The sequence below is a fragment of the Fonsecaea nubica genome (genome assembly GCF_001646965.1).
Source record: "Fonsecaea nubica strain CBS 269.64 chromosome Unknown Scaff49, whole genome shotgun sequence".
Lineage (NCBI taxonomy): Eukaryota > Fungi > Ascomycota > Eurotiomycetes > Chaetothyriales > Herpotrichiellaceae > Fonsecaea > Fonsecaea nubica.
This window is the reverse complement of record NW_019173722.1, coordinates 1-66,960: the sequence shown is the minus strand read 5'-3', so window position 1 is coordinate 66,960 and position 66,960 is coordinate 1. Positions and strand designations below refer to the sequence as shown.

The following is a 66,960-nucleotide window of genomic DNA, read 5'->3' as shown; positions in this document are numbered from 1 at the left end:
AGCTCTTGTCTTTGGGTTAGGCTAGGCGCTGTGCGGGAGCTGGTGGCGCATCATCAGCAAGGATATTAAAACGGTGGACTGTAATCGTCAGTTCGGATGGACTAAAAGCATGCTATATGTGTTGCTAAGTAGATAAAGGGTTGATATCTAGCTGTACAGAGAGAGATTTCTGAGGTCGAATTGGACACTTGCCGGATAAATCGTCAAAAAGTGCGCTTCAACGTTCAATGCTTGGCGGTAGGAAAGGGTCCTTTGCACGTGACTTGCACCCAAACGCGCAACTTGCGCGTTAAACTTCAAACCCAGGGATTTCGACTCTGACTTCAAACATCATCAGAAATTTTCTCTCGAGTTTGGTGCAAATCGCCTCGTCGTCGCCAACATGGCTGACATGGTCATGGCAGACGCTCCTGCTGTCGAGTCCTCAATCCCCTTCTCACTACGCCCTCGATTCAAGATCTCCGATCTCCCTCTGGTCAAGGAACAGCGATCCACCATTGATGCGCTTCTGCTCAAGTTCAAGAAAAAAGGCGGCTACGATAGTCTCCGCAAGCAAGTATGGGCCTCGTACAACACGTCGGATGCGAAGACCGCGCTCACTGATCAAATTCATGCCATCGCGGAGGCCGAGATTGAAAAAGACCCCAATCTACTCAGTCGGGAACGGGGCAAGGCAGCCACATTGATCCAAGGCGCTGTGGACCGCAGCGGCATCTACCAGGATGTCGAGTCCAGGATCGACCAGGAAATTGCGAAACACCTGAGCACCGTGCTCGACGCGGTGCGTGAGATCCGCAGGGAAGATGTCGGGCCCGAGGTCGCGGCGGAAGAGGAGCAGCGGGGCGGCAAGACCGATGAACAATACCAGGCCGACACTCAGAATCGGGCTGCGGAAAGAGAGAAGAACAGGGCGCGGATGGAGCAGCTGTTGCGTGAGACGGCGGAGCTCAAGGCCAAGATCAAGCTGGAAGAGGAGCGAAAGCGGAAGAAAGAAGAGGCGAAACGTGAGGAAGAGGAAAAGAAGAAACGTGAAGCCGAGGCGGAAGAGCGGCGGCTCGAGCGCGAAAAGAGACGAAAGGAAGAAGAGGAGCGTGAAGCCGAACGGGTCAAGGCCAGGGACGAGAGACACAGAAAGCGTGAAGAAGAGAGACGAGAACGATATGCCCGGTACGAGAAGGAACGCGACAGAGAGAGAGACCGCGATCGTGATCGTGACCGTGACCGTGAACGGGAGCGGGAACGCGACAAAGATCGTGACCACGAACGAACGAGCCGGAAGAGCACTGATCGGCGAGATTCGCTCGCACCATCAACCACTGCCAAAGATGTCCCCACCGACGAAAAGGATTTGGAAGCCACCGCTCTCGAGCTACTGCTGAGCGAAGGCAAACAAATGGCGGAGAAGTCCAAGCAGAGACACGAGTATATTTTCGACAAGTCCGAAGCGCACAGCAGCCTGCGCAAACATGTCACATCGGATCGACATTCTCACCGCCGAGACAAATCTAGAGAAAGCTACAAACGGGAGCCTGATCGCCGAGACAGATCTCGAGAGAGCTACAAGCGAGAGCCTGACCGCGGAGATAAGTCGCGAGAAAGCCACAAACGGGAGCCTGACCGGCGAGAGAGATCCCGAGAAAGCCACAAACGAGAGCCTGATCGCCGAAGCAGATCCCGCGACAGAAAATCGCTAATTCCGGAGAAAGACAAGCCAGAACCATCTCGCCCTCAGGAACCCAGCAAAGACCGCGAGGAAGGTGAGGCCCGAAGCCAACGCGATTCACCATCTCCCAAAGAAGAGAAACGTGTCGTCCGGGAAAGAAGACCTCGCTCAGCATCGCCAGTGGGTATAGACCGCTATGTGCCTGGAGGCGGGGTCCATCGTACTGAAGAAGAGCGGGAACGTGATCGACAAAGACGTCGCACCCGCGATCTGGACAGAGATCATGAACGGGAGCCGCGGAGAAAGTACGATAGCCATCGCAGTGATAAGGATCGAGATGAAGAGGGAGATCGGGAGCGTGATCGCACAGTTGCAGACCGGGAACGCGATCGTACCGTTGGAGATCGTGATCGAGACCGCGAGCGTAATCGGTCGAAGGAAAGAGAGAGGGACAAAGACAGAGAGAGGGACAGAGATAGGGATCGGGATCGAGATCGCGACCGAGACCAGAACCGAGACCGCGACCGCGATCGTGACCGAGATAGGTATCGGGAGAGGGAACGCGATCGAGAAGCCGACCGACCTCGCGACCGAGACAGGGAGCGCGATAGAGAGCGAGACCGTGACCGCGAGCGGGATCGAGAGCGAGATCGGGAACGGGAGCGCGACCGTGACAGGGATCGTGATCGTGATCGTGATCGAGAGAGGGAGCGTGAAAGAGATCGGTCAAGAGACCGGGACCGACGAGATCGAAGTCGGCGTCGTGATGATCGACGAGATGAACGAAAGGATGACCGCCGCGATGATCGACGCGACGACCGACGCGACGACCGACGTGATGACCGGAGACGCGAAAGTGACAGAAACGATCGCCGAGATCGCGATCCGGTACCGATTGACCGCTATGTTCCAGGTCGGTAATTGAGAAGCAGACCTTGTTTCTCAGACAACTGTCAAGGCTCGTACACGGACGGGTTGTCTGACGGTTGATCCGTGCAAAACTGGTGCTTGGGCTGGGGCTTGGGCTTGAGCGTTTATCTGAGATTGTCGACCTGGGAATTGCAGAGTGTGCAGGTCCATCTTCTCCGCATGTCTCCGGTAGTTGAAGTCGGCGCTTGATCTGGGTCTGAGGTCGGGCGACAAGCCGGCGAGGATGGCACGTTCCATCAACATGATACTTGTCAGATTATCACCTTTCTTGGTCCATATTGAGATGTGTGTGAAATATTGCCGGGGCGAAAAGGACATTCCGAGGATATGGTCACGTTCTATCCAACGAGATCACTAAGAGATGAAACGATCAAGTTGGGATTTAGACATACCTCGGGCAATGGCGGCCTGCAATTCTCCACCACAGCACAGCAAACATATCTCCTCCCAACACCTGACATCTTTTCCCGCTTCTGGGCGAACCCGAAGCAGCCAGCGCCCGCCTCTGCGATTCTCCTCGTCTTCCCACAACGGCTGGACTCCGGAGCGAAAAATATGAATGCTGTCTTTTTGCTTGATCTGCGACCAGGGCAGGTTGTTGAAAATGCGGTAGAAGGTGCCAATGTCGGCCACCGAATCAACCAACATGGTCAATCGATATGCATCGGGTGACTGTTGGTTGGTAGGCTGGAGGTGAGATTTGGAGTGCCAAACCGACCAGCGGTACTGGAATGGCAGGGGACGGAGTTTTGCTATGACTTGTTTATGCAGAGAAGAGGAGCGGCGTGGCAACGAGGGCCGAAGACTGTCGATGGCATTGCTGGTGGCAGGAGTTACAGGTGAAGAGGTGCCTTGAGAAACAGTTGCTGTCATTGGGAACGGCATGGCTGTGAGGAAGAAGCTTGAGAGATGCTAGGAGCAGTGGTAGAACAACAAGCGGGTTCAAACGACCGTTGTCTCAAGCGAGCAATATCAGCGGTTAGCTTGCAAGGAGTAGAATATTAGGAGAATCGAGAATAGTGGAAGACGCAAAATGGAAAAATGCAAAAATCCCTTTTTCATCGATCCGTCAGAAAGTTCAGTGCAGTCCAAAAATATATACAGTTCAAGTGGCGATTGACAAATGATGGCCGGGAATGGTTTTCTTCCCCCTTCCCTTGTCCATGCGACCTACCTACCTAGGTACCTACCTACCTGGATACGGAGTATGTATGTACTGTAATTATGTATGCAAATACCCCAGAAAAGTAGAATCCCTTGTCTTGCGATTTGCTGGTCCGCTCTGCTTTGCTTGATGACCCCACTCCGGTGAATGGCCCCATATCCATGCCCATGGTCGTGTACGTGTACGTGTACGTGCTCTGGTACTAGTACTGGGACTGGTCATCATGCATACATAGATCTAAAGGAGAACAGAAGAATAGAAACATACGTAAGTACGTGTGTCGACCGGCTCGGGGACCTGAGTACCAAGCAGGACATAGGACACTGGGAACAGGGCAGCGGGTAGCGGGTAGCGGATGGCGAACCATCGGGGGTTAGAGGTACCTCAGTGGGTTAGAGCGAAGCTGGGAGTCGGTGTCGTCGTCATCTGATATGCATAACCGAGCGGAAGTCAAGTCACAGACCGGGTTGAGAAGAGAGCCAGTGGAGGTCGGGGCGAGAGAGAAAGGGAGAGAGATAGGTTGTGGGTTTGTCGTTTACGCGCCGGAACGGTGGATTCGATGGAGGTGTGTGTGTGTGCTGTTGGGAGGGTGTTTTCGACATCTTGAAACATCATCCAGGGGCCGGGTGGTGTGTGGGCAAACAAACACATTTGTCGAGGTTTCAAGTACCACGTTGCAAGCCACTCTTCAGTTTTACGCGCCTGGTGGGGTGGTTGTGGATGTTGAGTGTTCGTACACAGTGCTGGCTACTCGGCCATACCTGGGTACCTAGAGAGAATGTCTTGCCAACTGGATATTCACGGGTAGGTAGGATAGGTATGCAAGACTACGGGCTTTTCTGATTCGAGATCCAATGACAGAGTTTTAGAGCAGTGGTACCAGATGTACGTGGGACATACTTGTTTGTACAGAGGACCTCCGAATAGGTGGTGACTGTGACCAGTCGTAGTGGACAAAGATGAGACATGGGTTCGTTCATTGGACGAGGCTGCGGCGGTTAGGAGAGTGAGTGGGCGCTTAGAGAGGTTGCACAGCACAACGCAACGCAACTCAACAGAAGACAACATAGCATCGCATCGTATGGCACAGTAGCACTGCCCCATCGTTCTCTCAACAGATGAAAAGGTGTGCTGTTCGAGTACAGAGATGAAATAGGAGGAATGACGATAGAACCGGACAAAGATGAGGCGAAGTGAGGTGAGGTCAAGGTTAATGCGACTCGCCAAGTTCTATGCTCCGCCGTATACGAGATGCTTGGTACTGTGGAGTATATGCCCCGAAGAGCACGTCTCATCACTCAATCACACATCCATTCGGGTGCCAACTTGTTTCCTGGCGCTTAAGCACGTTGCAAGAAACACCCGAACCGCCATCATCACTAACAGTCTACGCAACTGCTGTGCATGAACGACTCGTCCATGATCCGCTCTGCAACCTGAAAACGTTTCAGATCTCTCAAGGAAACCGCCCATCGTGTGGCCACCCTGCTCATCACCACTGTGTGTTAGCGCCCACGACTACTGCCCCGGCAGCTCGACCAAATATCCACCTATCCAACCTCCATTCGTCTGCAAAGTTGATCCCATTCGTCCCATGTCATACTTTGCGCTGTTAGTTGTTTCTATTTCTGAAATCAAGGTGAGGTCCGGCCTGTCTCGTGGGTACAGAGCAGCCACTTGTGACCATTCTGGAGGGTATCCTTTTACTTGTCATGGAGTATATCTCCCAACGGGTTTCTTCGGGTCAGGATCGCATTGTTACTGCTTGGCCAGCTGCCATGTTACCTTGGACTAAGTTGAGGTACAGACGTCAGCTTGTGTGTGGCCTATATACCCTGTCAAGGGAAAAGAGGACTTCGCGGTGTCCAGACCTATCATATAGACCTTGGTATACTGGACTGTTTGCAGAGAGATATAGCATAGCCTGGAGATACTTTTGCTCTCCAAATATTAGCGTGATCGTGCTGTGGACTACCTCTGATTCTGGCCTTGACTCTTCGTTCTTCGCACTTGATGTTGTAATATGCCGTTGAACGATGCCACGGAATCCGCCGTGGTGTGAAATCACTCTATGGACGTCCAGAGCCGAGTGTCCCTCTTTTCTTTTTGCCATGCACGATATGCTCGTTGGATTATTTCCAGAGATGAATGCTATATGCATTCGTTCAGTTGCCTGCTTGGTTTTATCATCACTAAACCTGCAGCGGCATGGTTCACGATGGATCGGCGCGCCAAGAGCCCTGAATTTCCGTCTTTTGAAATCAAATCAAACCAGCATCAGCATCTGAATCGTCCAATTGATAGAGGATATTGCAGAGATATCATCACATTCTCCTCGCAAGAAAATATCACCACATTGTCTAGACTGTAGCAATCATGCCAGACCAGAAAGACAGTCGACCGGCAAAGCAACGGCGAATCCACGGAACGCCACTGCTTGATCAAACTAGTCCGATCGAGGATGACGAAGACTCTTCAAGTTCATCGTCGTCCTCTTCTGTACGCTTACCGACTTCTCGACTTGCGCATCGATTACTAAAACACACCAATCCACCACCTATAGAGAGATGTTCCAGCGACGGCCCAAGCGGAGACGAGGAGGGCGAAGACGAAACGACGTCATCTTCAGATTCCGAGGATTCCGATAGCGAAGAGTCGTCAGAGGAAGAGGAGCAGGACAGCGGGGACGAGGACGAGGACGAAAATGAGGGTGTCGAGGATCATCTCGATGCCAGCGACTCAGGAGTGCCGCAATTCACCACGTTACCTGCTCCAGCTTCGGACCTCAAGTCTCGTTTGCAGAGTTTCCTGCCACAACTACGGCAAGCAAATGCGGAACTCGACAACGCTGGAGGAGTGGTTGACAGAAGAATTGACCATGTATCGGACGAGGAGGAGCATTACATCGAGATGGAAGTGGGTCTCGGCGTGCTGTCTGAGGAGAAGAGCGATGCCACCCAAATACGGCTTCCCCATTCACTTCCTGGCGAAGGAGAGGACGAATCGGACCATGACGAGATCAAAGACGGACCCGAGGACTCGCAAAACGGCGTGTCGCGATTGCTGGGCACGAACGGGACAAAAGGGACCAAGCGGAAAATCGAGGAGCTATGATAATGCGCAGCATTTTGTGTTGAGGTAGAGTTTGGACGGTGTCTGGAGTATGGCGTTTGGCGTAGAGGGCTTTAGGGAGCAGGTAGAGAGTGTCGCTGATGCCTATTATCGCCTAATAGCACTTATAGGCATCCTGCTAAGTTGTGGGGGGGCGCAGGGTCCAAGGACTCCGTGAGGTGCAGGCGGACAACCAAAAACTCCCCGGGCGCGGCAACGTCATTGTTTGGATCTAACCCGAAACTGTCATCCAAACCCACGCGGGTCTGACCGAGCCAGCAACCCCCCAGATCACCACAGCAAACCTAGCGCCCCCCCATTAGCTCACCGTTATTTCATGTATGTTTCCCTCCACTGCAGATATCGCGCCGTCATCAAAGAGTGCATTCTTCTTCTCGACCGGACTTCGACAATGGTGCCGCCCTCACGCACATATCCTCATGACGCACGATCAAAAACACCTACACACTCGACCGCCTCGAGTCCCTCTCTCAGGTCCAAGACACCTGTGAGTGTTCCGTTGACACCGACCAACAGCACCATGAATCCCGGTGGCAATGTCAAGGTCGTCGTCAGAGTCAGGGCGTTTCTTCCCCGCGGTAAGGAGACTATGACCTCTCAGTCAGTTACTGCTAATCACTGTACGGTAGAAATCGACCGAGGCGCAAGATGTCTGATTGAGATGAACCCTCGCACGCAGTCGACGAAGCTGCTGGTTCCGCCTTCGTCCGACCCTGCAAACGCAAGAGCACAGACGAGAAAAGTAGTCGAGGAGAAGTTGTTCACGTTTGACAATTCTTTCTGGTCGCACAATACACGGGACGAACACTATGCCACACAAGAGGACGTCTACAATTGCTTGGGAGAGGAGTTTCTGGACCACAACTTTGAAGGTTACCACACGTGCATCTTTGCATACGGCCAGACGGGTTCGGGCAAGAGTTATACCATGATGGGCACCCCGGAGCAGCCCGGGTTGATCCCACGAACCTGCGAGGATTTGTTCCAACGCATCGAGTCCAACGAGAGCGCCAACATCAGCTACAGTGTTCGAGTGTCATACTTTGAAGTCTACAACGAACATGTGCGAGATCTGTTCCAGCCCCGGACCGAACCGCCGCAGTACCTCAAAATCCGCGAATCTCCTACCGAAGGGCCTTATGTCAAGGACTTGACGGAAATCCAGGTCAAGAATTACGGCGAGATCCTCAAGTACATGCGCATGGGCGACAGCTCCCGGACCACGGCTTCAACTAAAATGAATGACACGTCTTCCCGGTCACATGCCGTCTTCACCATCATGCTCAAACAAATCCACCACGACTACCGAACAGACGAGACCACCGAAAGATTGGCTCGAATCAGACTGGTGGATTTGGCCGGATCAGAGCGTGCCAAAGCCACCGAGGCCACAGGGCAGAGGCTTCGAGAAGGTGGAAACATCAACAAGTCACTGACCACCCTAGGCAGAGTGATTGCGGCGCTCGCCGATCCCAAACATGGTCGAACACAGCACGCAAAACGGGGCAATCGCGACATTGTGCCGTACCGTGACTCGATTCTGACGTGGTTGCTGAAGGATTCGCTGGGAGGAAATTCGAAGACTGCCATGATTGCTTGCATAGCCCCGTCAGACTACGACGAGACCTTGTCGACCCTCCGATATGCTGATCAGGCCAAACATATCCGCACCAAGGCTATCATCAACCAAGACCATGTCTCGTCGGCTGAGAAAGACGCCCAGATCAACGAAATGCAGGAGACGATCCGTGCGCTGAGATGGACGCTGAGCCAGCAGCAACAAAATGGTAGTGCCTCTGTAATGAAGGCTGTGCAAGAGACGGCCGAGGCTCAGTCGGAGAAGATTCGTGAATTTACGACCAAGTACGAAAACATGCTGCAGATCATGGAAGAGAAGCTGGCAATCTCAGAGTCCAAGGTGCGACAACTCGAGGAAGAGAAGGAGGCCTTGAGCATTCACTTGAAGCTCGTGCTGGACGAGCTCAAGAACCCGATCGTCATCAACAAGGAAGAAACCGAAACCGAATCGGTCTACGAGAGGTCGAGGGCGCCGACGCCGGACATGATCTATGAGGATGACACGGCTTCTAGTGACGAAGTGGACACGGAGTCCGAGGTAGACGACGACGCCGCCGAGATGCAGGCCGAGATGGAAGCGCTGATCTCGGACTTGGGGATGTTCAAGAAGAAGATTGCTGCGGACCACGAGATGTTTGGCATTGACGTCGCCGCCTGAGTAGGGAGACGTTGGACGAAAGTGAATGGTTTGGGTTTGTTGGTTAGCGAGGCGTTGGTTGGTCTTTGAAACAGCCCCATCAGAGAGCCATGGTTTGCGAGGACTTGGTGCAGAATGCCACAATGGAAACTCGTACACTTACTTGGTAGTGAGTTCACGAATAGAGTCTATTACCCCCGAGACGAAATGCACGGTCGGTTAGCTGTCTTGTACATCAATGACTCTTTTCAAGACCATCTCATCCTAACAGACACACACACTCACACAGTGATACATACATGCTAAGTCAAACCCTGGTAACAAAACATGTCCACAAAGCGAGCCACCTCCTTCAAATCCGCCACCCACCAAACGACCACTCTCTTATTGTCTCCTCCTAGACATGCCTCGCCGCCGCCGCCTCCTCCTCCTCCTTCTTGTCGGCCCGACTCACTGCGACGACGAATCTTGCTCCACTCGCCTAAATCGAGCCTCCGCACCTCGACGCCAACTCTCTCCAGCGTCTCTTGCAGTTCGCGCTGGCCACTACCCAAGGGCTCGTCGCGGACACAGACGCCCACGTCGGCAGAGACGAGGCAATCCAAGTCGGTGGGCGAGTCGCCGACGTAGACGACTGTGTCCCGTCCACTTTGACCTTGGTCTTCGGTCCAGTGTAGGCGTTGGAGACGTTGTAGTGCGGCGCGTTTGTCGGCGCTGGTGTGGATTCCGGCACCACCAGCAGGTGCGGCTGTCGTTGAATAGTGCCCGTCGTAAGGTGAGCGGGGGAGGAGGTTGTTGGCGAGGATGGGGAGCGAGTTTACTACCGTGGTTTGGATTTGGGTTTGGGTTTGGATCTCCGGGGAGTTGTCGTTCTGTAGGTCTCCTGTCTCTGTAATTGCTGTGGTGGTTGCCGCTGATAGACATGCTCTTATAAACGCGGCGCTCCAATTGACGCTGATGATGGCGATGGATGGAGAACTCGCCACCGCCGGCACAGGCACACCCTCATCACGCCCATCGTGATTATGACATGCACCTGCACCTGGCCTTGCACCTAGACTTGCAGCAGTAAGAACGTCCCACCACCCCTCCCTTAGCCGTACCTCGCCATTCCGAGCCGCCGCCTCCGCCTCCCTCCAAACATCCCCTTCCGTGACATTGGCAAAGATCCCCGCGTCCACCACCCTCTGGACACTCCGCACCTCGACGCCCCTCAGACTAGCCAGCCAGGCACTCTCGAGGGGTATCGTGTGCCGGTCCTGCCTGGGGGGTCGATACGCGTCCTGATGGCGCGTGTAGTCCGCCATGTAGGCCTGGACGATCTGGTCCCATGACGGGGGCGGCGGCACCCGGTGCTTGTTAGTTTTGTAGCCGATGGCCGCGACGACGTGGAGGGTGTCGCGTATGGTGAGGGTGCCGTCCCAGTCGAGGACGATGCGGATTCGGGGCCTCGATGCCATCGTTTTCATGGTCCTCGGCCTCGTCACACTCGTGGAAAACGTGGATGGTGACAACGACAGCGGATTGGTGCGTAGCAGGTATCGCGTCAGATGGGTCGGGGAGAAGCGCATGCCATCCCTCCTCCTACCAGTATCCTCTTTAGCGGGAGATTTTTAAAGTGACGTTGTCTTGTTGTCCATATGATATGCTTAGGTTGCTCCCTGACCTTTGGGCTTCGAGGGCAGTTGGATGGATGGGTGGATGAATGAACGAGGGACGAGGCTCGCTGTAGCTTCGACGACCAGTCTTGGCGATGCAGATCGTCATTGCACACCTCTGCACACCTTTTATATCTTCGTGTCTTATTAACCAGGTCTACCCTATTTGCGATATTCCAAGGAGTCGATGTCAAGAACTGGCTTGAAAGCACCACAATTTTAGAGTTGCACCAGCGCGAAAATGCACGGATAGACACACCTCCCCCGCTACAATAAATATTTATGGGGGAAGACTCAAACAAGGGACCCAAAACATTCACACACGGACATTATAATCCACCCCCCCCCCCCCCCAACTCCACCCCTTTTCACTATAGTTGCAGCCAGCCTATCACTCGTGCGAAATGCCCTTGAACACCTGTTGCGCCGAGCCGAAAAGGTCTCTTTCTGCAAGCAAGAAAGGCTATATATATAGATAGATAAAGCGAGACCAGTTACTTTGAAAAGCGTCACTCCATACTCAGACACATGAGCTTGACAAACCACTGCTCTTCCGTGATCGACTCTGAACACATGTCCTTGAAATTCTGCAGCGCGACTGGATCGATGACGACCGCGTCGTCTTTGTCGCTCCCACTTTTGCTCCCGCTGTCGTCGTCATCGTCGCTGTACCCACCGCCCTCGAGCACCCCGGGCCCGAATCCATGGGCACGCCCGAGATCCTTTTGCGTGAGGCTGGTCCCGTTCACGATCCACCCTGTATACTGCGGAAAGGCGCTTTTCGGCGGCGTCTGCGGGCCCAGGTCGCCCTGTCGCACGCCGCCGCTGATGCTGGTCGGGTGCTTGGTGCTGCCCTCGACGCAGTAGGGCGAGTCAATCACGTTGCCGTCGCGGTTCGAAAACGCCAGCTCGGCCACCCGGTTCCACAGCGCCGTGTCGTCCACGATCATCTCGGGCGTGTACCAGATCCGGCAGTCGGCAGCCTCGTACGCGAAGTGGAGCGGGATGTTGTGCGGCTCGCCCATGCGGTAGGCGTTGAAGCCGTTGACGCGGAGGCCTGTTCCAAAGCGCTCGGCGGGGCCGAGGTTCCAGTCCTCGAACTGCTCGTCCGCGGACTTTGGGTTCGCCGTGATTTGTTCCGTGTAAGCTTCGACCAGATACGCCAGGAAGTCGTATGAGAAGAGCCGGCTGCCTCGGACGCCGCCGATGGTCTGCATGGGCCCGCTCTGTGGCCGCCCACCGACGACGATGCTCATGACGCGGAACTCGTTCTTCAAGTGCTCGACGAAAATCGAACATGCAGACGCACAGTACCTGTGACAGCGCTGTCAGTCACAATATCTGCCAATAGAGGATAACATGGAGGGCAAGCACGGAAGAGGTCCGTTGCTTGCAAAGAAGAGAAACACGTCGAGAACTACTTACCCATCGGTCAAGATGATGATGTTTTCTGCCGCGAAAGGCCGCTCGGCCCGAGGATCGGCTTGAGTGATGTTCAGATCCGAATGGTCAATCATCGAGTATTCGTTGTTGGTATAGTTTTCCTGAAAGTACGAGGTGAAATAGCCCGGTCCCTCGCGGTAAGGGCCGTAGAACTGGTCGGCGCTGTCAAACGACTTGACACTCGGCGACATGACCGTCTGATAAGCCCACGGTGAGTTCCAGTACTCGGCGTAGATTTCTTCCTCGTCGAGGCCCGTGTTGGGGTTGGCGTCCTGGGCAATATCCGTCTGCTCGCTGAAGTAGTCGACGAGGGCTTTCTGCGCGCCGTTGGCTCTCAGGCTGGATTTGGTGTCGGGCGGCGTGTCGGGAAACAGCTGCACCATTGTCTCGAGGCACAAACGGACGGATCCACCTCCGTTCGTCCGCAGGTCGATGATGAGATGTTCTTTGCCGTTCTCTTTCGCCGACGCCAGGATCTCTTGCAGGATCTCCTGCGAGTTGACGTCCGAACCACCGTCGTCGTCGGGCGAAAAGCTGGTGATGGTCAGGACAGCAACATCATCCGGGAGATCGCCGCCCCAGTACCCCGTAAAGGCACCGGCGTCGTCGGATATCACAGCAGGTACGGGCGACTGTCGCTTTACTTTTCGTTTCACCTGTGCAGACTCGCCAGAGTCGTCAGACTCGTCGCTGAGATCAACCGTCTGGAAAAACATGTTGTACATGGTTTCCCCATCGACGATGTCCGAAAAATTATTGGTTCCCCAGTCAAAGTAGTTTTGGTACGCTCTGATCGAGCCGTTTTGAAACGTCAAGTTTGTGTCCGTTCCGGGGTAGAATTCCGGACTCCCGAAAAACCCGTAGGGATACAGCAGGCCGTTGTATAAAGCGTCTGGATCTTGGGATGTGCCGGTCAGTGATTCCGTCTGCAGAAATTCCTGAACGTCGAGACCATTGATCTTTGTGATGGCTGAGTAGTCCCCGCCAGTTCGGACCCGTAGCTGACCATCGTCGTCAAACTCGTATCGATCGCCAAAAAGATAGACCGATGGATATTCTATTCCATCTTCGGACAGGGACACCAAGTAAGTGATGGTGGGGAACCGGTGGAAAGTCAGTGCCTTCATTATTGGACCTTTGGTCATCAAGTGGTCGTCCTTTCCCAGCAGTGACATGGTATGCAGATCAACTTGCAGGTCATACTCGCTCGAGTACTCATTGTTCATGACCTTCTGTCCAATTTGATCCAGGGTGTCGAGGATGTCGACAGGTGGGAAAAGCCATCCGGTGGTAGGCGCCGCCAAGTAGTCGAGAGTACTTTGCATCTCGAGATAGCCTCGAAGGCCATTGATCAATGCTGCCGCATCTCCCTGAACCACAGGCACCGAGTTGAGGCATTCATACGCCACCTCTGGACTGAGCAGGTCCGGTGAGCCGTCACCTAACAATTGCCTTTAGCAGCGAATCTGACGCGACTTGAGAGGGGTGATATACCATAGTTGACAGCATCGAATATGGCGGCAACATGTTCGCAAGGATGGCTATAGCCGGTTTCTGATCGGGCAACAGCGCCGAATGCTCGCCCCGCCCAGAAGATCTGAGTCGTGACCCATAACAGGAGAGACATTACATAAGAACAAGCTGGAGATTGTCGCATCTCAACAGGTACATTGGCTATCAATCTCTCTCACTCTCTCTCTTGCTCTTTTCTTTTCTATCCGGGACAGGATTCTTTGCGAGTAACAAAGGAGATCCTGGACGATAAAATGAAAAGGACTTACTTTCGAGAGGAAAAACATCAAACACCAAGCAAAAAGTGCTGAGGCGGATATTTTTTGTCTCCTGTCAGCCCAAGGCCTGGCCAGGGCAAAGATCCTGAAGGATGGGGCCAATACGCCCGACTCGTGCTCGCTTGAAATATGTAGTCATGCCGTAAATGAAAGCCAAGAAGGTCCGCCTCGAGGTTAACTCAGCCGTAAATTGACGAGGGCCTAGCGAACAGGCTCCTTTCAGCGACCTCCGGGGCTCATCGAAGACATCGTATATTGACCGGCGCCGGCGCTGGGCATCGCCAGTCTAGACGCCCACTTGGGCGTTTTCATAATCGGCTGAAAGTGTGGTGGTGTGGCCTTCTGTCACGGGGGACGGCAAGAGACGAGCTGAAACATTGTTCGTATTGAGCGCCAGTAGAGCGGAAGGCCGTCGTTTGCCAAGACCAGCGCCAAGACCAGAGCGGAGAACTTCCTCCACCCGTTTTAGAAATCTCGACCAAACTCGACTCAGCCCAGGGGCCACGAGGGATCAAAGGCTACCTGCTGATTTCTTCACAAGTTGGTCTTGGCAGAGCAATAAAGACAACGAAGCTAATGGCTAAATTGACACTCGTATAGTTGAGCCATGGAAACAACTCAATCAATCATTTCTAGATGCCCAATTCCTCTACGTTCCACTGCTAGGTAGTTGGACGAAGGTGTGATCGCACATCCGTCTATGGAAAAGCCCAGAGATAGGCACACTGTCAAGCTCATATCTGACCCTCACATTTATGTTCAAGCTGCAAACAGTGCCGCAAGCACCCCCGCCAAAAGCCCAGCTTCTGCAACCATCGACCTCATCGTGGGAGAGGCAGCAGAGGACATGGATGGCGATGTTGCCTGGGTTGCAGAGGAAGATGGCTGCGATGAAGACGGCGTAGGTGATGCTGAGCTCCCGATACCCTCCATGGTGTCGAAGGTAGGATCATCTGCGTACTGAGCAGAAACACCCGATGAGTTGCTGCAGGCCGATTGCGGTGTCCCTGTCCCCGCGACAAAATTCACATGCATGCACTAAAGTGTAAGGACCATCAGATGAGACAATTCTCCATTCATCCAGTGCACGAACTCGCCATTCAAAATATTGTAAGAAGGAACTCCCATACCTGGTAGTGCACACCGTCTTCCGCATCCTGGACGACTTGGAGCAACCCAGCCGATCCCACCCAGGAAGGCGGTACTGTGAGGGCGGGCTGGCAGAAACTATTCAGGCCGAACTCTTCAACAGTTGGAATCAGGACCGTCCAGTTCGGTGCCGATAGCGACGTGCCTAGCAAAGCACGGTAGGCGAAATATGACTGCGCATGAAGGCTTGTCAGACCGACGGCGTCGCCTCCGACGTGGAAATCTGTGATGTTGTCGGAGCTCGAGGGGCTGAAACCGCCACAGGGCGACTGGTCTTCATTGTTGATGTTGTTCCCCAGTGGTGGCGGCGTTAGAATGATGAAGTGAGAAGCACAAAGGGGCGACAATATGATCGTTAGGAGTGAGGTAACTTTGAGTGTCCTCATGGCTGCTTTTTGACGAGGGGTTTTGATGAAGGAGCACACTTCGAGCAGGTAAGAGGAAGTGAAAGAGAAAGAGTAGACAGTGAAGGGGGGAGACGACTGCAGTTTTCGACAGTAGCCATGGTATCGAGACACATGGAGGCCTGCATTGGTTTCCGAATAACCGTGGTGCTGGTCTCTTGTGGAAGGGTTGGTGTTTACGAAAACTTGCTCACTTCTCGGTCAACTTCCGGCTTGGTGCTAGCCTCGCAGACTAGCTTCGTTGACGACCACAGCGAATGCTTTGATGATAGGCTCAACGACCCATGTGGCTTGCAAACAGACAAGGGAGCGTCAAGTCTTCGAGTTGACAAGCTTCGAGATGGAGTCGCGAAATGAGCTTGAGCAAGATAAGCATGTCGCCCATAAATGCTTCGCATCCTCTCGGGGGGCTGCAACACAGCAGTTTCTCTTCGACAGAATTCAACCTCGATTGAAACCCCTTTGATTCTGGCAATATGCAGCCTTTTGTCTCCTGTCTTGCGTTCGCGACCTTCATTTCGCTGGTGTCTGCTCACACCCAAATCTGGTATCCCGAGTGGCGGGCAGACTCCTTCGACCTTCCCTTTTCACAGCGGATATACCCCTGTACGTGACTCGATTCTGTCAGCAGTCGCTTGATACTTACATAGACGTCTTGGAACTTCAGGTGCCGGCATATCTGATAATGCCACGACGCCTCGCACAGAGTGGCCCCTGACTGGAGGCTCTCTCAATGTCACTCTCCACGACGCCGCCGCCTACATCTTCATCAATCTCGGTTTCGGGGCCAACTCGTCCGACTTTAACATCACGCTGTTCTCTGCCCCCCTCAACGAGACAGGACCCGGCAACCTCTGCTTCCCCAAGCTAACATTACCGTCTGGCCTTCCAATCCAGGAGGGGACACAGGCGTCCATCCAGTTTGCCACTGCTGGCCATAATGGCGAAGGCCTGTACAATGTAGGTGATGACATTTGTCGCGTCCATCGACCTCTGCTGATCGTTTCCAAACCAGTGCGCTGACATCACCTTTACCAACAATGCCACTTTGTTGCCCTCGGACCAGTGTCAGAACAGCTCTACTGTGAGCGTTACGACCCTTGGCTCTTGTCCAGTCCTCGCGACGAACTCTAGCTCTGAGCCCAGCTCTACCTCAGCGTCGAGCTCATCGGCGGCGGGTATCTTTGCTCCTTCGGCATTGATAGTGCTTTTGGGAAGTCTGTTTGTTGTCGTGTGGTAGCCTCTCATGCTGGCACAACTCCCCAAGGGAAGAAATGGACGGGTTGGTGGAGAAGGCCAGTATGACACAGACAGATGTGAAGACGGTTGGAACAAACAGATGCACGCGCAGAGAAAGAGAGATGGCCACATTCGCAGATGAAGGGCTGTTGAACCGACATGTTGGCTGACCGGCGAGCATTGAGAATCGACAGAGATGATGAATATCTAGTGATAGAGCTGTGAGTAGTGAAATGCCTTGCCACCATTATTGTTGCCTTTGCCTGCGGGAAGCTATTTCTTATGCCGCCAACAACACCCACATCTTATGATTGATCAAGCCACTCGTCGCGGCTGAGTAAATCTCCTCTTTAAACAAGACACAATACTCGGTATACACAGTATTCCGGCCCCACTTTTGTGGAGTATAACCCCCCACGGAATAACCGAGGTTGAGTGGGGGCGATGGGCTTGCCGCGGGTTACGCTCGATATCATGTTCCTTTTTCGGAGACGCATTGGCAGCAAGGACTGTAGGTAGTAGTACACCACTCAAACAATCATTGCTTCCCCCGTGCCATATCTTGCTAACACGCGTGCTCTCATCGGAAGTGGTGTTCCTGACCCACTCCATGATCGAGAACGTCTGACAAAAAAAAAAGCCTTGGTCGATCCCTTTCAGGCGAGGAGCCTCGTCGAATCCCCGCTGTGGCGGTCATAGAAGAACGAACGACATTGTTCTGGTCCCTCTACCACTCACGTCCAAATACTGTAGACGAGCATGGGCCCCTCGAGTCAGACCCCAGCCTCCAAGCCCTCAACCACCAGCGACTTCCGGTTCATCTCGACCAAGCCCGTCAAGAGACGGGCCGCACAGGCTTGTATCCAATGCCGCCACCGCAAAGTCCGCTGTGACTACATCTTCCGCCGTCCGTCGTCTTGTACCAACTGTCGCCTGGACGGGAACGTCTGCGAGGTGCCAAAGAACAACCGTCGCAAGTGAGTGTGTGTCTTGCCTTTTGTGTCAGGATCTCTCAGCTTAAGCTCCAGTCTCAGATCCCATCTTCGCGATGAATTCTCCAAAGTCACGACGGCCAACCTCCTGGCGCCGGAAGCCGCTGCGACGACACAATGGCACGATGATCCGTCGCCGCCAGGCGATCCGGCACCTGAGCTTCAAGATGCCGCCCCTGAGAGAGGTGTGATACCCTTAGTCAAAGGTCGCTCGCTACTCTTTCCCCCACTAATCGATCTTTGTCAGACACCGTGAATGAGCTGATGCCGGAGCCCGAGATGGGCATTGAACTAAACAATGAATCCATGATGTGGAAAAGCCTGTCAATCCCGCTGGACCCAACCTCTCAAAAAGACCAGCCTTGCGAGTCTGAGGACGCACCAAAGATTGTCCTCCCGCCGTATCTTCGCCCGGTGCCCGGCCATATTTCCAACGAAGACCTCGTCTACCTCGAGAAAAAGAAAGCCTTTGAGATCCCCGCCACCATCCAACGCAACGAGCTGATTCGGTGTTACATCCAGTACGTCCACCCTCTTTCGCCCATCATCGACCTGCGCGACTTCCTGCGCGCCATCGACCGAAATGACCCCAGCGACCCCATCAGCCTGATGTTGCTCCAGGCGGTCATGTTCGCGGGCACCACGTTCATCGACATGACCTACGTCACGGGCTACGAAGACCGACACGCGTACCAAAAGGCGTATTTCCAAAAGGTCAAGACGCTGTACGACCTCGACTACGAGGAGGACCGCGTCACCATCGTCCAGTGTGTCCTTCTGATGACGAACTGGTACGAGAGACCCAACTACCCCAAAGACATATGGCACTGGGTCGGCATCGCCGTGGCCGACGCCAGATCCATCGGGCTCAACTACGAGCCCCAAGCCGGCGCCGGGACCGTCCAGGAGAAGCGCCTCTGGAAGCGGATATGGTGGAGCTGCTACACGCGCGACCGGCTGGTCTCGGCCGGGATGCGGAGGACGATGAGGATCCGCGAAGAAGAGTGCCAGCTCTCGATGCTCGACCTGGCCGACTTTGAAGCGTGCACCTCCCTTTCCGACTTTGAACACATGATCGGGACCGCGTGCGCCGTCGGCGAGGGAGCCACCCACGCGAATCTGGTGCGGCTGTACGTCGCGCTGATCGAGCTCTGCAAGATCATCGCCGATGTTTTGACATTGCAGTACGAGGAGCCGTCGCAGAAGATCAAGGGCACTCACGAAGCCACGTCGAAGCTGATCCCCAAGCCGCGGGCCAGTGCGTCGGAAGTGGAAATGCGCGATCGAGACCTTGAAGCGTGGTACGCAGGGCTGCCCGGGGAGATACGGTATTCATTCCCGGAGACACCTGAAGACAGGAAACCCGTCAGCGACCGTCTCGTCTACCTGCACAGCACCGTGGTGGCCAGTGTGTATTTGGGCATCTCCAGCGCGCTGTACCGACCGCAGTGTTGGACCCCCGTCACGGAGCACCCGACGGAGATCCGCAAAAAGGCCATGGTCAAGGTCTACGGCGCGGCGTGCAAGGTGGCGCAGCTGTACCGAGACGTCGTCGCCCGCAACATGATCGACAGCGTGCCCAACACGAGCGTCGCCGTCCTGCTGCCTGCCTGTGTCGTCCTCCACGCCGATGCCAGCCGCATCACCTCGCCGACGCGGAATCGGTCACGCCACCTCCTCGAGGAGTGTATCCAGGTCCTCCAGCATCTCAGCCACACCTTCGCCTCGGCCCGCTTTGCCCTCTGGCTGGCCTCGCAGATGATGCAGAAGATGAATCTGTCCACCCACGTCTCGACATGTCAGCCCGAACCTCGTCCCTCTGACCCGAACGCAGATCAGTCCACGGTGCACCCAGCGCCGCCACAGGACCCGCCACCCGCGACTGCTTGTCACCCGCTGCTGGGACCTCCGTTGAGCTTCGAACCCAGTCTTCCACAAGAAGAACCGACTCTCATCCCAGGGGAGATGATACCAGACGGCGCCAACTTGCCGGTGCTAGAAGAGCAAGGCGATGACATGGACCACAGTGATGACTTCTTGGTGAATGGCATGTTCTCGCTTCAGGACATCGAGCACCACATGAACCGTGTGTGGTGGGACCCTATGGTGAATTTTTAGGCCACCAATTTCCTGGCCGGACGGGAAGCAGCTGTTGGATATAAAATAGAGACATGAGTGGACTGGGACTGGTACACAGAATTTATGACCTTTACGTCGACAAACAGTAGAGGAAAGATGGGAAAGATGAAAGGTGGGATTTGGTTGATCAACAAAAGCAATTAAAATAAGTCCAGACAGAACGAAAGGCACCACATAATTTCGTCTACATACCATATTTGTTGTATTCTGTTATCTTGTATTTCGGACATCGACAGTGCTCCGTCTCGACGATTTATTCAGGGTCGAAAATACCCTCAATCCCAAAGAATGGGTCCTGACCTCCAAATTCAAGTGCCGACCCGAACAGGTCCCACGGGCTCAGGGTACCGTGGATCATCGGCGCTTGATCAGGCATAACTCCATCCATAAAGGTAGGTGTGTCAAGCGAACTACCATTCGTGTATTGTGGGCGATTGAGGCCTGCAGCACGGGTTGGCGACGTAGCATTCTCCTTACTAGTCGCTGGCGCAGACGAAGCTCTGACTGCTTGAACAGCAGGCACAATAAGCCTCGCTATGTCGTTGGCGGCCTCGTTGACTTGTCCAAGTTCAGGTAGAATGGCCAGACAAGTGTCCAAGTGCTTCAAGGCTGCTTCACGTATAGGCCCTTCGGTTGACCTGGCGTCTAGGAGATGGACAAACACAGCGGTACAAATCGTAGCCACGCAGGTCGGTGGGAGTGAACCAGTCAGCTGTTGCTCGTGCAAAGTCTCGTGAATGATAGTGATCTCGTGGGCAGCTTGCCTGATCGACCTGGTATGGCCCTGGGCATCCAGGGCCTCGATATCGTCGAACCAATCGTCCCCGATCTGTGAGGACTTTGGCCAGTTGGTAGCTGACGCCTCACTCCTGTGTAGCATTACCACGGCCATAAGCTGTGTCAGAAGTAATGTCGACATGGTCATCTGCAACGACCTATCTGCACCTTCGAACAAATTCAAAGCCGCATCATACGATGTCAGTTCCATGGGGAGCTGAAGACGCCAATCTTTGAGCTCTGATTCAAGCTGCCAAATTCTTGCGTTCCGACTCTTTGGGCCGTTCGCGACATCGTCATTGGAAGAGGACAGTTTTAGAATTTGGTAAATAACCAATGCGAGCTTTGCCTTCTCGATGTATGCCATTTCGAGTCGCCGTTGTATCCACGGATCTCTCCGAAGCTTTCCAGTTTCTGGTAGATGCGAATAATGACTGAGAGAAGAAGTGTTCCCGAATATGTCATGTTGAGGTAGGGGGCTGCGGTAGAGTGATATTCGCGGCGGCCTTCCCAGTGCCAGGCAGATGTCGCACTCTCTCAGGATCAGAGTCCACCAGATCCTCTGGCGCAATACTTGGTCCTTTTTGGGAAGATTCGTATTGCTTCCAGGCTTGTCAATCCTCAGAGTACACGCCTCACTGATCGCAACGCCCATCCAATAAAACGGATCCCTAGAGTGCTCATAGCTCGCCCAGCTACTCAGGAGGATGGATGCCTGGCATGTCACCAGACGGTCCGTCTCGACGTCCATATCAAATAAGACCTAAATGCAGCATTAGGTTCCACGGTCAGAATGGGGCTTATTGTGAGATGCGAACCTTGGCTCTGGTGTAACACTGTTTTCTCGCAGCAACTTTAGACTCAAAACCGTGGCTGAGGATTGTCTGTACATCCACAGCGGCCAAGCCAGCACATATAACAGCATGATATAGGAGGGGAGATATCTTCTTCTCCACATCCCCAAAAACAGCGGCAACAAATTCGTCGAGGTCAATGACCGGGACCAATGGATGAATGAACTCTGCGTATCTGCGCATGATAGCTTTGCCTAAATCCGCAGACAGAAATGTGAAGCATCCACGTGCTTGTAAGTATCGCAAATCGTCCTGGTCCAGGTGTGATGGAAGAAATTTGATAAATCGAGGAAGACGCGACCTTGGAAGAGTTTCAGCTGTGTCAGTGGCACGATTGGGGGAAGTGGTTGGCGAGGTCTGAGCAGCATATTCGAGCTCGACAGACATTCCACTTGATAAAACTGTTCCGTGACCACTGTCTAGAGACTTTCTCTCATCGTCCCCAAATATGTCATGGTAGACGCCTGTAGAAATCTGACCCGCATTTGGATCTGTCGGAGCAAGACTTATCGGTGCCGTCAGAGGCATGCTGGATGTGCTATATACTACTCTGTTCTCAGGTTAGCCAGGAGTTCTCATCTATGGAAAGAATGATACATTACCTGCGGCGATTGTTCTGTGGCAACTCGCAGACTATGCCATCTAGTCGACAGTTTGTACATGATCCAGGTGACTTCAGCACATAGTCGCAACGGACTTTTCGCTTCCGGCACTGAGTACATGCTTGGGAGGCTCTCTTTTTCACAGGCTTGGTTCGGACAAATCGGCCATCTGTAGGAGCCTTGTTGTTAGAAGCCATCGAGTGGGACAATATAGAAAGGCCGATAGATGAGCGGGAAATTTCCGAGAGACGCTCAAAGTCGCGTTGGGCTGTCGTACAGAAAAGAGGAGCTATAATTAATGGCGATAGTGACCGTCAGAGGTGGACAGCGGAAGGTGACGAGTGTACCTAGGCATTTATCGAACCATTCGCCCTGCCCAGGATTGGTAAGTCATGGTCTCGGCGCACATGATGGTGTTTCGCTGCAGAGAGCGAATCCCTTCCCCGTCGTGGGGAACCTGCCCGTGGGCAACCACCCTCATGCTCGGTCTGGGGGACGAGAAGGGTCTGTTACCGCGGTTAACTGCCTCGGGATCGACGCGCACGTCACTTCAAAGACACCAAGCAGAGTTCAAGGTTTTGTGTTCAGCCTAGTGTCTCTTTGGGGCTCGTTTAATCGGCGGAGGATTTCCTTTTCCTGCCCTGGCCAATGAGGTTGATCGGCTTGCGCAGCCTTACGCGAGGTTGAGGCTGTAACTGCGTTCTTGGCTCCCAGAGTCAGACAGACAATGTTGACCGTCAAGTATATCATTGCCGCCAAGATTGTGATTGAGGTCCAAGGACCGATGAGGGCGTGACAATGAAGGACATTGGCACAAGCCAAATACTTAACCACTCGGGAGCAGGCGGGAGCGCAGTAAGAACCAACAGACCACCATCCACTTCGCAGGAGCAGGAAAGACACGAGACCGGCTGCGCAGATTGCATAGATTTTAGTCATGTCCATTTTGATCGCAGCATAACTTGGGTCGGGAAGGACGGTGGGAAAATGATTTGATCAAATAATGATGGCAGAGTAGCGGGAGAGCGTTCAGAGGGATTCGTGCTCGCAAGACTGATCAAGAAGACCACGAACATGTCGGCGCAGCAACCAGGCAATGAAACAGTACTTATGCCGCCGGCTTTGGTGGTGCCCGCACGATCCACGCCTCCTTCCGTTCAAATCATCTCCTCATTGGACAAATTTGGGCCGTACTCGCCATATCTATACGATCTCCTTGTGGTGAACGACGCCAGCTCGGCCAGTATTTCCAGATCTTTCGTTCGCCATACATGTTGAAATAGTGCGTGCTGCGGAATCTTAGCATTGACGAACTGGTTTTGTACTTATCCTGACCTCCTCCAACTACCTCACGGATCTCGCAGAAGTGGTTGTCGTCAGAAATTTGACGGGGGTGGAGCTCAAGGGCCAACGATTGAAATTTTAATGTCAATGGTACCGTCATCTCTGGCATTCTTCTGCATCAGATTCATCGCGATGTGGCGCACAGCCCTCACGTCCCCGGTGTCGGAGCTGAACGCCATCGTGCAAAATTCCTGGTTTGTTGTGTTGGATGAGTGTACGAAAAGAAGTCGACCATCTTGCGAGGCTCACCCAGGACGACATCCCCCTCCGGTCTCAAGAGTACGTTCGAGCACGTCAAGGAACCATGTCGCAAGCCAATCGAGGACAAGTAGCTGAGGCCTTGCAGAATCTGAGGTGGTCAGCGACTATCGTTGCAACGACTCAAGAAGAGGGGCCCAGATTCAGCGGAGATTCTGAGTTCACGGTATCTTACCTGGAAGATTTTTGGGAACCCCCTTCGGGGTTTGGACTATGGCATTTCACTAACCTCCGGGTCATTGCAATGTCAAGCGTGGATGGTGCCTTGTCAGTATTTGTCCGACAGATGAAGAGGATACTGTATTTGTTGTCTGGAGATCTTTTGCTGTGGAGGGGAGAACCGGTAAGTATCGCTTCTGATCACGAGGGTACTGAGGACGTCGAAGGACAGGACGATTCTTCCAAACAAAACGAAGAAGGCTGCCTCTTTGTTCTTCTATTGCACCCCTTGCCAAATCCGACTCTTGCGAAATGGACATCTCAGATCACGAGGCATCCATATGCCCTTTAATCCTTGTCCATACCCTCACTATTTGACAACTTCTCTACAGCCTAGCGTTTAACGATCACCGTCAATGGGGGCGCACCCTATGTAAGTCGTTGTCGCAAAGTTTGGCCACCCTACCATTGCTGCATCTGCCGTTTGAACAGGGCGACGTAGCTTTCCCTCCTCCGTCGCAAGACCTGTAGTCATCACTACCGGAGTGGTGCCTCGGCCACTACAAGCCGAGCAATTTGGCGCATTTGGCTTGACAGTTCGTCCTGTTCCGCTGCAGGTTCCGCAGAGCATGGTGACGTTCTTCGAAGCATCTTGAGAACCTCCGCAAACTCTGCAGATTATTTTCGAGATGTTACAAATGGTTAACTGAGTCCGGGCTGGATTCTGGCGATTGAAGATTTTGCGTTCAAAGCGACCGTTCTCTAGGACTTATACTCGAGCTATGCGTCGGTTTCCTGAGAAATGACTATACTTACCCCGGAGCATGTTGACATTTCGAGACACGAAGGAGCACAATAGCAGCGCGACACGTGCTCATGTCGAATTAATGTAACGTTAGCATGACGGCTATAGTTTCAAACGCTAGGCCAACCGCCCTAACGGCTGTCCGAACGCTTCGTGCGTTTCAAGCACCGAGTGATAGACCTCACGTCCAATTATGCTTCCGACCGCTCCACGACAGAAGCCTCCAATACGGCGCTTCTGAAGGACTTCAAAGACAAGATCGCGAGGCATCAAAGCATCTCTCCACCTATATCTACGATGCGATTGACGCCCATGCAAGAGTAGGTATATATGTCAAGGGCGTCTAACCAATCTATACTTTTCCAATCGAACCTGATCCGATTCGTCGACAAATTTGGTAATTAACATTCCGCATGGGTGTTTCCCAGTATGCCAAGAAACTTTGTGGCCCTATTGTCCGCTTCTATGTGATGTCACATGTGACCTGGTCTCGGAGCGCTTAAGTTCTGGCCGCAGCCCCAAAAGTACATGAAGCCGCCCATTCTTTTCTCCCTCATCTCGAGCAACCATAGCACGACGAGACACTGCGACCGCTCAGAAGACCAGAAGACAGTCTCTGAAGCCGTCACACCAAGGTCATTTATTCTCTTCCTCCCTCAGTAATCAACTGACCAGCAAAGGGAAACGCCGTCAAAACATCAAGAACAGACAACAGCTAAACCCTCTTCGACGGAGCACTCGTTTGGACCGCTTGAATGAGGTTCCTCAGAATCAAGCAGAAGCCAGCTAGTAGCCTCTACCATCTCCAGTCAGCGACGTTAAACGTCTTTATATAAGCCGCTAACACCATTGTGTGACGGAAGACTGACTCAATATAGGGTGCGAATCCCCCCCCTACCAACCTCGTATCGAAGCCTCCAAAGCGGAAACGAGATACTGAACAGCTATTATACCCGGCCTCTACAAAACGGCGACGAACATTTTGTCCTAGACCCTCTATTCATGACGTGGATTCTATAATATATTAGACGGAGACATACCACTAGCCGCCAGGACACTTCAACGAAAGTGACGAAATGAGCCACTTATTGGCGAGAAAGAAATCCACCGCCTCCCTTCGCCGAAAGAGATCGGATAGCGAGTCTAGGGCACCTAGCTCAACCACACTAAGTGACTAGAAGGCTAGGGAGGAGAAGAGTACTCCTTATAAGGACGTACGTTATGAAGCTCTACTCGCGGCAAAAGGGAGTTTCATGGATATATCAGACCTTGATGTCGACGATAAAAGTAAGACTCTTATTCGAGGGCTACTAGAGAAAGCGCAGCCTATATCAAAGGACTCGCTATTTCGTGAGGACCTATTTAACTCAACTTTCCGTAGGATACGGAATAGAAATAAAACCCGGGTTATCCGAGACATTTCTAAGTTGATCGTGCCCTCGGTAGAAATCTTTGCAACATACGGTGCCGCTACGCTTAATTACTTGATTAAAAGCACTAACGAAGGCTAGAACAATTCTATTCCTATCACTAAAACACGACCTTAACTAGACTATTCCGTGGGCTTTCGACGAGAAGCTTTTACCGAGACTCAACTTCAGAGACTTCAGCCATTCGTTAGCGAGCTCACCGATAACTCCTTCTTCATAGGTACGTAGTATATATACTTCCCCTTCTTCTCAAGCGAAGTGAATTACGGTACGGCCGCGCTCGACGTCGTAGATCGACAGAACGCGCATAGTATAACCCTCGCCGTTCGAGGAGTCATGGAACTGTTCCGGCTCGTGAAGCGCGAGCAAGAGCTTCATCGGGAGATCCTCGCCTTTTCCATTTCGTATGATTATCGCTCAGTGAGGATTTATAGCCACTACCCTATGATCGAGGGTAAAAAGACTACGTTCTACCGGCACCCTATTCGTACGTTCGACTTTACAGAACAGGATGGTAAAGAGAAGTGGACGGCGTATAAGTTTACTAAGAGTGTCTACGATACCTGGATGCCTATTCACTTTATAAGGCTTTACGCGGTAATCGATGTAATACTACCCGATATATATTTTGAAGTCTCCGAAGATTCGGAGCTATAGTTTCCGTCCTCATCTGGACTTTCACAGGGTCTGGAAAGCTATCACGTTTCAGAGCCAGGGGCTATAGATGACGAGGATCTGAGCCGCCTCGATTCCCAGGTAGTGACACTCGAAACTTCTGTCACCCAAATATCAGAACAGGCGACATTCAAGAAACCCAAAAAGAGATGAAACCACTGATCAGGGAATACCTAGACAATACCTGCGGGAGCTTACAATGGCAGGAGAAGCAACAGACAGTAATTGTTTCCAACAAGACACGCAGGGCGTCCCAAAAAGCCACGGAGAGGAGCTTTCGCGGTGCTCCAAAAAACGTGTTCCCCGTCGTCTTGAACTCTCAATACCAGAGAGAATTAATCCGCGCTCCATGTCCTTATAGAAGTTGATTGAGCTACAGTACCACGAAACATTGGCACAAGTGTTCATTGCGAATGAAGGCGGTAGCTCGGCGATTGTGAAAACTTGCGGCTGGGGATAGGTTTACTGGTGTGCTGTCACATAGGAGTCGTCGTTACTCTCCCTGGAACCCATCGATCGGCGCAGAGTGGCGGAAAAGATACCAGGTACGAAGCTAGCTCTTCGTGCCAGGAAATGGTACCATACACTGATACATTTTGTTCGTCACAGAGCCAACCCGAACCATTTTTATTTACTCTGTTCGGAAAACGACAGCCTTTCCTAGAGACAGCTGTCCATCGGGCGCTAGACTGGGCAGTCCAGCGCGGAAGTTCGAATGACTGTGCAAGGATATCTTGTAATTCTGTATATTATAGTGATCGTGACACAAATGGTGGGTCACTTCGAGGCTGATATTTTCCTTGTTGGTGTATCCAAAAAGGGGGATATGGTGTCATTGGTATTCCCGCCAATGGGTTTAGTATTTCTACTACGAACGGAGTACCAATGAGGCGGGAGCTCGTACTCGTTGACAAGGGAAAGCCTGTTACTGTAGTGGCTTACAATACGGGAGCTAATGTTGCCGGGAACTTGCAACTGTACGTGATTGACTGCGTTGGCACAGCTATACATATTACCTTGAAAGCCCTAGGGATTTGGTACTCCCTGCGCCGGGGCCAAGACTGATTATCTATTTCTCAGGTCGACCTCTACGCTGATACTGCAAGTCTTGCTCAGATAATCCGGGCCCACACCCATTTTAAGCAGTTCGACCATACCTTGGCTTGCTGATTGGCCGGGACCGATATTGAGGACTGATCTCCATGTCCGAAGAGGTAGCATTTGGGAACACCGGTGGTTCAGTCATCTCATACAAGGCAGCTGGCTCTCAGCATTATCATCAGTATCAGAAGAATCGTGCAAAAGGAACGACGTCGTTGGTGAAGTCTGTCATAGTTGGTTGGATTTGGCACTCCTGGTTTGGAACTCACGTGGCAGGGGTAGCGAAGGGGGTGGAGTCGCATTTTGTGCGCCCCAACTGCACCCACTGACTGCACAGACCATAATGACTCAGTTGCACCACCATCACCACCCATAACAACATTTGTTCTCCTCTCCCTGCTGAATGTTATTCTTTGGGCACTTCCAGGGACCAGTCTCTAAATCCGTCCGAGAGTCTGTAGCCCAGTAGCCTGTCGGCAATGGTTGATTCAAAGTCAGCTGCACTCAGCGCGGCCACCAGTCTAAATCCAGAGGCAGCCTCTTTTACCATGCCCGCCAACAATGGAGAGACCACTCTCAATGGTACCACCCAAAGTCTTCAGCCGGCGGCGATGAATGGGAATGACCAGACGAAAGATTCCAAAAAATCCAAGGCGCGGCCCGAAAGTGCACCTCGAACTACCACAGAACAAAACGTGGCCGAAGCAGGAGCAGGAGCCAAATTGACTGGCGCGCAGTTGAAAAAACAGAAGGCGGCTGAAAAGGCGGCAAGAAGAGCCGAAAAGGTTGCTGAAAAGGGAGCACAAGCCGTAGCCCAGGCACAAGGGCAGACCGCAGCGTCAGGAGCAAAATCAGAAACGCAAAGACGACCATCAACAACGAAGAGAGAAAGTGACACGGGTCCACATCATAAACGGACACCCTCAGGCAAGGCTTTACCTATCCGCGGTGCGATCCAACAACAGCAACAACCGCCTCATGGCTCCACGGTGCCGGAGAAAGAGAAGCGCCAGGACCTCAAACGCGTGTCAATGTTCTCTCACCTGTACCCAAAGGAAAAGAAAGCCACGTTGTCCGGAGCTGGTCGAGAAATACATCCCGCTGTGATATCGCTAGGATTACAGCTCCGTGACTTTGTGATCTGCGGCGGCAATGCACGTTGTGTAGCGACTCTTCTTGCTTTCAAAAAGGTTATCCAAACATATACCACTCCTGCAGGTGTGGCGCTCTCTCGACATCTACTCACCCATCTCAATCACCAGATTGCATATCTACGCAATGCGCGTCCATTGAGCATGAGCCAGGGGAACAGCATCCGATGGCTGAAGAACTTGATCTCCACGCAACCGGTTGAGGCTACCGATAGCGAAGCTAAACAAAGTATATGTCGTGCCATCGACTTGTTCATCCGCGAGAGGATCACGCTAGCCGATGAGGTGATTGCCCGAGAAGCCAGTTCGCGGATTCAAGACGGAGACGTGATTTTGACATACGGGAAGAGCAGTATCGTTGAGAAAACACTCCTCACTGCGCATCAGCAGGGAAAGAATTTCCAAATCATTGTCGTCGACTCGAGACCTATGTTCGAAGGCAAAAACCATGCCCAAAGCCTCATACGTGCAGGTCTCCAGGTCCACTATACTCTCCTATCTGGTCTAGCAGATGTGCTTGATAACCGATCCCAATCTGTCACCAAATGCTTCTTGGGTGCTTCCGCGATGCTAGGCAACGGAAAGCTGCTCTCTCGTGCAGGGTCCGCCATCGTTGCTATGATGGCTAAGGAATCGACCAAGAATAAAAGCCGGAACGTCCCTGTTATTGTCTTGTGCGAGACTGTCAAATTTACAGCGAAGGCTGCGCTCGACAGTATCATTATGAATGAATTGGGCGAGCCAGATGCTTTGGTGGAAAGTGCCGAAGCGGAGGTCTTGTCGTCAACCAAGCCAGCTACAGAAGCCAGTGTTGCAGGAAAAGGCGCCAACAAGAAGTCGAATCAGCAAAAGGACAAGAAGGATGAAGACGATGGGGATGAGAAGAGCGGCTCGTCGAATACTCGGGGGTTGGAGGATTGGAGGGATCAACCAAATCTGTTCCTACTGAATCTTATGTACGATGTAACACCGGCGGAATTCCTGGATCTTGTGGTGTGTGAACTGGGCAGTCTGCCGCCTCAGGCTGTGCCGGTGGTGAACGGTGTGCATGGGGACGACCAAACGCTGGCTTAATGGGTGCGGAGGAAGATTTCTTCTCCCTTTTCAGGGTTTCTGTGTGAATACGACGAAACACTTGGTAATGAGAGCATGACGGTCCTCGAAACTCAGACCAGTCCTGTCCTTCATATAGCACGGCAACGGATGAATGTGATCCCTCTGATATCAAAAATCCAGCAATGCAACCAAGCCCAAACTTGGCGATTCGTAGCTTCATAAACACCTCGATCCAACGACGGGAATTACGGCAAGGATCACCAATAGGAAAGGTCATGACAATGGACGGCGAAGAGAAAGAAGTTGGCAGAGAATTGACATACACGAGTCTGTTTTCCGCCGTCTAGCGCATACTGCTACTACATACGTATGTACGTAGCCTTCTTTTTCCGCAGAATCCCACAGCAAAAAGGAAAGCCATAGTCATGACTCCGTTGAGGGGCACACAAAAAACCACTTGTCGTCGCCTTTTTTTTAATATCTCCAGCTGGAAGATTCTCATCCATTCCGCACTCTTGCTTCAGGATGCGGTCCTCGTTCCAGCATGTTCATCTCCTCCGACTCCTGCTCTCCAACCACCCACTGTGCTCTCCCACCATGTTGCAAGTATTCACCGAACCCCGTTCCGTTCGTTGAGGTCCGTCATATTGATTGATTTCAATCCAGTCAATAAATTCCGCTGTCGTTGACGTAGGATTTACCGGTGCTGTTCGTGGAGAGTTCCCCATGTCAGCCAAACGTTCTAGAGGATTCATTGTCGCAGGACGACTCGTAGTCCTCTCCCGCACGCTTGTAACGTACCTTGATGAAACCGATGTCTTGGCTCTTTTCCCGGAAGCACTGACGGCAGATGTTGAGGCCATATTTGCGGATCAGACCGGCTTTGTGGGTGCAAACGCGGCTGCGAAACACGGACAAGTCAGCATATCACCTTCTCTTGTGTATAGCATATTCTCGAAAAAGTCCTCGCTGGGGTATCGGTCGCATTGAGCTCGGAGGCCTCGCTCTGTGAACTGGAACTCCTCCTCGCCTGGCGATCCAATATCCTCCGACAATAACATTCACTTAAACGAACACGCCTCGTCGAATCCAGCTTCCGAATCCACCTCTTCTCAAAAGGCACCACAAGGCACCAAACCGCACAAATCTTCTTGTTGGGGTTGTAGGGCGAGTGGAAAACACGTACCAGCCGCGAGCACCCTTGCCGAAGGTTCGGGGTCGGGAGTACCACACACTTTCGTGAGACATGGTTGCGGTTTTCTTTTCGCGGAGCGTCGAAGAAGGGAGTTATTCGTCGGGGCTTCTAGACGAGAAAAATGTAAGAAATTGTCAGAACTTTTCTCGTAGGTGTACAGAACTCGAGGCAGGGGTGATCAGTCTTCTCGACCGTGCGATGATCGGAGGGTCTGAATAAATTCGAGTGCAGGGAGACTTACCGTTCAAGCTGGCTGCAACTGGTGGTTTGGCGTATTGCAAGTACCCTGCGAATGTGGAAGTTGTAAAGTTCTCGATCGCAATTCAGAATGTGGGTTCCACAACGCCAAGATAATTTGCGTCACGTGAAATGAAATGGCGAGGTCGATGTTGATTGGTCAATTGACAGCATTGCTTCTTGCCCAGCACTCAAATATCGGGAGGCCATCCTAAAGCAAACATGATATATCTTTGTTCACATTGTGCGACCCAATGCCAACATCTTCTTGTCTATTGGAGCAGGAACTAGGCGCCGTGAAGCTAACAATCGTGGCTGGAGAGCGAGCCCCTCCAAGAGAACATACAAGTATGCCAGTCAAACTTGACGCTATTGCACCTCCGCACTGACTGCAGCATTTCCCTGTGCGATGCGTCCTGATTTGGCGACCAACATGGGTGGTACCTGTTCATTGGTCCTGTTTCTCCAGCGTCGATGACTCTCTGCATGGCAGCTCGGCACTAATTAGGACCTATGGAGAAGATGCTCCTCTCAGGTCAACCTACGTCCATCACATGAGCCGAGTGATACATGTTCCTATGAACTTCAAAAATCAAAACGTCTGTAGCCTTTTAAATCCGCTACATCAGCACAATTATCATGCCAGGCCTCAGAGTCGCTTTCACGGGTGGCTCAGGCAAAGTAGGTCGGCATGTGATCAAAGAGCTCCTTCGGTATGGCCACCAAGTCATCAACCTTGATCTCGTCGACCTTGCATCTTCGTCCAAGGACTTCCCCGAGCTGCAGGATGTTCACACCACAAAATGCGACCTCACCGACAGCGGCCAGGTATTTAGCAGCCTCGTCACGCACATGAAATTGGGCGAGCCGTTCCCCGCAGAAGCACCTCGACCTCCTGACGCGGTAATCCACTTTGCTGGGATCAATAAGCCGATGATTGTCTCTGACGGGGAGACATTTCGGATAAATACTATGGGCACCCACAATGTGGTCGAAGCGGCTTGTAAGCTGGGAATCAAGAAGATCATCATTGCGAGCAGTATCGCCGTCTATGGCGTGTCATTTGGTCAAGGTAATTTGGAGTATGCTTCATTTCCCGTCACAGAGGATGCGGACTGCAATCCAACGGACCCCTATGCGCTGTCGAAATTGTGCGGCGAACGGATTGCGAGGGGCTACGCTACGAAATTTGGCACGGATATCTACTGCCTGAGAATAGGGAGGGTGTTTGAACCGGATGGATACGATAGCGATATGTTCGAGGGCTACGTCCAGGAGCCGGAGAAGTGGTTTCAACATGGCTGGTCCTACACCGATGCGAGAGACCTGGGCCAAATGTGCCACCGCGGGCTTGTGACATCCGGTCTCGGCTTTCAAATCTTCAACGCCGTCAACGACACCATCACCAACTTCACCGACGATGCAGGCCGACTCCTGAGGCGTTGGTATCCGCACGTTCCGCATACGAGAGTGGTGGCTGGGAAAGAAGCCCCCATTACCAACGAGAAGCTTCGGCGACTGTTGGGCTTTGAAGAGGAACATGATTGGAGAGGGTAGCTCTGAGTAGAGCAGGCCTGCTGCTGGCCTTGGGTCGCTTGCATGGTCTAGTTCGGAGATTCGCTGAGGATTATCCTCGAAGAGCAGCGGTCACAGAGCAAGCAATCTACTCTCGCACGTCAATTGAGCATCCTTTCCCAGACCATTTGTTTGTGGTCTCACGAGTTTGTAGTCCTTGTTCCACTCCCGAAAACGACAGAAGTCAGCAGTCACACTGTCGCTTAGCAATCGACTATTTGTACGAGTATTCAACTATCAAAACATCAGAGTAGGAACCTGCCAGTCTTGCGAAAGACAGCCAAAGACTACCCTATCACATGGGATGGAGCAGTAGCAATGTCAAATGTCAATGTCAATATCATTAAAAGGTTATCCAACAGATGTTAAACGCCCGCAAAAAAAGTCCGACGCTGCCATACATGTTCATAAACCAATCCCAGCGGCCCTTCCGTTGGTACAAGTAAGTTTCCATATCCAATGCAGATGAATCACGGTGTACAATTACATGGTTTCCCAGAGTAGAATGTCCCGAGTCGGATGTGAGAGATCGGGGTGTTTTGTTTCCCCTACAAGCCCCTGGCACAGCCGTCGGCGATGTGGATGTGCAGGGGACCCCTACACGTGTAGTTCCTCGGGAAGGCGTCTGCAATCCACCAGATCTGCCAGCTGTGGATGGCGGCGAGGGCGCCCGCATTGTCCTCGCACGCGTAGAAGAAGTTGCGGCCGTGGTTCTGCAGCGCGCCGTTCCAGTTGAAGCTGAACTCGTTGGTGCGGACGCCCGCGGGCGGCGAGCCGTGCGGCGTGCTGAAGCCCACGGGCCGCGACTGTCGCGGCACCACGTACATCTGCTGCCAGCCGGTCGGGCTGGCGTGGATGGACTGGAAGGTGAGGGTGTCGACGCCGTTGCGGCCCCCAGAGACGATCAGCGGCTCCGAGTAGGACTGGTACTTGATCTGGCCGATGTAGGCGGAGCTGTTGGCGTAGAACAGGCTGTAGGACTGGAGGTCGTTCATGTTGAAGCGACCACCCCCGATGGCGAGGTCATAGACCGCCGCGTCGCGGGGCTCAATGTCGCTGGTTTCGGAAGTTTCGATGGGCGCGGCCATGGTGAGGCCGAGAAGGGTGGCTGCCGCGGCGAGAACGATGGTTGGTTTCATTGCGAACGATTGGCGAGGGTTGTTAACGAAGTGGTCACTGGAGGTATTCTCAGTGTAGAGCTGGACTATGTGGGTAAATCTTGTGGAATGTATTGTGTATGCGGAGAGCATGGACATGGTGTCTGGGTACAACACAACTTTATATGCAAGTACGATGAAACAAGCTGCGTGATATGCATAAGCTGATCTGCTGACAAGCACTGACCTGACCTTTTTCAGCATGTGAGCTAGAGAATGGAAGATCTAAAACATGGGGAATCAGAGTATTGGGATTTAACCAGAGGATCCTTGAAGCAGGGTTTGCCCTAGGCGAAGTATTCCCGCTTTGGCGAGAAGTGACTTGTCCGACATCGTGCAATGACCTCTCACAGCGCAGCAAGTACTTGAAAAGGTACTTGGTAGACGGGTAAAGGGATGATGGTATGAGGTGTTGGAGAAGAGCCGTGGCTGAGCACTGTTCGATCATACCGGCATAACACCACACAGCCTTGTCTCAAGATCAAGTGCTTTTTGGGGGCGAGTACTACGGGTGGAATTTCTCCAAGTCATCATGGCCATTCAGAGTAACCATATTCCAAAGGTGTAGAATGAGAGATGGGAAGAAAGAAAATGGAATTCATACTCGGGATCGACAGGAGCTTTTTCTTGTGCTGAAAATCTCTCAGAGCAACCAATTCGGAGGTGAGTGAGTCGTGATGCGGCACAAGCCGCGAGGAAGTCGGCGGAAGCTGTGGACCGAATTGCGGGGATCACTAGTCTCTTTTAGGGAGGCTAGTCTGTTATAGGAAAGGTGCAAGATGGCACAGCACAAAAGTCGCGCCATAATCGAACCACTTGCTCTCCATCTTCCAATAAGACTCCTCCATTTCTTTTTTCTTGACAGCATACCAAGTCATCGTACGTGGTGCGACTGTCTACACGTTAACTTGTACGAGTAATGGGTGCATTGCCCCTTCACAACACCCGAAATCATGTCCTTGGGCTGCTGTCTCGGGGCCATGTCCTCCAGCCACCCGCACTGGTGTCCTGCGTTGATTTGTACTTGGCTTACACTTGGCCTTTTACCACATTATCGTGAAGATCACGCGACCTACAAGTAGGACATTTTCCCAAGAACCTCAAAGCCTTGGGCTTTTCCTCGCACGGTACTCTTAATGGCCTAGATCTCACATGATCCCACTACTTCTTCTCGTTTGCTAGTCAACCTTCAACCGAGCTTCTCAACGTACACTATTACGCCAAAAGCACTTTACTTTTTAGTCTGCTATTATTCCAGCCCATTCAGCACATTCTCGAGAGGCCACAGCTCAAGTTTACTATATCATAGTCACAAAGGCTAAGTGTCGACTTCAAGATGGACACAACAGTCGATGTAAGATCAATTGGGAAGATGATCCATGCTGGATGCAAGCACCATCATTGTCGAAAGCACGCCAGTGGTCTAGTGCCTGAGTCTGCACAACTACCAACCATTACAACAAAGGTAGGAGAGGAATGGCCTCCAGAGTTCTTGCACTGTGGGACATGGCCACCTCCTCAGCAAGCGTCTGAATCAGAGTCCGACATCAACATAGCCGTGAAGCCCAAAACCAAGGCATCCAAGCAGAAAGCGCCTGTCAAGGTATATCCAGACAATATACCAGACATAGATGGGGACGGTAGCGACAGCGACTCTAACTCCGACGAAACAAGCGACGACCTGGCCGATACTCCTGTCGAGCCAGTGGCGGTGGATTCAACGGAGCTGTCGGACGCAATAGACACGTTAAAAGTCGCCACGGACGATGCCGCTACATCCGGAGATCAAAGCGGAAATGATAAGAGTATGTTACAGCTGTTGTTGCCTCGAGTTCCTCTCATCGCTTACACATCATTGTTACAGGAATAACCAACGTCATCCATGCTCTAGTGAAGGCTCCATACTCGGTGCTCAAGCTCGTCGCCAGACACGGCAACGGCGACGGCAGCCCTCGGAGGGGCAACGACACCAGCAAATCCCCGCGGAAATCGCTCTTTGACCATGAGATCGTGGCGGAGAGCCAGGCTCGTGTGGAGATTGCCGACTATCTGGACAGCCTCATCGACCATGGCGACTACGAAGAAGGCTATGGCTGCGTGTGGCCGCTCGAAGAGTACCGCCGCACGGGATGGGCCAAGGAGATGATCGCCGCGTACCCGGGGGAGTGTGCCGAGTTTGTACGCAGGGTGCATCAGGAGTGCCACGTTCGACAACAACGCGAACCGGAACCAGATTGTCTGTAATTGACAGTACCATTATGACATTGGGATGTGCAACCAGCCCAGGAGCGAACTTTGAAATTGTACATACATAGCGATCGCTCGACGTGGACGGGATGGGTCCGACATATGGAAATATCTCGGGGTGGTCTACAGTTACGCTTGTACACTCACGCAGTCTCGCGGATATTGCGAATGACTTATGAATCTTGATTATGCTTCACGACTGGAGACGCGCATACGGTGGGAAACCAGACTTACGGAGAGGGCTGAACGATCAAGGCAGGTAGAGTCCTCAGAATCAATCGATCCTATTGTTATCCAACTCTCGAATGCTACTGCACTTCGAATGGCAACCATAATTCCGGCCAGTGGTATGTGGTTATTAAGTAGCAAGGCTGAGCAAGGCTGTCGGTGGAGGGGTCGAGTTGAGGAACCACTAGCCTGTCACGCCTCTCAAATCAATTAAGGTCCAGCTATTAATTAATTAGACTTGCGCGCCTACCCCACGCTTTTTGTTTACTCGTGCGCAGCCATTTTGCCCAAACGTCTCCAGGAATTAAATTCCCTGTCTTGTCCCCATCCCCATCTTCCATTCTTCACCTTACAATCTAGTCCTTCTCTTACGCTTCAATTATTGGTCATTGAGCAGGACAACTGCATCATGGTTCGTCCCCGTTCCCCCCGAATCCGCGTCTCTCCCCCTGCCCAACCTTGACGTCAGTCCAAAGAAGGCGTTCGGCATTGCTAACATCCATGTGAAACTTGCTTTGTAGTCACGCGACTCCTCCGCAACGTACGTACACCTCCGCGCCTCGCGGCTCGCCGACGTGTTCGAAGAGTTCTGCCGCCCGCCGGCGTCGACGGTGTTTGCGCTATCCACGCCGCTCATGGCGCAGAACCAGGGGTCTTCGGGCGGAGGGGGCCCAGGAGGGGGCAACAAAGCGCTCCCCATGTCAGGCAACATCGGGGACGGTAGCGGCATGACCGCCCTGCCGGGCCACTACCTCCCGTTCGAGGAGATCACGCTGCCCCCGCACCTCATGCCCATCAACCCAGAAGACGAGGACGACGTGGTCCCGGACATGCACGCCGCCTTTGGCATTAACCGCGCCCTGAACCAGAACCTGGTCTCCGCCGCCATCGTCCCGGGTTCCGCGGCAGCTGCGGTCGCGGCAGTCGGCATGGGCGCGGGCAGTGGAGCGGTGGGCGCAGACGGTGCGACGACGGGTGAAGCCAGCCAGGCGGGTGCTACGAGAGATCCCATGTGGAGAGATCTGGGGTTGAATGCGTTGGTGGCCGATGCGCCGAGGAACGGGATTTCTGCTGTAGGCATGGAAGGCGTGGGACGCAGAAGAGAAGGGAAGAGGATAGGTCTATTGCTTTTACGGTGATGAATAGGGGAAGAAGAATAAATTTCCAAGGACTGTGCAACGTCGATGCATGCTCTGGGGTGAATGATGGTCATGAGAAACACGACAGGCGTTATGTGATAGCCATGGGGTGGCATTGATAGGAGGCAGCCCATCCAACAAAACCTCCATGGAGCAGAACGAGATACGGCCACACCACTATATTCTTACGACATCAACCCTCCCTCGTTCAAAGACATTATGAGCCACGGCCCTGGCCGACTTTTCCTCCTCAGACAATATGCGCGGATGCAGTGATATCTGCGAGTACGTCCCTGCGGCCTTGCGCTTGGACAGTTGTCCGGGGTTGATTACCATGACGCTGTCAACGACCTACAGCACCCACATTGTTAGCTCGTTCGAAGTTGTTCGAAATTCACGACACGGGCACAAACTGTTTTGGACGTACCTTGACAGAAGCCGTCAACATGCTCGGTAGAATGAGCACATCGGGCTTGACCTGCATCCATTCACCAAGCTTGAGATATCCCACATCCAAACACGCGCCGGTCGCCTTCACGACACCGTTGCTGGAGAGTTTATCCCTGGACATGGGCGGGTAGAGAGGGAAGAAATGCCGCTGGTCGATCAGATACCCGGGCAGTCTGGTCAGGAGATCTTGCCCCGGGCCGTGAGACAATTGCTCCCGACTGAGCTCGTACAGGATGTCTTGGGACGACACGCCAAAGACAACCTCGTTTAGTGAAATGAAAGAAGGATTCGGAAGCATCGTGACTTGCTTGGGTAGCGCGAGGTCTTTCTTCGTTAGTCGTTCTTGTGGCCAGCTGACGTGTTTGCTCATCAAGTCGCGCGTGCTTGGGATCATGACCACCGTGATGCCAGGGACCGCGGAACATAGACGCTGTAGAGGCGTGGAGATCCACAGTCGGAAGAGCGTGGCCAGTGTGGCTTCTTGGTCCAGACCTCGCACGTCTGGCAGGTCGAAGTCGCCCGATGCCAGCATTGGGTGCTCAATGTCGAGAAACGGTCCAGTCAGTATGAGAGCGTCGGCCATCAACTCCTCGGCTTTCTCGCACAGGGCCTGGAACGGTTCGTAGTCGAGGTTGTCTTCGGCCGTGTACGGACCTGACGCGATCATGACATTGAGTGGGAGGGAGCTGGAGTCCTCCGACACTTCGAGGCGCTCGTTGATGGCCTCGATGTTGGTCGGCAGTGAGGAGGGCATGGGGAGCTTTGGCACCGTAATCACCTCCTTGACCGTGAAGTAAAGCCCAGACGCGTTTGTGCCTCGCAATGCGACGATCTGGCCCGGGAAGAACTGGTACGATGACAACCCGTCCACTTTCAGAGGCACGCGAAGGCCCGCGCCCATTCGTCTGGACATCTCCAGCACGAGTGACGCCGAGTTCAGCTTGCCATCGGCCGTGTCGCACGCGATCCTTCCCACCGCGACGATCTCGCTTGTCCGCTGCGCCGCGGCATTCCCAAACGCCGAGTCTTCCAGGTTGTGGGCTTTTTGGACGAGGGCCAGGAAATCGTCGATCCGCTCATCCAGCACCTCCGACGACTCCCGCAGGCGCATCGCCATGGGTTTATACTGAAACTTTTTATATTCCGTCCCAGAGACGAGGCGCAGTCGCGCTTGAGAGAAGGGCGCAATTGGCGCTTCGGCTGCCGAGAGGTGCTCGTTCAATGTCTCGATAACTTGTCCTGCGTTCGGCCGTTCTGAGAATGGTACGCCTCTGTCCCACGTTAGTATCAGACAAAAACAGCTGAAACGGGTAGCATACGCAGATGCATCGAGCTTCCCGGCCTTGCCTGGCGTTCTGTTCGTGGTCTCCGGACGGCTGACTTTCCTCGGTACCGGCGAGTCGAAATCTGCTTTTCTCTTGACACTTCCGTTTCGTCGCGAGATCGCATTGGGAGTGAGCTCGTCCAGCCTGTTTTATGTCCCAGTGTATTAGCGTCACAATCTCTCTCCCTCCCCTCTGACCAGAGGAAAGGAGCTGTCAGAGCAACATACATCCCAAAGACGTCCGAAGTCCCCCCCGCCCTCGGCGTAGCGTGGACGAGACTTTTCCTTTCAGACTTGACCGCAGACTTCGGCGCCGTCTGCTGGTTGCGCTCGCCCCTCTCGACCGAGTCCTGAACGTCCTTTGCAAACATGCGCGCCGTCTCCAGGTCCAGCTTCGTCTCCTCGCTCCCCATCTTCAGGCAGTACACCTCCCATTTTATAAACAGCTCGTCCGGCCCGATAGAGTGCACGCGTAGTATCGACTCCAGCACGCCGAGGATGTCTGGGGAGAGGCCGTTCCCCGCGGGGTCGAAGACCGCGTTGAGGTTCTCCTTCATGGCCGTCATCGTGAGAACAACGGAGGAGAAGTTTCTTGGTCGCGGTGAGCCCAGAAAATTTCCACTTTCGTGAGAGGTGGAAGCTTTGTTCGTTTCGTTTCGGCGACAACTATGGATGTAGGTACAGAAAGAGTCGGATAAATCCAATGGTGAACGCGATCCGAGGGACGCGTTAAGTGTTGCCAAGATTTGGCGTTCGTACTAACCCTTTTTTGGATTTGCAGATGTACGTACGCCGTTACACTTCGAACAAGTGTCAGTGTACATGAGTGTGTTAGCATGTACCCAGCAAGGGATCTGATTTACAATGAACCAGCACGGAACCTGGAGCACATATGACAGGAAACTCGCAGTTCAAATCTGATCTAAGAATGGGAAAACGTATCTGCTATTATTGAGCTACGGCCATGCTGTCATCCCAAATGCCGTGGGTCGTAAAGCAGTCGAGCTCGTCTATTACTGTGTTCATCGTGGCTGACATTTCCATGCTTCTTCCTGTGCCCGACTGGATTGCAGGTCGTTGCGCTCAAGTCTCTGCCGTTAGCCGTGGAATCAAAGCACAATACCGAAGACTCCGTATGCGACGCCAGGCTTGTCCTCGTACTTTGTGGTATCCCTGTATCCCTAAGTGCCCCCGAACTCTCGGTGGCATTATTCAAGGCCTAGACAACCCAACGCCTTCTCCATCCCGATCCCGTTCTCTTCGCTGAGGCATTGGCTCATCATACGTCATCTGTAAGCCGCTTTGTGCAGGACCGATCATCGTGCGCCGTAAATCTTCTCGGCAGTGACATGGCCATCCGCAGATCTGTCCTACTCCTCGGGACCGTCCACAAGCAGATAGTTTAAGATGTCACTAAGACTCAGCACTCCTTTCAGGTAGTTCTGCTCGTCCACTACCATCAACCGATGGACCCTGGACTTCTTGATCGTTTCGAAAATGGTATCTAACCCGTCTTCGAGCGAGCAGCAATAAATGCCTGGGTGGTTGGGCGAGCGGCAACTGAGAGCCTTGCCCACGGTCCAGGTCAAATTGCCGTAGTCGCCGGATTTGAGGATCTCAATCACGTCAACGGCTTCGAAGACGTTCAGCAACATGCCTGCCATCGTTCAGTCAGCGCAAATATGGCTATCGGATGTGAGTAGTGATAACTTACCCTCCGTTGTGACAACGGGCACACTACTGATGTTCTTGGTGACCATCTCATCGACCACATCCAATACCGTAGTGTCCATGCTACACCTCACGATGCCTGTATATGTGCCTAGTTTTATCATCTCGAGGGGCTTTCTCAACATATCCGTTTCCTTGACGTTCATGGAGATGAATTTCAGGATACGATATTGGGTGATGACTGAAGTGACCATTGTCCGTTGTGTGTCGCTGTCATAACTGACTAAAGGTATTCGGCGAGCGCGCGAGACAAGTTGTTTGCGCAGGGCATCGTAGAGGATAGCTTCGGGAGAGGCGGAGACGGTTTCGGGAGGCTTGACATTAAGGACTTTCTCGACATCTTGTAGAGCGTGAGTCTTTGGTTGGAGTAGTTACTCTTGAATTCAGGACATGGCCTTACCTTTTAGATCGCTGAGTAGCAGTTTATCCACATCTTTCAGTTTGTCAGCGTGGACATTGTAGTACCTGACGACATTGAGGTAGTCATTGACGGTCAATAGACCAGCGTATGTGGAAGTGTTCGAGTCCCATAGCGGCGCAGAGACGATACCTAATACACAAATATCAGCATGAGTTCCTTCCGTCAGACTTTCTCTTGGAGGTTGAGGAGGACATACCACACTGGACCATGATCTGTAAGCTCTCCTTGACCGTGAGACCAACATCTAGCTCAATCAGACGAAAGCTCAAGGGTAGCACATCGTAGCATTTGCGCGCTCGAAGGAAGTCCCGTATTGCCTGCAAGCCGGCTCTTTCATCTCGGTCTATCGGGCGTTCTGATCTCTGAGGGGCAGGTGGAGGGATATTACGAGGAACAGCTTTGGGGCGCAAGAGGTCTGATGGCCGGACAAAGGTGGCCTCGTGGGCGCCATAATTAGCGGCACCGGAAGGAGGGGGAGGAGAAGGGCTGCTATTCTGGATATGCGGGTGGTGTTCATGGTGGTGGTGATGAGAATGGTGATGGTAAGGACCGGTCGGTTGACCGTTTGGCGGGGTAGTGCGCGAATGCGAAGGCGACTGGGTCACCTCTGTGTCGTCTGCCATCGTGACCTGTCAAACCGCATCGTTTTGTGCTCTTCTGGCGATCACAAACTCTGCTTTCGCGGGTGGTTTTCGATGATGTGTGGTCGAGTGTGCAGTAGACGGAGGATGAGGAGGAGTGGAGAAAAAGGGTGGGCTTGTCACACGAGAAGATCCTGCAGGACAGAACAAGTCGAGGATGGCAAAGCTGAAAAAGATGGTCGCTAAACTCGTTACACAAGGCGTTAGAAGGATGGATTGGTGGTGAAGAATCCCTGATTTCTCGGGCCAACTGACAGACCTCTATGTGCGCAACAGACAATGAACCTGCGACATGCACATCATATCCCGTCTTCCCGCCCTTGGGGGCTCACGATTAAGGGCTGCCGACCGGAGCGGTAGTCCGGACAAGGCGGGGAGAATACTGTGTTGGTACAATGGAGGGGCAGAGAGGCTGAAGATTTCGATTATTATTCGGTTGGTGATCCGGCGGTGCCTGTGGATAGGCATATCCGCCCACCAAAAATAGCATGTGATTCCCCATTTCCCCCTACTGCAAGTAATTTGTACGTGTCCCGCGCAGTAGTCACAAGACAGTATACCTGTTCCTATCATCAAACTCCCGTCCCTGATACTATTCCAAGGCCACTCTAGAGAATGCGGGCGTACCCATGTGGCCAATCAATGCGAATAAGATACGTTGCCTCTCTCACGCAGACGATTGCTCTGCCTCCTTCTCCCGTTCGGCCAGCGACTTCTCGTCCCCTCCCTTGAGATATCCCTCATATTCACCAATTCGCTTGCCTCCTTCCTCCCATCGACGCCGGTACTCTGCCCTCCTCCACTCGCACAACTCATTGAGAGCCGGCCAATAGACGTCGTGGTCGTATTCGAACTCGACATGTCCCCCGCTTTCCTTGAGCAGCTGCTCACGTGGCACATGCAGTCCCATATCTTCGTTGAACTTGATCTTCTCTCTTGTCAACGGGTCAATGAATGGCGTGATCAGCTTGAAGAAGCCCCAGATGTAGAATGGCAGATTGGTGACGAGGGCGCGGCCGAGTCTCTCGGGGTAGTGATTCTGAAGGATGTGCAAGGTCTGCTTGCCCTGAGAAAGTGTCGCGCCTTGTCCAGATTTTGTCTCTGCAAAATTGATCAGCAGAGCGAGAGTCTCTTGCCCGGCTGGCATTAAATCAATAGCACGCTCCAGCATGAAGACCAAATGCTGGATTTGCCGGTCACTCCGCTCGGTGTTCTGTTTGGATGGGCGCAGGTATTGACACGTCCGGCCCTGAATATCCCATCCCAGAATAACCTGCTTTCCTGTCGCATTCTCAATGGAGATGTACTCCTTTGTGTGTTTCTCCAAGCCATACTCGCGTCGCCAGATCAAAGTATTTTTCAGCCTTGTTTCTGCTTGTGCCACGTTCCAGCTTGTAGCCCTCAGATAGCGGAGCAAGCATTCTCTTGTCAGGAACATGCGCTCTGAGTCGGTTAGGGGTGTCGTATTCGAGCCCTTTGCAGACGTCTCTGGGATCTCAGTCCAGGCGGACACGATCTTGAGAAGGCTTGCATACTTGTTCTCATGTTCTATTTCCAATGCTGGTCGAGAAGCGGGCTTAGAGGTCTCTAGAGGTTCGGCCAGTGGTGTCTTGATCACACCTTCAGCTGCGGTGCGCGGGAGGTTTAATGTCTTTGCCGGAGGGGGTGCAGGGAGTTCAGTCGTGGGTTCGACATCGGGACGCTTTTCTATCGTAACGTCATTCGCTGCAACGGCAGACTCGTTGATTTGTTGGGTTTGATCTGGAGGCTGTACTGTGGTCTGCGTGGTGGTCGGGGTGTTGCTGTCTTCAAGCTTCACTTGATGAATATTGGATGCAAGATCGACTGCGGCCTTTTCAGGATCAGTTGGCCCGCTGGGCATCGAGGGATTGTTCGCTACTTCAGCAGCCATTGCGACGCTGTGAAAAGAGGGAAAGACTCCGAGGAAAAGGATCTACTTGACCCTGGGGCACGTTTGGTTCACATTCTGAACGGGATTGAAATTCCAGAATAATAATTAATGGTTGGGGAAGTCGGTCAAGCTGGATCGGAAGCCCCTGTTGCCGGCCAGCCTGATCAAGCCACTTTCAACTATACCGCATTTATACAGGCGACCAAATATTAGGGGCATGGGCTACCAAAAATTGGAAATATCACTCGGGTTGCTCTAGTTTGATTTCTAGGTCTATGGAGCTACGGTTTGTAGCTTGTAGCTTGTAGTGTCGGGCACCCGCCATGCACAGCATCCTTCACCAGGTCAAAAAAAGGGCGTAAGGCAGTTTGTTGCTTAAAAACACTGGCTCCCGAATGGTCGAACGATTGTGTCGTCAGCACCTCCTGAGGATCTTATTGTAATTTATGCCATGTTCTCCATATGTGTCGCTTCTCAGATCTTGAGCTCCTTAGCGTCTGCTGGAGGTTGAGCCGCATCGTTCTGAGTGAGCTTGCGCCATTTCAGCCGAAGGAGTCGCTTGACGCCCTGCCACTCAGTTGGAGACTCTGGTCCTAGCATAATGTAGTCATGCCCGTCCTCCTCAAACATATCTGCACACCGGATTTGAAGCGTGTTGATCCAGTTGGGGTGAACGCTGATTTGGGCGTGGTGGACAATCTTTTGTTGCTTGCTATGTTCTTCGTCGAGATAGAATGGACCGCAGTACGCGATGGTCTTCATTGCTGCATTGGCCAGTTCTTGAGTAGTGCCGTCCTTCCAGTCATGGTCGAAGGATTCGAGGTCTGCCTCTTGTAGCAATGCTGCCATGTAGCCGTCCTTACTGTACATGATTTGACCTTTGCACTCTTTGCCCATTGGGTAGACGATGTCTTGCGGGTCCTCAAGATTGATGGCGACGTACGACACCAGGCCCCAGGTGCCAATGACGCGAGACCGGAATGATGGCATAGCGGTAGGTGATGGGGAGTCACTTCTATCAGACATGATTCTGGTAGAATTTGTGGTTCAAGGAATGAAGTTTTGTTCCTGGTCAGATGAAATGAAAGGGTGATTGTGGACTCATCAAGTATTGGATATGGAAGTTTAGTTGGCGGACATTAAATGAACGCAAAGATGTAATATAAGCGGAGGATAGAAGCGGCAGGAACTAGACCATAGCGGAGGAAAGAGCTTCCCGGACTTACCCAGGACCATGACTGCCATAGCATTCACTTGTCTATCACGCAGGTTCAGCAGGATGGGTATCCGACAGACAACCGGTGACACTGGACATGACACCTACAGAAGCGTGATTCCAAGGACAGTTAAGACCCAAGTGCACTGGAATAACGGTGCTGTTCCAGTAACAAAGCTGCTTCGGCACGAATTCTTGCCACCAGGCGTTACCATGTTGGTAGTCATGAGCGATGACAATTCACAAAGAAAGTGAAAATGAGATGAGAGAAACAAGAGACATTGATACTGCACATATTTAATTACCCGTAGTCATGCCGACGACAGATCGAGTTACGTAGTGACCGAGTAAAATTATCTACTCCGCCGTACTACAACATCATGCTGCATTTCTCTGTTCGAAGGTGTGTATGGATTCTAGCACCAGAGCAGGTCTCCGGTTTACAGGCAATCTTCCCAGTCTTGAGGTGGTATTGATTCTTGACGCGTTCTCACACATCGCCATACCTGAAGCTCCGCTCTCAAGATGCCGCCACCAATGCCTAACCCCGCGAAGCGGATGACTGCAAACCCTGCGCGACCCGTTGCAAGGTATCGTCCCGGCAAACCAATTGCGGAGGAAGAATCGTCTGACGAGGATGAAGAATCAGAGGAAGAGCAGCAGCAACCACCGCCACCCCAGAGGAAGCCGCCGACCACGAGACCACGGCCGCCTACCACTCAGCCACCTCGACAAGAGGAAAGCGACGAGGATGATGAGGAAGGCTTTGTTACAGAAGAGGAAGAGGATGATAATGCTGCGATTACAAAACATGTGCAACCGCCGCCTAAGGATACAGCACCTTCCACCAGACAGGCTCCGATAAGGCCGGAATCTACAAGAGAAGAATCTGCGGAAGACGAGGAATCAGAAGAAGAGGAGTCCTCAGAGGACGAGGAAGAGGAGGAAACCTCGTCCGAAGAAGAACAGCCTCGGCGAAAATTCCAGCGCCCAACATTTATCAAGAAATCGGATCGGAAACCTTCCACACAAGTCTCTGATGCCCGTCCTGAAGCATCTGCAACCCCAGACCCGGAAGTAGACGTCCAAACCCGGCGTCTCGCCCAAGCTGAACTTCTAATAAAAGACAAACTCGAACGTGATGCCCTTGCCCGCGCCCAGGGCAAAAAGGCATGGGACGACGATGACGAGATCCTGCCGGAATCCATGGTGGACGACACTGACGGTCTCGATCCTGCCGCTGAATACGCAGCCTGGAAACTTCGGGAACTGAAGCGCCTGAAGCGCGACCGGGAGGCACTGATTGCACGGGAAAAGGAGCTTGAAGAGATCGAACGGCGGCGCAATCTGACTGCGGAGGAGCGGGAGAAGGAAGACCAAGCATATCTGGAAAGACAGAAACAGGAGCGTGAAGAGGGTCGTTCCGAGGCCACGTTTCTGGCACGATACCACCATAAAGGCGCATTTTTCCAGGGTGACGAGACGGCCGAGTTGCTCAAGAGGAGAGATATCATGGGTGCCAGGTTCGAGGATCAGGTTACCGACAAATCTACTTTGCCCGAGTACATGCGGCTGCGGGACATGACGAAACTAGGGAAGAAGGGAAGAACAAGATACACTGATCTCAAAGGTGAGGATACTGGCCGCTTTGGGGATGAGGTGAAGAGATGGAAGGGCAGTGGTGGTGCAGGACCAAAACCCGGGTCAGGGGCATTTGACACGAGAGGCCTGGATGAGCGGTTTTTGCCCGATGATGATCGAGGGGGTGGGAGAAACGGCCCTACTGGCGCAAATGCAAGTGCTGTTGCGCCCCGACGTGACGACATGGAGAGAAACAGAGACTCGTATCGAGACTCGTACCGGTCTCGAGACAGTGGTCGTGATCAGCGGGACGACAGAGACTGGAACAGAGACCGACGGAAACGCTCATATTCGCGGTCGCGATTGGGCTCTCGCTCCCGGTCCCGCTCTCCTCGACGGCGGAAGAGGGAACATTCGTACGAGCGGGACTCGAGAGATCACGGACCCTACAACCACCGACGAGACAACCGTGCGAAGGTCTGAATAGCGATCTGCTTTTCATGTACATGGTGAACTAGGAGCGATTCAACCACCTTGGGATGGGGTGGTGATGTTCAACGACGTGGCGTTGACTCGGAATGCAGTGTACCAAGTACAGAAGAGAAATAAAAGGGAACAAGAAGCAGAAACTTATACACCTTCTCCTGTACAGGCGGACAGTCACCAATACAGAGTTCCGAGTTCGGACATGTATTGAACACAATCCAGAATTTCCGTCCCTGTGCAGTAAATGAGCGGGCAGCAGAGCGCAGCGAGTGACCTTCTGAGAACCATTTAACATCCCTGCCGAATGTGTTATAGTCGTTCTCCTTCCCTCCCTCACTCTCTTTCTCTCTTCAAGAGAAGAAAAGACTTGATCTTTAAACGTTGTATTCATCTCTTCCTCGAGTCAGCCAGCCAGTCGCCAGTTCATGACCGTAGCTGTGTATTTCTCGTCTGAGATTGTTACTCTCCTACCAAGGGACCGACCGACCAATCGACCCAGTCCGCTGTAATGTAGTTGCTCGTAGCTAGCCACTAGGTAGCTAGCTAGCTGATAGATACCCGGCAGTGTCTAGGGATACAGCCAGCCCGAAGACGAGAGAACTTGATATTGTCATTGCCTGTCTTTTGCTGGCCAGAGGACAGAGTATCCAGCAGCCTTTCTCTCACAGCGGAGTCATGGTTCCGTGCCAACCCAACACTTCGACAATTTCCGCTCCGTTAAAAGTTCCGAGTCCCATCTATTTCAGAGCTGTCTATCACCGCCCCTCCTATTCTTGTTCCTGTTCCGTGTTTCTCACTGTGCTGTGCTGTGAGTGAACCCACCCGCCCGTATCACAATGTGGCACGCGAACGAGTCAGACTCTCTCAATATCAATCAATAAATCAAACGCCGGGACGTCGCCCGCCGCTCTTTTCGTTTCGGTTGACAGGAGCCAGCTGCCACATGGCCAAACAGGTTTGACGTTTGTCTCTTGCGTTGGCCGTCACCTCGCATCCATCCAAACACGGGATGCGGGGGATTGATATAAAGATGCGTGGACCCAGGACCTGTTTCTGCTTTCTGCTTCGATCAAATAGCTCATTCTTGCCTCGCGAATATCATTATACCTCTCTCTCTCTCTCAATGCAACAAGCCTTCCTAGAAACAAGTCTGCCCGAGCCTCCTCGAAAGAATCATAATATAGCAACACCGCTGAACTCTGAGCAATCTCTGAGAGACTCTGGTAAGCTTTTGCCTGATTCTGGTTCTGCACGGAAGCCAAGCGCTTCGCGGTCAACCACAAGAAACAGGAGACTTGACATTGATAAAAACATGCAGAAAACTGTATCAAAATGGCCGACACCAGATCGTGGATTCGTTTCCCAGACGAACAGTCAAATGCTGTGCTCTGTGCGAGTTCAAGATTGCCCACACCACCACCAGGCCTTCGGGCAGGCCCAACTGCCCGCCCAGAGCCGTTCAAATTGATGATGTCCCCAATCGATCCGCACACTCGGGCCGCGCCTTGCGCAGGTCCGGGCATGGACAAACCTGTCTCTGGTTCGTTGCAAAACTGATAATGCACAGGTGTTCGCGCTGACAGCTTTAAACAGGCATTTTCACAATCGATCCCATCCGGCCTAACACTCCTCCTCCGGAGCCCCAAGGTAGCAGCTAGACCGCTGCTGGTTGGCTTCAAATCCTCATGTGCCACCGAAATACGCTGAGTGTAACATGAGGGGATCGATGAGATCGAGTGTATAGAGTTCCAAGGCTGGACATCGGGAAACATAATATGATAATGGTGTGTTGTGTTAGGAGTCGTAGAGCAGCTGGAAGGTGGTTGTGAAAAGTGTCGGCCATGACAGTTGGACAGTGGCTCCGTACAGCAACGTTAGGGAGGGATCTGGGCCAAAATTCGCAGCGCGGGCACAGCGCTACATCCCTCGGGCTGTGCCCTTGGCTGACACCATCATTGCAGATAGTTAGCGATAGTTACCCCTGCCACCACGTTTCCTCCGTCCTCTTTAAGTTCTTCTTGGACTTGTCCATCTTGCCTTAGCATCGTAAAGTGGTTGGTAACCTCGCTCCTGAACTTTTAGTTTCCTCACTTGACTCCCTGCCTCTCCAGCTCCCGCTCCCGTTCCATGACGCTTTCGTCAAACTTGATCAGAAACACGGTCCGGTTTGGCCACACGTCGGTGCCTGTGTTGTGTGCGCTGGCCTTACAAGAGAAGCCTGCGCCATCACACACGCCCTCGATAATTCCCGCAATATATGCCGCCACGCTCAACTGGGACATCTCCTTGGGAACGGAGATGTACTGGTTCGTGAGCGGAGTGTTGTCGATGATCATGTACTCCCCCGGGTTCGTCGTGGACTGTTCGAGCGAGTCTGCGGGACGGGAGAATAGTAAAGGGTAGAGCTTGGTGGTCAGAAGCGTCAAGAGGGGCAATAGCCTCAGTGGTCGACTGGCCCCTGCTCCGGAGCTACTAGTCGACGACCCTCCACTCGACGAACTCGAGCCACCCATCGGCGACGCCCGATAAAGCAAAAGATCCAGCAGCTTCAGTCCCAGGGGATAGCCCTGTTCGTTCAGTCTCTTCTCAAAGTCCTGGATCCCCTTGACCCGCTTGTGTGCGTACGCGACCATCTCCATAAACAGGTAGGCGAAGCTGGCTCTCGACAGTTCGGCATTGCGCGACCGGTTGAGGTTGCGGTCGTAGATGGTCTTGCGGGTCGACGGGTAGCGCAGGGTCGAGGCCGATGTGATGCTGGTGGGGGTGCCGGACGTGCGGTCTGGGAGGGGAGTCCCGGCTACAGTGGACGAGGCAGAGTATTGAGAGAGATGGCGAGAGGGGGAGCTGGTGTGTGACGGCGGGTAGTTTGAGAGGGATGGCGGAGCGGCGGCCATGGCCTGAGAGGTGCGTGTTGATGAAAGAAGCAGCAGCACCAAATGACCCCGGCGAGTTACCTATAATATCGTACCGGTGGTCAGTGAAGCGAATTGGTCTGGGAGCGATCACTTCAAAAGGTTGTGATGCTGCAGTCAAAAGGCCGTTGGTGGCTGAAATAAGCGTTGATGCAGCCACTCTGTGGCGTCCAAGTTTTAACGAGGCTCCTAGTAAAGGGACGGGACTCCACCCTGCATGGATGTCAATTGCCCATTACAATACTTCGCACTCTCTAACAGCTAAACCTACGCAATCCCGCCATGTCCCTCGCATGCTCATGTAACAAGAGGTCCGGGCGAGGAGATATGTTTGATATGCGTTTGAGAGATGGGGATAGATTCGCAGGAGGAACTTGAGGTTCGGAGAGCACACGAGTTCCCCTTCGACCTCTGTAAGTCCATGGTATATCTAGAGCGGTAGAACGCACTATATGTCTTCGAACATCATGTCCGTCATCGTGAAGATAGATTTCTCGTCCAAACACAACGGCATCTTCACCCCCAGAACCTAGGTCTGAGCTGGTCTGCGTTGCGCTGCGCGCCTGCTCATAGGCTACGTGCATCTATATCAGCATCCAGTGGCTGACATGTAGGACTCGTCTAGATCATCCCTTGCTGGGTGCTTCCTTGACTGTCTTTTCGCCATCCCATTCGTGAAATGCCTTTTGTCGTTGTCTAGAGTTCCACTGCAATGTCCTTGAAATGCTGTTGACCCAATCTTCACTTCGACGTCCCGGTGGCATGACGTTGGCAAATGGATACCGTGATGCCGAAATGGTCACATAGTCGCCTGGAAATAGTTCAATTCTGTCATCGAGTCAGTTCAATGCCTCCACGATCCGAGACCACGCCAATGAAATGCTCTTTACCTTTCACGCCCGTCGAAACTTGCCCACGAGTTCGATCTCGCGTCAAATGGAACTCCCAATCGAAGAACAATGGTGTCAGGAAGAATGATCGGTCGGAATGATAGAGTATGGGCACAAATGGCCGTGACGAGAATAACAGGATTCTCTGGATGACACAGTGAACCACCAGCGGCAAGATTGTAAGCAGTGGATCCCGTGGGAGTGGCCACACAGATACCATCTGCTTGCACAGTCGTAAGGTGTTCTTCATCCCCGAAAAGTTCAATGGTTGACATAGTCGGATTCGGACCTCTATCAACCACAATGTCGTTCAGAATCTCAAATGTCCGGTCCGGTCTATGCGTGTTCCGATCTTCGGCTTCCTCCCCGATCAGTTCCTCGACGATGTCTCGGCATTCTGCATCGTCGACACGCCTGTTGGTCCGCATAACAGTGCCTTCGAATCGCAGCCTCAGGCTGATCGTTACGCCGTCCTTTAGGGCCTGCGATAGAGTGTTCTGGTAGTCTCCAAAGTCGAATTTGGTGAGGAATCCCAATGAACCGAGGGCAAAGGACAGCACTGGCGGGACCACTCGCTGGAACAGCCAGCTCGCATAGAGGACGGTCCCGTCACCGCCAAGTGTTATCACAAAGTCGAATGTATGAGGGTGCCTCCGAGCCAGCTCGGCATCCCAATACCTCAGACGCTCTCGAAACGAAGGGTCCTCGGCACAAATACCCTCTGCGTCGAACGCCGGGTTGTCTTTCAAGCTGTCCTCGACATAGACAATATAAGGTACAGACCTATCTTTGGACAGCAACCACCTCGTCACCTCTTTCGTCTTGGAAATCAAGGTCTTGTCATATATCTTTGTGAGCAGGAAGATGGCCCGAACCCTCAGTCTGACCTTTAGGTTGCCCAGTCTCTTCGCCATCGTCCTCACGCTCATGGCCATATCACTCAATTGTTTCTTAGTGAGCAGGCGGGACTCGGTCGCGCGGATGTCGTCTTTGCCCGAGCTCGGACCGTTGACATCCAGCTTCGACGGAGGCTCGATCTCGTCGATCTGTTCGAGCTTGGATTCGACCTGGGGTTGCTGTCCTAACGAGCTTTTCTCGACCAGCTTGTGGACCAAGCACTGAGACTTGGTGCGCTCGGCCTGGATCCGCTGTGGCCTCTCGACCGCAGGGGTTTCCGCGAGCACGGTCGAGGATTTTCGTCGGCGCGCGACATCATTGTCAAAGACAACCTGGAGAAAGGAAACGAATTAGGTGATGGACACTTCAGCATGCGGGCATGGGCAAACTCACTTCGATCTTCCTGTTGTAGTCATCCTCGCTGCTAGAGCCGTCCTGTCGCTGCGCGCACACCGCTGTCAGTACCATCACGTCTCGACTTGTGAAACTTGGACATACATCGTCAGGGAGCACCTCGCTTATCCGGCGGCTCACTTGCGGAGCATCTCTTGAGCTTGACATGACAGAGATCGGGAGGGAGACAGAAAGGACGGTGGAGGTGGCAGCAGCTCTCTATTCTCTACGTCTTCATTAGCGTTACATCTGTACCCGGGCAGCTTGTGTCATTTTCGTGGTGAACGTTTTGGCTCAATCCGTCAATGTGCCTGCGCTGTCATCCAATGACGCACGAAAAGTCGCACTGAGCGTTGCCCCACCATGGCACTTATGTAAGATGGACTAAACGGGGTTGATGACTAACCTACCTGCTTTGGGAATGCAACATACGAGCACTCGTATATCTAACAGCTGGTTACCTGGTCAAGAAATTCTAGTTCTCGAACTGAACAGAGCTGAACAAAGCCGAGCTGAAGTCAACGGAAAGGAATCGAGTCACTACACTGGACAATATCGTCGTGGAATTAAAAGGGTATTATGCTATCCGTAAATTGGTGACGCTGCTATCATCACACCTCAGCTCCCATTACGGACGAGAATACATCCATAGCTAAATCATGCATTCATTGGGTATCATATTTTGGGCACTTCTGTCGTTACTTCATAATTTCGTTCGCCAGGAGATCGCCAGCCCTGTTCTTAAACGGCAGGCACGGCAGAAGTTGGTCCTTCAGAAGACGGAACTTGTACAACGTGACTGGATAGATCGGCCGCCGTTTTCAAGTTCATGCCGGGAAATCCCACCGAACCGTGTTGTTTCTCAGTCTCCTCAACCAGAACCTTGACCGGCGAGCTGCTCTGGGAAGAAGCAGAGTTAGAGTCTTGAGACACCTCGCTGGAGGGAGTAAGGTCGAATTCCGACACGCCCAATTCATCGTCGTCAAACAGTCTGTCAGACCGCTGCTCTATCTCGGCCATCTGCTCTGGATCGAGATGGTCCTTGGTTCGGTGGATAGTCTCCTCCAGGCCCGCAACGACTGCTGTTGTCACTTTTGGCATTTCCACTTCTGCCTGAGGAGGTGGAGGTGGGTCAACAGCTTCATAAAACAGCATGAAACCGTTGCCCCGAGCGAGGACTTCCTCTTCTGACATCTTGGCAACCCGTTCGTCGTTGAAAGAATACCAATCTTTGTGTCGTTTCCCGAGGGCAATGTAGTGACCGTCATGATGGCTCCCATAATGCGTCACAACGCATTTCAACTCGAATATAGCCTCGACAGAACTATCGCTCTTGTCGAGAGGAGCACACCATCGGCTCAGGAAATGCAACCGGGCAGGCACTCGGACGTGAGCGGTGTTTTTGAGCTGGTTGCCATAGTTGTCGAAAATACTGCGGTTGATGTGAAGAACCAGATCTTTGGGTAGCCGCGCGACAGTGATCTGTTTGGCCTTGGTCCTCAAAACTGGCTTGCTTTTTTTCGCTGGCTCGGCATCGGATTGCTCTGGCCTCTTGTCCTCCTCTTCTCTGGAGGTCATCCCGCCATTTGCCAACTTTGTGCAATTCACACATTCAACCCCTTCAACCTCTTCTGGTGCCGTATATTCATCAAGCAACTGTTCAACATCACAAGCTCCCTGCAATCCCAGGTTCAAAGTCAGGCAGTTGAACTGCGTTAGGGACAGACCCTCGGTGAAGCCACAAGTCCTGCACTCCAGACATTGTGCGGTCATGCCGTCGACGGGATTCCGAAGCCCGCGCTCCTTCAAATATGGTGCTGGATCGCCGATTCTCGCAGGCTGTGAAGCCCCAGAACCCTGCTCTTCTTCACGTGTGTCCGTCACAGAACCTCTCTGCTCAGCTTTCCTCAGGCATTCCAGACCTGCAGTTGTAGAACGTTTCATTCTGTTGACATATTGATTGGCCTCTTTTTCAACGGCGTCGAGAATACGTGAGAAATATTCCTGAGCATCCTGCTGTTGCCAGCTGTCCATAGATTTGAGGATCCTGGGGGTCCAGAGAACCTTGGTCCGAGAGTTTGGATCGGATAGTTGTCCCAGAAAGTCCACCAAGGCCTGATGTGTGGCTGCTGGAGAATCATACCTCTCACAAGAATCCAGGCTCTGTTCTAAATATTCGATGAGAGCCGGCAAAGAAGCCAAACCCTGCAGCACGCTGTTTTGGTAGCAGGAGTTGTCCCAGTTTCCCAAGCCAGGAGGGCCCGTCTCGTGGCCCAAAGACATGTATGACCCCGACAAACTCCTAGCCTTCCGAAGTGCAAGGGGCAACTGTGGTTGTCCCAGTATGAGTTTGAACGCCTCCTGTTTTGCAACCATATCCCCAAAGTTTGCTCTCTTGAACTTGGCATCCTCCGGGCTCAGACGACCCAGGTGAACCAGGCCGTACTGCATAGCGTAGATTAGGTGGGAAGGCGTTATAAAGACGACGAATTCGTAGACTGCTCTTTTGATCGTCGAAGGCCAAGCGTCAAATAAGGACAAGGCATAATATCCCAGGAGCAACAACGCAAGTGTGGAAATGATCTTGGTCTCGGTTGGGTAAGACGTCAAGCGATGGTCTGACGGCACCTCGTAGAAGGGGCTCTCGTTTGCCCTAACCGGGAGGTTGTTCATGTCGAACTGGGGAATGCGAGACGAGGGCGGACAAGAAGGCGCAGATGAGGTGAGGGTTCAGTAGATGCTTTCCCATCGGTGAAAGTAGGACGCGAGTTAACTCTTGGTCTAGAGAATCGAGAGGTATCCGAGTCGGGTCCGGGAGTGCGAATAGAGCGGCTTTTCAGATGACGAGTGAAGTGATCTTTGTACGACTTTGCACGTTCAGATCTCGGAAAGGCTTGGCGGCTGCGGAGGATGATGCGAGGATAATAATACAAATTACGAGGCGCTAGCCATTATAGCGCCTGGTAAAGGTACTCGGTACTCAACACCAGTGAAGATTCATCACAACATAATCTCCCAATTCGAATAGCATTCTTTCAGCAGATGATAGATTCTGCCTGCCGCTGAGAGCAAGGAGGACCACAGTACATGAGTACGTAGACTGTCAGGAATACAAGAAAGGCTTCGAGTCTTATATCTAATCCCCATCCTCTAAAGCTGCAGATTTGCGCTTCATTGTATTTCTAGTTCTAGCTGAGGCCGGAACATCAGGATCATTTTCTGCTGTGTTGCTCAATCCCCATGCTGTCTTCATTGGAGAAACCTGATAGTCGCAATCAGAATCAGTTTGAGGCACGGACCTACTTGGATCCCTTTTGCTCAGCTCTGTGGCGTCTCTGGCGTCTCGTGATATGCGTCGTCTTTCCTCCAGCTCTCTCATCGCTCGTTCGGGGGTGCCAGTCACATTTTTGATCCACCACCTCTCCCACATCCAGTCCAGAGCCTGCTCTGTCATTTTTCTCATATACGTCATATTGGGGATGTCAGCGTGTGTGACTTGATGGCGGAGATCAACAAATGTCTGTGGCATCCCGATCATGGCGGCGTAAGCATACATGGAGCTTTCCCCTTTGGTAGCACTTGCAGAGAATTGGGTCACTTCCCCTCGCTCGGGACTATCATCTCGAGCCATTTCGGCAGCAGACGAACGTGCGACATCACGGTCAACAAATCCATTGACGAACCTCGCAAACGCCATGGCATATATGCTCTGCATGGCCAGGTCCGAGATGCCCGTGCCAGATAGTGACCTCCTTTGTTCATCGTGAATCAAAGCATCCGTTAAGCTCGCCGTGGCTACCAGCGCTGAAGGAAGTTGGCCAGCCTTGAACAACCAGAGATTGACCCTGTCAATAGCACGCCGCCTCAGGTCTTGCGGAGTTGGGGATTCGGCTGTAGAATATAATTCCTGTTTCGTCTTCGCGGGAAAGAACCAGTCCCGGACCATGGCCAATTCCGAGTCGTGTCGCCATGGTGGAAATTGCATAGTCATGGTGCTGAGGGTCTCAGAGCGGAGGAGATACGGGCGAATGACTGGATCTGTGTGATTTAGGACTATACTCTTCGGTTCACACCAGGAATTGGAGAGACAGGAGGAATAAGCGAATCAGGTTGTAGTTATCAAAAAATTGTTGGGAGAGATGATATGGAGGTGATAGTGAAGACGAGCATGTTGAAACACGTCCTTGCAGGCAGAGACTGTAAGTTTCATGCAGGATTTCGCTCAACAGCTACTGGTTGACCCTCTGTAGAAGAGCCCTTCATATGACCAAACGAAAGGGAAAAACTGCCAAAATCCGAGACAACGAATTGGGTGTGGTGGTTGAGACATTCACGTGACTCGCAGGATCTCTGACCAATAGTAGGCGGGCCTTGTTAGCCAAGTGGGGGCCGTGCATGTGCCATGCTCCTATTGGCTGACAGTCAAGTACATCCCTCGATCTACTAGAAAAAGATAACTGTGTTGCCCGACGTCGAGAACTACTAAACATTGAAAACGTTGTCCGTTTCATCGTGTGCATGTGCATTGAACCCATTGCACTAATGTGTTCTTTGAGGAAAATATGATATCTTCAAAAATCCTAGTAATCTAGATTATACATGGGCCTGATGATCCGTTTAAGGTCATCACATAGAGGGGTATCATGGCTCTATAAGAACAATGTGTGGAACGCTGCAAATGTGCCAACAGCACCAATGCCATTTCCCAAGTGGCTGGTCATTACTGTCATCAAGTCGTCAAATTCAGGCCCAGCCGTAAGAATGCCCCGAAGGGTAGTAGGCACTATTCAGTTGCCTCAGAGTCGAAAGATACTTCATTGCCAGGGAATCTGGCTGCGCTTGCATCCCAAATATTAGGTGATCCGCGATAGATTGGCCCTCGTACTCGGCAGTGTCGGAGGTATCACATGGCTGAACGTCATCCTCGGCCTCCTGCTGCGCGTCTTGTTGATTCATCTCATCCTCTTCGGCATCTTCTGAGTCGGCGTCTTCCTCTTCTTCGTCATCCTTCTCCACTGGTTCAAAAGACTCTTCCAACTTCAAACCTTTTCTGGTCGAGGTTGTAGAGCCACCAAAGAGAAGGCACGATGATTGAACTTCAGCAGGTGAGTCGTACAAGCCCATACCGACCAATTCCTCCGAATCATCGTTCGATTTCGAGTCCTTGTTCCCAAGGGATAATGTGTCAAGCCCAAAATTCTGCAGTGGGAGAGAGTCCGGCGAGGATGGTGCTGTCTGTACATTGGGCGCCATGATAGCCTGATCGTCGAAACCCCATGTTGGATGTGCGAACGATTGTTGAGGATAGAAAGGAATTGAAGTAGAGTTCGGCTTCATTTGTCCTTGACCATACCACATGTTGTCAAGGTAAGGTTGATCCTCGTAGACTAAAGCTGGATCTTGGGATGGGAGTTCATCAAGCGGCGTAAAAGCTTCTGGTATCTGGGGTTCATTCATGGCCGGATAAGAGATCGGAGTGATAAGGCCGTGGACTTGAGCTGTCGAATAGTTCCAGGTAGACAAGTCTGGTTCATTGGCAACGGGGTTGACGGTCGTCGAGTTGACCGCCTCGAAAGAACTCGGATGCCAACTGAGGGGTCGAGAGCGAGGCATCTCTGTGTTCTGCCACTGTGTGCTGGAGCGGAGATGGTCGACGACGGACCGAGTTCTCGAGGCAGCAGCTGCAGTCATCGTTTGCCTTCGCCCCGAGGTTCGTGGACTGCTATTCCTGCTGTTCGATTTGACCACTTTGTTGGGCCGGACAAAATAAGACGACACATTGGTTGAGACTGCAGGATTGTAGAACATTTCGGGAGGAGAGGAGTGGTATTGCTGAAGGGTTTCCATGTTCACAACAATAATGGCGGATGGAAAGAAGTGAAAGAATCGGGTGGTCCCAACAGTCCATATCTATTCCCTAGTAAAAAGGACAAACGATCTCGTGGCAAGGGCCAGGTGCATAGTGGATATTTGTCCAAAGGGAGACAAGGCAAGATTAAATTGGTACATCACTCGCGGCGAGGGAGAGTTGGCTGCTGCAAGCAGTAGCCAGAGTTAGTCAATACAAGTTATATGGGTCAGGGTTTGACGAGGGTGGAATAGTTCGACCCAAAGCCAGGGTTTGGCGAAGGTAGAAGCGCAAAGCCAAAGCATGACGAACATGACTCCAGGACAGGTACCGGCAGGGGATGGGGTCTATTGGCGGGTTGCAGTGGATGTACTTAGGGTTAGAACCAAGGGGAAGCGATCAGGCGAGATGCATCAAGAAAACGGGCGGCTGCGGTAGCGTAGGATGTGGAAACCGGGGCAAAGGGGAATGGAATGGTGGAAATCGGGAAAAGCCTGGGTGGCCAGCCCTAAGCTGAGGTATGGTGCGCCTCTCTGCGACAATCTGATGGCCGAGGTGATCTGAAAAGAAACAAGTCCCACACGAGGTTAAGGAATGCAGTGCGGCAAGGGGCCCTATCGACGGAGCGAACGGAAATGGTACGAGGAGTGTGTAGGCTGTTACGGTCAGAGGATGGATTTGACGGGATGACAGTTTTTTGACCGCTGCACTGATGGAAATTCGCAGCAGCCTGGAACCAAGGCTGTCAGACTTGTGTCAGGAGCCACGGGCCATACGTGGAGGTCAAAGCGAGGTCGAGGTGGACAAGTATCAAAAGTAGGCTATCCTTTAAGCTCCAAGTTTGCTGATGAGTGGGCACAGTATCCAGAGGGCGCCAGAATCATTCCGCATAACAAGCAGAGGGGGTTTGAGGTGGCTCAGCCTGAACCTGGTCAGACGCGGGAAATAGGGAGGGGAAAAGCGCGGAGGTGGCCAGGCAAAAAAAAACTCGTCTGATGCATATTGCACAGCCAATGCGGTGGCGGAAGTCTGAGGTTGGAAAGGAAACGCGGCCGGCGGACACGGGATGACGCGGTTGCATTTCTCGATTGTTGCATGTTTTGATGGAGAAGAAAAGTCAAACAGGCACGACAGGGTCGAAGGAGAGCCAAAGACGGCGCAGGGATGCATGATCATTTGGTACCGCTACGTTTGTTCCTTGCTTCCTTGGAGGCGAAAAAGATGGTGAGGCGGGTGGTCACAACTGATTTCTCAACACTGGCGCAACAATCCTCCATGCTCGTGTTTAGTGTCTCGTATGTCAAAGCCCAGCTCTTGCGGTGCCGCATGGTCTCCCTCGTAAAATGGACTAGGTTAGGGTTGGGGTGAATGATCGCGAGAGCAGGAAGGATGAGGGAGAAGTTTGGCCGGGTCTTTGGTAGCTTTCGTCAATATGCCAGCTAGATTCAAGGTTAGCCGCCATCCATCGGGTCGGGAAGGGTTTCTGAAATTAGTGGAGTGGACCTGGGCAGGATGGAAGCAAATGGGGGAACATTGTCCAAGTGTCAGAACAAGGGTTGAGGGAATGTGGGACGATGGGCACATTCAGGAAATGGGGATGAGCATGGCGCCCACACAAAAGGAGAGACAACGGTCCAGAGACATGAGAAGGTCGAAGAAAGAAGAAAACGGGCCGAAGGGGGGCTGCCATGTGGGGTGGAGACCAGGAATGTGCATTTGGGGCTTTTGCAATAGAGATGCAATTGAACTACAAGGATGGACAGGGATCGATTACCCGTACAGTTGTAGTTTGTACCCAGTACTCCGTACATGCAAAGTTGGGTTGACAAGGGTCAAGGGGGAGGAGTGGATTGTGTGCCAGTGTTTCTTGGCACAAAGGGTCACAGTGCGTGCCAGAAATCCCCTTGGCTTACTGTATTATTGCTTGTACGAGTCCCTCGTACGTACTTGTAGAACATAACGAGAGTGAGCAGGATGGGTGGCGGCCCCGTAAAACCCCGGGACACTTCCCCAAACAGGTAATCAATAGGCACCCAAGGCACCATGCAGGGAGTAGTACCTAGGCGGCACGATCAGAGAAATATCAAGGCATCAGCGGTATCAGGCGAGAGAGCGACCAACTAGGGAAAAGATGGGCAGTTTCGATCATGTCTGACTTCCATTGCTCCCGTCCACCACCGCCTCGTACACGCAGCTGGCCCATGGACCACTAGGATGGGGCAAGGATGGAATGAGCGAGAAACATACAAAACCAAGTTGACGGTGTGAAGGTGTCTGTGCATGATGCAGCCCGCAGCCCGTAGCCCACAACCAGCCCGCAGCTCACGACTCACAGCCCACACTTCAGCAAAGCCCCCCAGCTTCCAGGCCTGGCCCAGGCTTGAAGCTGCGACTCTGATCCCTTGGTCAGGCGTGGATCACCGGCACACGGCAAACTGCATGGCCAACTTTAAAACAGGATCAGCTGTCTTCCCAGGCGGCGGTCGGGTGCTTTTCCCGGAAATGTCATTGGACGGTTCCGAACCACGAGAAGAGAGTTGGGCACGTCGGAGATTTCATGATTCTGAGGAGTACGGAGGACGTGGGTAAGGGTTGCAAGGGTGGCTTTGGTGGATCAGCTCGCCTAGAGGAGGCGACGGGGAAAGGGAGACGATAGTTGTGAGAAGAGGGGAGAGGGAACGATGATGTGAGGATGGTGTGTGGATGGGCGCAGGCGAGGAGGGGCAGCTCGAGGCCTCAATCCCTGAATGAAATCATGTCCAGAGTTACAGAGTGGGGAGTACCTACCCGACCCAGAGGGAGGAGGATGCCTGGGAGGACTACCTGGGACTCGTTCTCAGTGTCCCTAGTAGTCGTGCCTAGTTAAGGGAATCTTCAACTAGGCGCCTCCGATGTACTAGTGGCTTAATTGGGTATAGGTACTCGTAGTGTTTCTCCCTTTGATCGACTTGTTTCTCGTACCTGTACAGGTTAGTGAAATCTCTAGTGTCCCCTGAACATGCTCATACCCAGTACTTGCTGGTGTCTTGCCATCAATCTCTCCACATTGGTCCATCCCGTCAAATGGAGAATCGAAAATCTCGAAAAGTGTGCACCCAGTGTGTGATGTCTTCCTTCTGACTCCCCCACCTGCACCGCGCCTCTGGCCGCACCACTTCTTCCAATCCCTTTTCACGCCAGCCGCTCCTCTCCCTGGATCCATCCCTGTGGAGTCAGCGCTCACTTCGCATATAACCAACCAGAGTCAATGGACCCCTCTCCATCGCAAGAGGTGACCCGACATTGACCTGCCTCGTCTTCCCTTCTTGATCGAGATATGTTTGTGAAACCCTAATTCCCCTTCTGCTACTCCTATGAATAGCCAATAACAAACTACAGAGTCTTCGGATCTTCCTTCAAGCTCGGCCCAGGTGCAGACCGCCAAAGCCAGCTGACACCAACAAACATCCCTCTCATTCTCCTCGGCGATCTCAGTCTAAATCGCTAAACCTACGAGTACCATCATTGAATCGACCTGCTTTTCCTGGCCAGACAACCAGTCTGGCCAACAAGACCTATGAACATCGATCACCATTGCAAGGTCCACTTTAAAATGAATAATACATGAGTGGTGTGTGTGTGTTCCACAGGTTCCTTGTCGATGGCTGTCACACAAATCGGGTTTTTGGGAGCACGACGGGTCCTGACTCGCCCTTGCAAATTCGATACGAAGCGCCATGGGCTTATTAGCACAATTTTGGAAGTGTTGGCTTGGGCTGGAATCAGAAATGCACCACTGATCTCCACTATCTGACAAGTTTGCTGTGTACCCTGAAGGGTAAGCTTCAGGCCACAAGGGCTGACGCTCCCAACGCCGAGCAACAATACTCCGAAATGCGCTGCCATTGAATTGTCCGAGTACCTCCTCTGTGGCTTGCAGGGCTCGCAAACGCGTCATTTTACCTCGCTACGAGCCTACCCTTCCCATTTTTCTCATCCGCATTCTCACAGATGAGACAGTCACAAAAAATGCCAGGTGACAAGCCTCGAGTCCTGTTCGCAGCCTCCGTGCTGAACACAGACCTCGAGATGTCAAACAATCGGCCGTCGATTTCCTTGTGTGTACCCGCATGCAACGCTCATATTTCATCCGTCTGCATCAATGGACAGAGGACGTTCTGGAGGAATTGCCGGCATGGAAAGACAGTCACGAGCTGGAACAATCAAAAGTTGAAATGGCCAAACCCTCCCAAGTACTCGTAAGGAACCTGCACCAGGACTAAGTCCGTGGAGACACTGCCGGAGACAGTTGTGGTCCATATCGGAGATCGCGCCAATAGCAAGTGTGTAGGGTAGGTTGCTCTACTCGTAAACGACTGGTTTTGTGAGGGCCAGCCCAGCCCTTATTTTCTCGTCCTGATTCAGTAGTCGGGACGTGCAGACGACGGGCGTTGCGACAAAAGCAAATGGGACCCATTGCCGTCCCTAGATCCGCGTTGTCGTCATGGTCTCCTCGCCGCCACGGCCTTCCAGAGGGCATATCCTTCGAGTCAACCCAATGCGTCGATTCGTCCAAGAAAGCACACGTCTGGTGGCGAGGACCAGGCCTTGCTGAGCGGGACAAGAGAATTGACGATCAATTAATGTGACGATCAGGATTGCCCCGTACGAGATACTTGTACCTAGGCTACCCCCTACATGGGCCGTTTGACCTCAGTGGATACCCAAGTACAACATCGGCGGCAAAAATGATGGATGTACTCCGTACAAACGGAACACTTGTCCTCGTACGGAGTCCCAACTGGTGCAATAGGGGTTCTTCAGGTAAGAGGGGAACTGGGGTCCAGCGCTATTGTTGATCCACACTAATAGGCCTCCCGGATGCTCTACTTTTACGAGTAACTCCACTGTCCACGTTCTCAGCTCTCCCGATCTGTACCCCTATCAACATTACTATCCTCGTCTAGGCTAACAGAGAAGTGGTACGCGACGCCAGCGGACTGTCTTCCGTGGCTCCCATGGAGCGTTGGGTGCTAGCTTCACATTTCTACATCCATGTCTATCCTAGTTGGAAGAGATTTTGACAAGTCATCTCCGCCAATAAATAGTCTCAAGCCTTGGGCTGCTGACGGTTCAGAAGGCGACGTCGAGACTTTATCGGCCAGCCTGTCACAGCTCCGACCAGACCCCAGTTTTGCGCAGCCTCGAGTGGATCCGGAATGGGGTGCACACGCACGGCATCACACGGATCAGATTTGGGCACATCCCAGGGAAAATAAAATGACGGACCAATCGAAGCACAAACGCGCCGGCTACAAGACAAGGACCAGGACTGATGGGTAGGCCCACCCACTGACATGAGCAAACTGTGCCACGACTCCGGAACAGGGTGAGTAGTCGGTACAACCTCGAGTCGGTCCGGAGGATTCACAAGGGAGAGAAAAATGTCGGAAGCTTACAAGTTCAAAATGGTTTGGAAATGGACGTGTGAGACTACGCCACCAGTCTTCGCAGACTCTCCGAGGGCTGATCATTCTTCTCTCTCAATTTTGGCTCGTCACGCCAGAAGTAACGCCGGGACACCCATGCTTTCTCATCTCGATCAATGGGCACGAAAGGTTTGAAGTAACCAAGGGTTCGCGTCAGGGGATCTGCCCCATCCCTGACACGGTTTATTTTTTTCTGCGGCACCCACAGGTATGGATGCCCATTGTGGTTGAAGCCTGTTGGCTTTCTCCGCCGCAAACTCTAACTAGAAGCTTCGCGTTGCGAGATGAGTTTTCTGCCTATCAACTAGTTCGCCAGGACTTGTTGTTGGAAATGCAACTCATGACACTCCTTATCCGACAGGTTCTGTCCCTTCCTCGACATCTCCGATTGCCGTGCGGAAACCTCCGCTTTTTGGGGATCCTGGGTCAAATTGAGGGTATTGACTTCAGTTCAACTCCACCATGTCTTGTGTCTCCTTGGAGCCACCGAAGACAGAAGGTCATGGAAGTCGAAGTCTTCTACAGCTACGACTGTTGCGGTCGGCGGCAAAATCTAATCGAGGACAGTGTTTTTTTATTCGGAATATGGCAATGATGACGTTGGTTGAGTGGTGGACCCGATGGTACGGAGGGTCGTTCAAGTGCGTCAAGTGCGTCAAGTATCCAGGATCAAACACCAATGCCGAGTATGAGGTACATCGACTCGTATCTCTTAGGTGGCGATAGCAAGCACGCACAGACAGCAGGCAGGACAAGGGTAAGAGAAGGCAAGCGTCGTTAAGTCAGCCTGGACGTCCAGCCCACAGCCCACAGCCTGCCTGCATGCGGTGGACCTGCTTCTAATTAACCCACAGTACCAGTTTTGTTGCCCCCAAGCACACACTAGGGTTAGGAAGACACTTGCAGAGTAAAGGGCGGTTGTTCTGGCCCCTCCGAAGGCAGGTCGTGCGCATCTCAGCCTAACTAGTTCCTGTCCGTTCGTCGATCACATCCCACCAGGCATCGACGGTCCCTCCAATTTAATCATAGGACAAGTCTGATCAACCGAAACTGCCACACCTGGAAAGGTGTGTTCAATCTGATGCACCGCCTCTTGACACGCTGGACCATTCCTCGCGCCTTGAGTCCTCCTGTCAAGGTGGGCTAATTCCATCCCGGCCAAAAAAGTCTTGCAGCAAGGACCAAAGATCCCAGCTTTTGTCTCGGTCAGCTTTCTTATTTCACCCTGCAAAGGATCAAGTCAACTCTTCGTATCTGCACTGACAGAAAGTCTGGCGAACAACTTCAGTGCTGCGGTCTTTGGCGTGGGGAGATTTACATGCTCCCAACCTTAGCACAAAACAGTTTGGCATTGAGGTTCCGACCGATTTCCTGTCTTGAGAGTGGTTGTGAATCTAGTCGGGCTGCACCATTTGACGCATTTTTTGCTCCGAACCTACTCAAGACAAAAAGATTGCCATTATTGAATGTGTCTTACCGGGCCATTACAACCTCTCCCGGTTGCAGGATGATCAATGCAGCCAAGCACACGGGCTCGCTTCGAGCATCTTGAACAGTCTTACTGTTGCCAGCCTGCAGAAGGCATCGGAGGCCCACGAACGGCTCTTCTTCATGGTCAAGGTAATGGAGCTTGTTCGGGTCGCTGCTCTCTATGTTCTCACCCCCAGCATTTCTCCCATGAATCCAATTGCCAACACTCCTTTTATGGAAATACGCCTACCAACCTTCGGACGCGCCTTGGACGGGCCAGGATGATGCTTTCTACCTTGATCCTCTTCCTTTCCTTCGGCTGAGTACCCGAGCTCTTGACCCAAGTCGATATGTCAGATCGGCTCTGTCACTCAGTCAGGCAGTCCTTCCAACAGGGCCACTGCCACCTTTTCTCTGTCCGATGATGGCACGTGAAAATCCTGCGTCCGTCAACTCAACTGGGTGAATAGTCACGCAGCCACTCGTCGGTGCCGCTTGAACCGGCACAATGTTGACTGCCATTGTACCTGTAATCGAAGGACATTTCATGACTCAGCCATCAGCATGTCTCAGCATTTCAGACCCTGCCACCACTACTTGTACCGAGTACGTTGTTTTCTCGGTTTCAGGAGAGCACGACAGACGAAGATGCAGGCCCAACGAATGAAGCAGACCAAGTTTCGTGTCATCGTGATCTCGACACTTCCTCAACCGCTCTCAGGAAATGCCCTGCTGTGCCGTCCATGTCCCTTGGCGGACAGCCCCCCTTACGGGCTATGTGAACACATACTCGGGGCCGACTTCATGTCCAAGGACCAACTTACCCCGCCCATGCCATGAGCAGATTTGTTTATGTATCACATGCTAGAACCAAAAATTAAGTCCACCCTTCTGCCCCTCTACTTGGCGGTCTATACATGCACGGAGGTACATGTACATACCGTTCTTGAGTGCTTGCACAAGTATCTGGGTCAGCCGCGCAATTTACAGTTCAGCGAAATCCCGCCGGTCATGTAGTAGGAAGTGTATGTTTTTGTGTGGGGGAAGATGGAAGGAAGTGGTTGTCACGCGCAGCTCAGTGGCATATTTTTATCAACCACCACCCGCTCGGTCACCCACCCGGGCCATCCAGGCAGGTGACCTACCGCGCAACCTAACCACCTAACTCGTACATACCTCATGCATGTCCCGTGTGTGTCCGTATAGATGTATATAACCCCCTTTTTTTATATACATTTTTGTATACATTTTAAAAAGTTGAAGTAAAAAACAAAAACAATCAACAATCAGGATTCCCACCTGGTCACCCACGGTAGTACTAACTGATCGGCATATGGCTTAAGTACGGCTGAGCGAACGGGAAGCCCTGTATTCCATATCCTATGGCCGATTGCGAAAGAAAATTGTAGAA

At 52.6% G+C, this 66,960-nt stretch overlaps 24 protein-coding genes across 24 annotated transcripts; 9 read left to right on the top strand and 15 right to left on the bottom strand.

Moving 5' to 3' along the window:
• Positions 1-382: 382 nt before the first annotated feature.
• Positions 383-2,588, top strand: AYO20_07184 (hypothetical protein; the record flags this gene model as incomplete). The annotated part of the gene is made up of 2 exons (XM_022645471.1): positions 383-2,087; positions 2,143-2,588. 2 exons carry the CDS (start codon positions 383-385, stop codon positions 2,586-2,588), a joined length of 2,151 nt encoding a protein of 716 aa, XP_022498510.1.
• A 359-nt stretch (positions 2,589-2,947) lies between these two features.
• AYO20_07183 (hypothetical protein) lies at positions 2,948-3,478 on the bottom strand (the record flags this gene model as incomplete). Its single annotated transcript, XM_022645470.1, has 1 exon — positions 2,948-3,478. One exon carries the CDS (start codon positions 3,476-3,478, stop codon positions 2,948-2,950), a length of 531 nt encoding a protein of 176 aa, XP_022498509.1.
• A 2,656-nt stretch (positions 3,479-6,134) lies between these two features.
• On the top strand, positions 6,135-6,872 carry AYO20_07182 (hypothetical protein; the record flags this gene model as incomplete). The annotated part of the gene is made up of 1 exon (XM_022645469.1): positions 6,135-6,872. The coding sequence occupies one exon, from the start codon at positions 6,135-6,137 to the stop codon at positions 6,870-6,872; it is 738 nt and encodes a 245-aa protein (XP_022498508.1).
• Positions 6,873-7,410: 538 nt separating this feature from the next.
• Positions 7,411-9,126, top strand: AYO20_07181 (hypothetical protein; the record flags this gene model as incomplete). The annotated part of the gene is made up of 1 exon (XM_022645468.1): positions 7,411-9,126. One exon carries the CDS (start codon positions 7,411-7,413, stop codon positions 9,124-9,126), a length of 1,716 nt encoding a protein of 571 aa, XP_022498507.1.
• A 281-nt stretch (positions 9,127-9,407) lies between these two features.
• AYO20_07180 (glutamate carboxypeptidase II) lies at positions 9,408-10,565 on the bottom strand (the record flags this gene model as incomplete). The annotated part of the gene is made up of 1 exon (XM_022645467.1): positions 9,408-10,565. The coding sequence occupies one exon, from the start codon at positions 10,563-10,565 to the stop codon at positions 9,408-9,410; it is 1,158 nt and encodes a 385-aa protein (XP_022498506.1).
• Positions 10,566-11,272: 707 nt separating this feature from the next.
• Positions 11,273-13,833, bottom strand: AYO20_07179 (hypothetical protein; the record flags this gene model as incomplete). Its single annotated transcript, XM_022645466.1, has 3 exons — positions 11,273-12,077; positions 12,189-13,647; positions 13,701-13,833. 3 exons carry the CDS (start codon positions 13,831-13,833, stop codon positions 11,273-11,275), a joined length of 2,397 nt encoding a protein of 798 aa, XP_022498505.1.
• Positions 13,834-14,755: 922 nt separating this feature from the next.
• AYO20_07178 (hypothetical protein) lies at positions 14,756-15,531 on the bottom strand (the record flags this gene model as incomplete). Its single annotated transcript, XM_022645465.1, has 2 exons — positions 14,756-15,034; positions 15,127-15,531. 2 exons carry the CDS (start codon positions 15,529-15,531, stop codon positions 14,756-14,758), a joined length of 684 nt encoding a protein of 227 aa, XP_022498504.1.
• A 494-nt stretch (positions 15,532-16,025) lies between these two features.
• Positions 16,026-16,789, top strand: AYO20_07177 (hypothetical protein; the record flags this gene model as incomplete). Its single annotated transcript, XM_022645464.1, has 3 exons — positions 16,026-16,155; positions 16,217-16,509; positions 16,565-16,789. The coding sequence occupies 3 exons, from the start codon at positions 16,026-16,028 to the stop codon at positions 16,787-16,789; spliced, it is 648 nt and encodes a 215-aa protein (XP_022498503.1).
• Positions 16,790-17,547: 758 nt separating this feature from the next.
• On the top strand, positions 17,548-19,898 carry AYO20_07176 (hypothetical protein; the record flags this gene model as incomplete). The annotated part of the gene is made up of 3 exons (XM_022645463.1): positions 17,548-17,765; positions 17,823-17,965; positions 18,028-19,898. 3 exons carry the CDS (start codon positions 17,548-17,550, stop codon positions 19,896-19,898), a joined length of 2,232 nt encoding a protein of 743 aa, XP_022498502.1.
• Positions 19,899-20,172: 274 nt separating this feature from the next.
• AYO20_07175 (hypothetical protein) lies at positions 20,173-22,078 on the bottom strand (the record flags this gene model as incomplete). The annotated part of the gene is made up of 2 exons (XM_022645462.1): positions 20,173-21,459; positions 21,515-22,078. The coding sequence occupies 2 exons, from the start codon at positions 22,076-22,078 to the stop codon at positions 20,173-20,175; spliced, it is 1,851 nt and encodes a 616-aa protein (XP_022498501.1).
• A 6,325-nt stretch (positions 22,079-28,403) lies between these two features.
• AYO20_07174 (hypothetical protein) lies at positions 28,404-30,149 on the top strand (the record flags this gene model as incomplete). The annotated part of the gene is made up of 1 exon (XM_022645461.1): positions 28,404-30,149. The coding sequence occupies one exon, from the start codon at positions 28,404-28,406 to the stop codon at positions 30,147-30,149; it is 1,746 nt and encodes a 581-aa protein (XP_022498500.1).
• Positions 30,150-32,202: 2,053 nt separating this feature from the next.
• Positions 32,203-33,120, top strand: AYO20_07173 (hypothetical protein; the record flags this gene model as incomplete). The annotated part of the gene is made up of 1 exon (XM_022645460.1): positions 32,203-33,120. The coding sequence occupies one exon, from the start codon at positions 32,203-32,205 to the stop codon at positions 33,118-33,120; it is 918 nt and encodes a 305-aa protein (XP_022498499.1).
• A 566-nt stretch (positions 33,121-33,686) lies between these two features.
• On the bottom strand, positions 33,687-34,394 carry AYO20_07172 (hypothetical protein; the record flags this gene model as incomplete). Its single annotated transcript, XM_022645459.1, has 1 exon — positions 33,687-34,394. The coding sequence occupies one exon, from the start codon at positions 34,392-34,394 to the stop codon at positions 33,687-33,689; it is 708 nt and encodes a 235-aa protein (XP_022498498.1).
• A 1,237-nt stretch (positions 34,395-35,631) lies between these two features.
• Positions 35,632-37,909, top strand: AYO20_07171 (hypothetical protein; the record flags this gene model as incomplete). Its single annotated transcript, XM_022645458.1, has 3 exons — positions 35,632-36,100; positions 36,160-36,473; positions 37,292-37,909. The coding sequence occupies 3 exons, from the start codon at positions 35,632-35,634 to the stop codon at positions 37,907-37,909; spliced, it is 1,401 nt and encodes a 466-aa protein (XP_022498497.1).
• Positions 37,910-38,086: 177 nt separating this feature from the next.
• Positions 38,087-40,249, bottom strand: AYO20_07170 (hypothetical protein; the record flags this gene model as incomplete). Its single annotated transcript, XM_022645457.1, has 4 exons — positions 38,087-38,260; positions 38,337-39,630; positions 39,679-39,828; positions 39,912-40,249. 4 exons carry the CDS (start codon positions 40,247-40,249, stop codon positions 38,087-38,089), a joined length of 1,956 nt encoding a protein of 651 aa, XP_022498496.1.
• An 804-nt stretch (positions 40,250-41,053) lies between these two features.
• Positions 41,054-42,458, bottom strand: AYO20_07169 (hypothetical protein; the record flags this gene model as incomplete). The annotated part of the gene is made up of 4 exons (XM_022645456.1): positions 41,054-41,340; positions 41,398-41,754; positions 41,815-41,964; positions 42,032-42,458. 4 exons carry the CDS (start codon positions 42,456-42,458, stop codon positions 41,054-41,056), a joined length of 1,221 nt encoding a protein of 406 aa, XP_022498495.1.
• A 685-nt stretch (positions 42,459-43,143) lies between these two features.
• AYO20_07168 (hypothetical protein) lies at positions 43,144-44,388 on the bottom strand (the record flags this gene model as incomplete). Its single annotated transcript, XM_022645455.1, has 1 exon — positions 43,144-44,388. One exon carries the CDS (start codon positions 44,386-44,388, stop codon positions 43,144-43,146), a length of 1,245 nt encoding a protein of 414 aa, XP_022498494.1.
• Positions 44,389-44,862: 474 nt separating this feature from the next.
• Positions 44,863-45,414, bottom strand: AYO20_07167 (hypothetical protein; the record flags this gene model as incomplete). Its single annotated transcript, XM_022645454.1, has 1 exon — positions 44,863-45,414. One exon carries the CDS (start codon positions 45,412-45,414, stop codon positions 44,863-44,865), a length of 552 nt encoding a protein of 183 aa, XP_022498493.1.
• Positions 45,415-46,129: 715 nt separating this feature from the next.
• On the top strand, positions 46,130-47,668 carry AYO20_07166 (hypothetical protein; the record flags this gene model as incomplete). Its single annotated transcript, XM_022645453.1, has 1 exon — positions 46,130-47,668. The coding sequence occupies one exon, from the start codon at positions 46,130-46,132 to the stop codon at positions 47,666-47,668; it is 1,539 nt and encodes a 512-aa protein (XP_022498492.1).
• A 2,090-nt stretch (positions 47,669-49,758) lies between these two features.
• On the bottom strand, positions 49,759-50,565 carry AYO20_07165 (hypothetical protein; the record flags this gene model as incomplete). The annotated part of the gene is made up of 1 exon (XM_022645452.1): positions 49,759-50,565. The coding sequence occupies one exon, from the start codon at positions 50,563-50,565 to the stop codon at positions 49,759-49,761; it is 807 nt and encodes a 268-aa protein (XP_022498491.1).
• Positions 50,566-51,209: 644 nt separating this feature from the next.
• Positions 51,210-52,931, bottom strand: AYO20_07164 (hypothetical protein; the record flags this gene model as incomplete). The annotated part of the gene is made up of 4 exons (XM_022645451.1): positions 51,210-51,411; positions 51,474-52,702; positions 52,764-52,811; positions 52,869-52,931. 4 exons carry the CDS (start codon positions 52,929-52,931, stop codon positions 51,210-51,212), a joined length of 1,542 nt encoding a protein of 513 aa, XP_022498490.1.
• Positions 52,932-53,504: 573 nt separating this feature from the next.
• AYO20_07163 (hypothetical protein) lies at positions 53,505-55,436 on the bottom strand (the record flags this gene model as incomplete). Its single annotated transcript, XM_022645450.1, has 1 exon — positions 53,505-55,436. The coding sequence occupies one exon, from the start codon at positions 55,434-55,436 to the stop codon at positions 53,505-53,507; it is 1,932 nt and encodes a 643-aa protein (XP_022498489.1).
• A 463-nt stretch (positions 55,437-55,899) lies between these two features.
• AYO20_07162 (hypothetical protein) lies at positions 55,900-56,754 on the bottom strand (the record flags this gene model as incomplete). The annotated part of the gene is made up of 1 exon (XM_022645449.1): positions 55,900-56,754. One exon carries the CDS (start codon positions 56,752-56,754, stop codon positions 55,900-55,902), a length of 855 nt encoding a protein of 284 aa, XP_022498488.1.
• A 752-nt stretch (positions 56,755-57,506) lies between these two features.
• On the bottom strand, positions 57,507-58,610 carry AYO20_07161 (hypothetical protein; the record flags this gene model as incomplete). Its single annotated transcript, XM_022645448.1, has 1 exon — positions 57,507-58,610. The coding sequence occupies one exon, from the start codon at positions 58,608-58,610 to the stop codon at positions 57,507-57,509; it is 1,104 nt and encodes a 367-aa protein (XP_022498487.1).
• Positions 58,611-66,960: the final 8,350 nt, after the last annotated feature.